This window comes from Elaeis guineensis, chromosome 2, assembly GCF_000442705.2.
Source record: "Elaeis guineensis isolate ETL-2024a chromosome 2, EG11, whole genome shotgun sequence".
Lineage (NCBI taxonomy): Eukaryota > Viridiplantae > Streptophyta > Magnoliopsida > Arecales > Arecaceae > Elaeis > Elaeis guineensis.
Genome location: NC_025994.2, coordinates 126,965,867 through 127,037,477, shown reverse-complemented (window position 1 = coordinate 127,037,477; position 71,611 = coordinate 126,965,867). Strand labels below are relative to the sequence as shown.

At 47.2% G+C, this 71,611-nt stretch overlaps 4 protein-coding genes and 1 pseudogene across 4 annotated transcripts in view; 3 read left to right on the top strand and 2 right to left on the bottom strand.

Annotated features, from left to right (window-relative positions):
* The window catches only part of LOC105041825 (V-type proton ATPase subunit c''2), a 6,030-nt gene extending 1,124 nt beyond the window's left edge, over positions 1-4,906 (bottom strand). Inside the window, exons 1-2 of the mRNA XM_010918908.4 lie at positions 4,585-4,906; positions 4,394-4,471 (exon numbers count right to left, since the gene is read on the bottom strand). Of these exons, the coding sequence (XP_010917210.1) occupies positions 4,394-4,471; positions 4,585-4,694 (188 nt within the window). The 5' untranslated portion in view covers positions 4,695-4,906. The remainder of the gene's footprint in view (positions 1-4,393; positions 4,472-4,584) is intronic.
* Positions 4,907-16,314: 11,408 nt separating this feature from the next.
* On the top strand, positions 16,315-18,343 carry LOC105041745 (GDP-fucose transporter 1). The gene is made up of 2 exons (XM_010918799.4): positions 16,315-16,740; positions 16,922-18,343. The coding sequence occupies exon 2, from the start codon at positions 17,002-17,004 to the stop codon at positions 18,079-18,081; it is 1,080 nt and encodes a 359-aa protein (XP_010917101.1). The 5' UTR covers positions 16,315-16,740; positions 16,922-17,001; the 3' UTR covers positions 18,082-18,343.
* A 3,471-nt stretch (positions 18,344-21,814) lies between these two features.
* Positions 21,815-38,323, top strand: LOC114912936 (plastidic ATP/ADP-transporter-like; annotated as a pseudogene).
* Positions 38,324-40,833: 2,510 nt separating this feature from the next.
* On the bottom strand, positions 40,834-43,488 carry LOC105046973 (G-type lectin S-receptor-like serine/threonine-protein kinase LECRK2). Its single transcript, XM_010925760.4, has one exon. It carries the CDS (start codon positions 43,486-43,488, stop codon positions 41,056-41,058), a length of 2,433 nt encoding a protein of 810 aa, XP_010924062.1. The 3' UTR covers positions 40,834-41,055.
* A 14,424-nt stretch (positions 43,489-57,912) lies between these two features.
* LOC105041666 (pentatricopeptide repeat-containing protein At1g15510, chloroplastic) lies at positions 57,913-61,198 on the top strand. The gene has a single exon (XM_010918682.4). The coding sequence runs from the start codon at positions 58,059-58,061 to the stop codon at positions 60,702-60,704; it is 2,646 nt and encodes an 881-aa protein (XP_010916984.1). The 5' UTR covers positions 57,913-58,058; the 3' UTR covers positions 60,705-61,198.
* The last annotated feature ends 10,413 nt before the right edge of the window (positions 61,199-71,611 follow it).

Sequence of the window (71,611 nt, the reverse complement as noted above, 5' to 3'; positions counted from 1 at the left end):
TTACATCAAGGGGTGAGAACAAATATATGCATGTATAAAAATCTTGCAATATAAGATTATCAGTAGTGACAACACATACACACCCTTCCTTTAGGGGCTGTTTGGATGCCCGCATAAATAATCCCAATAATGATCCATGTATGGCAGACTCTTAGAACAGAATATCCATGGGAGAGACATTTATTCATTTAAGGAAATCTTTGATCTTAGAATCCTAAAAATGTTGGAATACCATAAATCACCTTTATAAGAGCAATGCAGAATCCCTCCTTTTTGGGGATTGTGCAATCTCAAAGCTCCCTGTTTGCACTGATTTCTCCTGTCCCGTGACTTCATCTCTCAGCTTTCGGCTGAATGAGTCAGGGACAATGATGTATTGAGGTATCTGAACAGGCCCTCATTGTCTAAGATCGAAGATGAAATTCGAAAGAGCATGCAGATGGGTGTGAGAATGAGCATGCTGAAGAAGCTAAATTCTTCCATCAGCCACCACATAGAAGAGTTATATGTTCATTTTTGAGATAGCATGTTGCGAAAGGTAAGGGTGGACAATGTAAACACCTCTTCATCAAAGAAAACCTTCAGATAATTTTTGAGGTAGTGATGACTAATCATTCAACCATCTTTTTTCAGCTCAAGCAGAGCTTATATATTCAAAGGCAAATGAGATATTCAATTTATTTTTTGTCCACAGGAATGGTCAGCACTATACAAACAGATCACCTCATAACTGTTACAATAATTAACTTCCTACCAGAAAACTTATCATTCTTTTGAGCAACTAAGGTGCACAGTTTCACACCACCAGATATAATTAGTACCGTGAATCAAAAACAAGGTTCTAGGTTCTCTAAAGTATAACACAACTTGCACTGTGTACAAGGGTAGCCTTCTGAAAAGACAACAGAGGTAGTCAAATGTTCCTTTTACACTAAGGAATTTGTGGCTCATTCACATATGATGCTGAAATTTTCTAAAGCATTGCATTTTGGCTGAAATTTCTCAGGTGTAACCACACACTTTGTGCTATATAACATGGTGAATGCCGCTGCATCGTAGATGGGTCCCTCTGACTACAGCATGATGCCTATGTACAGCTATAATATGCAGTCATATCATAAATGGTCTGAAAACTTGGTCCACTTTGCACCACGCAACAGCATATGCAATTTGCTTAGTGCTGTCCAACCGCATGGACACGTAGCATTCTGGGGCCACATATATGCAGCCCACTCTTATACAGGCCCATAAAACGGAACAGGTTCAAGCTGGTGGTTAGGTTTGATGTGGCTCTTAGTTGGGTTTGATATAGATAATAATAATATCAATATTGCCTATTATGTAATATATATTACTATTGGGAATTAAGTATTCAGCAGTAATCACTCAGTCTAGTTGTTAATGTTGCTAATAATACTAATAATTTATCAAAAAAAATATTACCATCATTTTGCTGATTTTGTTGCATGTACTGAATTTTATTTTTTTTTTAAATAGCTAGAATTATGTGGCCTGCATACTGTGGATGCATTATGCAATCCCTTGACTGCCTGCATACTAAACCATCTTTTAGAACACTGTCACATATGCTAAATAGATAACACCAGGTCAGGCAAGCGAGGTAAACCATGGACATTGGCGGCATAGTGGCATTTGAGGTCACACTAAAAAATCCACAGTAAAAGGGACATGGTAGTGATCTGCTTATGCATTTGAATCTGTGTTACAATTAACTAGCCATATTATAAGGCAAGGTTATCTTGATCATGGTTGCCATTCTGACAAGCAAATGTGGCAATAACAAGAAAAGCTAAGAATTTGGATGTCATGATGTTGACAAGAAAAGCAATCAGCATTAATTGAAGATTCCTTCCACGGTATTGCTTGACAATGATAAAATGATAATTTGGAGAATTTACAATAATTTAGGATGCAAACTGAGAGATGCTTGAAGGAAAAATTATACACCTGAGCTGCACTTTTACCTTGTGTCGGCTCTAAGCAACGGATACATGAAAACAGAAAACAAAAAACAAGCAACTCATCATTTTATTTTGTCTTTAATGTTAGCTGTATATATTTTATTATTTTGTGAGAGTGCTTGTGCAAAATGTATGACACATAATTGATAAATGAGGACTAGCCTCCCAAAAGTTGATTTAGAAATATGCTTCCTATGAAGATCTGACCGTTGCATCTCCTTTGTGCTACCCAAGACATGAATGACCTCATAGTCACTCATTTATGATTAGTGATAGAAATGAGTTCTTCTCGGCACACCATCAGCTCTAGTCCTAGTCACAAAATCATCTCCAAAGATATTATAATTTGAAGTCACACAAGATTTCTATATTATGTACAAGAAAGTGTTCCCCCTTGACTTCCTTTGTTTTGTTGTAGTGGTCAAGTTTGAATCCTCTATAACCCTGTGTTTGTGAACTTCCTACAGTTTGACATGTGAAGTATGCTCTTGTTGGACGATTCTTTAACACAACTCCTATTATGGTACATGGAGTCCTAATACCAAAAAGACATAATATACAAATGGAAACCTAATTCAAGATAAAGGTTCAAGCTGTTAGATTTTGGGCTCCATCGTCTATACCAAACCTTCTCTCTCATATTACTTATTCCATGTGTGCCTAAGCTGCTTAACTATTAAGTTTTCAACCCAATCACCTAAACATTTCCTTCTCCCACATAACATTTATTTCATTTGGGACTAAACATCGCACATGATGCTCGACAATCTTCAGGTTCACATGTAAGCCAAGTTCAACTCCCCTTTGAGTATAATCCACTACTCTCCGATCAAATTTTGTGCTCATTTACTCTTTTGATTGCACCACATGTTACTACTCTAACCTAAAAATTCCGCTATCCAAGAGCTAGCTTCACCATAGCATGTTGTGGCTCTCATCCAAGATCCAAGCTTCGCCACATTTTACAAGAGTTTTAAGATCCTGCACGAACCATGCTTGTGCCGGCACTTTAACCCAGCACACCTAACTCAATGAAGTCCAGTTACCACATCCATTCGCTGCACCAAGGCTACCATCACTTCACTCTAACAACTTGCATGTTACCATTCACCATAAGAGTCAACAATTCCGGCACCTTTACAACTTGGAGAGTTCAGGATTTTCAACCATCGTCTTTCATATCAGTTGTTGGGGGACAGAGAGTCCTGATACCAAAAAGAGTTGATAAATGTATGTGAACTTAACCTCAAAGTTTAAGTCATTAAGTGTTACTTGTATCAAATGATCTTTATCAATCCTTCTTCCTCACATTATTTATTCCATGTGGCACAAAGCGTCATGCATGGCCCCTCAACTACTCTAGCTTGTCATCTAGTGCTTCTAGTGAAAGCAAAACCGTAATACTGACATCATTTATTCTATAAATGATGCGACATACTCAAGATATAGCATGGGTTGTAATGGATCTAGGGTAGAAGTTGTCTGACCTCTCACAGCTATAGAACCAAAAGGCACTCACACTGTTTTTCAGCTCAACAGGCAATAACAAATTTAGGGTGTTTTTTTTTCCTTATCAGCTATAATCAACTTCTCAAATTCCAAAGTTTGGACTTGTCTGAATGAAGACACTTTGTGGCACTTCCTTCAACTTTCAAGCTTTAGCTTTTTATATGTTCAAACCACTGCTGACTGTAGTTACCAAATAGCTACAATGGAAGAAGAAACGCTTGCTACACTTAATCTGATAACATGGGGACCATAGGTAAGTCAAACAAACGTTTTGAAGAAAATGCTTTTTTAAAAACTAAAATTCATTTATGCTGTGATATTGCCCATTCCTTGAAACAAGTTCACAAACCTTAACAGATCAATAAGGTCAATGCTAATAACAATCTTATGGAACAGTGCGACTGGACTACTAGAGTCATATGGGTCAAGCAGAAAGTCTCACATAAATGGAACTACAAAGACAGTAAGAATAAAGGCAATCATCTATTTGTATCATAGCACCTTTTAAACAAGGCATCCAAAAAAATAGCAATTTGAAAACAAAAAAGAATAGCCAGCAAACACAAGCTTCTTTCAATGACTTTACATTGTACCACGATCTCAACTATTCATCAAAATCAGCTTACATCATACTCATAATGACAGACAGACAGATCAAATACCACTATACTTGACCGTAGCAGTCGAAATCCAAAATTGGCAATGATTTTAATTAAAGGAAAAAAATCTTCGAGTTCAAAGAACATTTACCCGTGTTCAGATTATTTCCATACAGAACACCGGGGAAAATAAAGTAAAAATATCCAAGTAAATAATTTTTAAAATCTTTATAAAAAGATTATTTCCTAATAATAATAACAAGGAGGAGCAGGAGGAGGAGGAGATGAATGAGAAATGCAGACCTGATGAGATTCTTGGAGGTGATTCTAGGAGCCTTGATCGCTGCACCAATCAAGCTGCTTCCCGTTATATGTATTCCCCTAACAACAAAGGTAATGATAAGGGATAAAGATACTTGCCGATATTGGAAAAAGAAAACAAGAATCGAATTAAAAGAAAACGAAGCGCTCGCGGAGGGCGCAGATGATCACACCAGGCCGCCCCAAGGACGGAGACGCCGATGGAGATGGCGATGCCGACTGCCGAAAAGGTATACGGGGAGATCAGCACCAATGCCCGTGACCAGGAGCTCGATCCCGACATCTTCTTGGCTTCGCCCTCTTTTCTCCTCTCTCTTCTCCGAATCAATAGGGGAAGAACGACAAGATTTCTTTCTCGCAAGAACTGATCTCGGCCGAATTGCGAAAAAACGGAACGGAAACTAGGGTTTCCCGATCGGATTATAAGGGGAGATTAAAGTTTCGACGGGAGGCGGAGTCCGTGGGGGTCGACGATGTCACGATGGAACGCGAGTGGGGGGGGACGCTAACGAGTGACGACGAATGGTCCTATGAATTTTTCAGAGAAGATAAAAATGGGAAATCTTTCACAGATTCCTTTGTAACCATTAGATATAGATCAGACGGACAGGAAATATAGATAGGTCACGTTATAGTCCAGTGTGAGGTCTAAATTAGCTTGGTTGGTTGGGCGTTATGGCCGTCCGGGCCATTGGATGATTGACCTGGGCAAATAGAGTTGCGCGGTACGTTAAGTTCCAGGCCTGGTTCCGACTGGGGTTCAGATTTCAGGCCTGGGCCCTTTTCGAACTTGGGCCAAGGGATACCCCGGATTCGAGCCTGCCCAGACCATGAAGTTTTCGGGCACGGCAATACATTCGGATTTTTTTTTTTTTTCCCGTTCTTTTCCTTTCTTGAACTCAGTCCCTGGATCGGATGAAAACATTGATTTGGTTCTGAACTCCGAAATGATAGCCGAGGACCACATTTTTCTTGATCGGTTCTTTGGCCACTTAATCTGGACCGACTCTTTTATATGCCGGCATCTAATCATATCCACTTGCGTATTTTATTTTATTGTTAAGGGAACCAGCTTTTCTGTTTCTCTATTATATTTTAGAAAAGAAAGATAATATTTAACTAAGGTGAAAAAAAATAATGTACCTATTGTGGTGTAAAAAAGATTTTTTTAGTTCCACATCGGTTATGAGTCAAGAGAGAATATGGCTTATATGAATTGGAACCTTCTCTTTCAACGTGAGGCGCTTTTTAAAGGACAAAATCGTGAAGCTCTAAATGATCAAAATTCATTGAAGTCTTAAGATGGTCATGAGTCAAAGCGGACAATACCTCACGTATGCGAAGGTGAGGACATAAGCCAACCATCTGAGTTATTCGATCTCTTGACCCATGACCACAATATTAATGCCTCCTATCCAGTCAAGAAGGAATATTGCTTATATGGATTGAAACTTTTTCTCCCAACATGAATTTGACTCCTTGACCCATGACCACAACAGTACCATTTTTTTTCTATGCTTAGCACATTGATGTGTGATGACATGTGTACTGGTATATAGGAATTCCTGCCATTCATATAACTCCATATATTGCATGCATCCTGGACTGCCCTTAGATATTGTAGTACTAGTTAAGTAGACAATGATTTTAGGAAACAGCACTCCTTAACTAATTTATTTTTTTTAAAAATAAATCTCTATAAAAAATAATTATTATAAAAATAATCTCAAAATAAGTAACTATATTACTAAAATAATATATGTGATGTATGCAATGCACATAATTTACTTAAGATAAAAGAATATTTTATAAACAAATATTATCTTATTGATTAATATTTTTTATAATAAATCATCATAAACATTCTCTTCGAGGTGCTGTAGTACTTCTTAATTATTTTTTTATTAAAATGATAGAAAATAACTTAATTAGATAAAAATAATTAAAATTTTTTATTTCACCGTATTGTCAAATTGATTAATTTGATTTATTTTATTTTTTTTAAAAAAATTATTCTATACTCTCACTACCTGCCCACCTCCCCACCTTGCTCGTTGCCTCCTTGCGTTGGCTATCTCTCCATGTTAGTGATCTCTCCATGCCCTCTCCACATCAATCACCTCTCTCCAAACTGGCCATCTCTCCGTGCCTTCTTCGTGGCCATCTTTCTATGTACTCTTTATATCAGCCACATTCACGTGCCCTCTCCATGTGCCCTCCCGACTATCTTCACATTAACTGGCTCTTGACACCGGCTCCCCTCCCCTTGCTAGCCCCTCCTCCATATTCATATCCATCAAATCATCTCCTCTGCTCACCCACTGCCTCTCCAAATTGGCTACCTCACATCGATGTCTTTTTCTTGACAATTGAAAATGAAAAATATCGATTCTGTTGAGAAATACCCACCGACCGACCAACCGATGGCCGGAAGGACCGACCGACCGATTGACAGTCGGACCGACCAACTGACGCCATCACCGGCCCATCATCGGCTTACGACCGACTGAGGATATATCGGGCGCACCCTTCCCGACCGACTGAACCGGGAGGTCTGATGGCCGACTCACATAAAACTCGCCGACCAACGGAGGAGCCCGACGCCACTCGGCTGGCTACCGACCTAGGGTCGGTCGACTCCCCTGGTCGCCGTACAACCGCCAGACCTCGTCAGTTCTGACAGCAGCATGCGGCGCTGCCACCTAGGAGCATTGTCCCGCCTAGGGCATCGTCAACCCTGATGATTTGACAGCCCCACGGCGACGTGACGTTTTCACGGCGACTCTGACAGTCTACAGTGAGTTGACAGTTCCTCACTTGTCTGCGCCATTAATGACGGCGCCATACCGTGCTCCACTATATAAATCGGGGAAGGCAACAGTGCAAGGGATCCGCTCCCCCTCCATTCTCGCCTTCGAAACCACAGGCTTGCTCCTCCCTCTTCCTCTCTCCCTCGATCGAGCTCTCTGTCTTCATTTCACTGTTGCCCAGTCACCTCTCTGACTTGACCATCGGAGGGTCCCCGTCGGAGCCGCCTCCGGTCAGTGTGGACTTCTCGTTTTTGCAGGTGCACGTTCTCCGACGATCGGACGACGAGGCGATTGGCCGCAACAGATTGGCGCGCTAGGAAGGGGACAGAATGACAAAGACAAGAGCTCAACGATCGAGGATCACCGGATCGGCAAGGCGCTCTTCCCGTCGGGAAGAGGCCTCCCCGCCACCGCCGGCGGCGGAGCCCAGCTCTCCACACCCTGCGGTGACCATGGAGGCACAGATCGCGGCCATCGTACGGCAGATGACCGTACTGACGGACGCAGTCAAGAGCCTCTAGCAACAACCGGCGGCCCATCCGATGCCCTCCAGGAGCAGCCGCCGACGACCGCACCGATCTCTGTCGCCTCCGCGCGAGCGCCCTCAACAGCGCTCCCACGGAGAAGAGGAGGAGCGGCTCTGGCGTGCTGACCGACGGTCCCAGCAGCCCTCTCCTTCCCCGCTGGAACGGGCGAGGAAGGAGAAACGACCGCGCACGCCGTCGGCCTCCCTCTCAGAATCTTCCGGAGACTCCACTCCCGGGGTCTCCCAGCATCGACGAGCGGACGACTACGAGCGCCGGTTCGAGGAAATCGACCGCCGGCTCGCGCAGTTACAGATGGACGGCCAGAAGTCTTCGAACGACGTCGACTTCCAGACCGTCCAACCTCTCTCCCGACTGGTCCTCAACGAACCAATTCCCAGTCGGTTCAAGATGCCGCACGTGGAGCCATATGACGGCTCCACCGACCCAGTCGACCACCTCGAGAGCTATAAAGCTCTCATGACGATTCAAGGGGCAACCGACGCTCTTTTTTGCATCGGCTTCCCCGCCACACTTCGCAAGGCTGCCAGGGCCTGGTACTCCGGTCTTCGATCGGGAAGTATCCACTCCTTCGGGCAGCTCGAGCACTCATTCGTGGCCCACTTCAGCACCAGCCGAAAGCCGCCGCGAACGTCGGACAGCCTTTTCTCCCTCAAACAGGGAGAAAATGAGACGCTCCGACACTTCGTGGCGCGATTCAACACGGCCACGCTTGAGGTCCGGGACCTCAACGAAGATATGGCTATCTCAGCCATGAAACGGGGTCTGAAGGCATCCCGATTCACCTACTCTCTGGACAAGACCCTCCCCCGGATATACGCCGAGCTACTGGAGCGTGCGTACAAGTATATGCGCGCGGATGAAGGAGCGTCCGACCGACGCTTGGCCGAGCCCAGAGGCCCGAAAAAGAAGCGGAGGAAGGGTCGGGAACTCGTCGAACCAAGCAGGCCCCCGACCGATAGTCGGGTCTCGCCACCCCGATGAATCCAAAAATCACCCCGGCAACAAACTCCGAGGCTGGCACGCCCCAAGTACGACTCCTACACCCCTCTCTCCGCTCCTCGTGCACAGATTCTGATGGAGATCGAGGGGGAAGAATACCTGCGACGGCCTCCGCCTTTGAAGGCAAAAGGCCTCGACCGTTGGAAGTACTGTCGATTTCACCGAGGCCACGGCCACAACACCGAGCAGTGCATCCAGTTGAAGGATGAGATCGAAGCTCTCATCCGCCGGGGGTATCTCGGCAAATTTCGGAAGGGTCCACCGACCCAACCAGTTGCCGATCGACGACCCCAGCCGACTGAAGAAGCGGCGGCCAATCGGCCGACGGCCGGAGTCATCAACATGATCTCCAAGCGGCTGGGCCCGGGGACGTCTGCGGGAGGGGAGCCGACGAAAAGGCCGCGCCCGGACGACGTGATCACCTTTACGGAGGACGACGTTCGGGGCATCCACACTCCCCACGACGACGCTGTTGTTGTGTCGGCGACAATAGCAAATTATGATGTAAAGCAAATTTTTGTTGATAATGGAAGTTCGACAAATGTTTTGTTTTACTCGACCTTCTCCCGGATGCAACTGTTAACTGACCGACTTAAGAGGGTCTCCACGCCCTTGATCGGCTTTGCCGGAGACACCGTCACGACAGAGGGAGAAATCACCCTGCCCATGACAGTCGGCACCGAACCACGGCAAAGCACGGTCCACTTAACTTTCGCGGTCGTCCTAGTTCCTTCGGCCTACAACGCCATCCTTGGACGACCCGGACTGAACGCCCTCAAAGCAATCGTCTCGACGTACCATCTCCTTGTTCGGTTCCCGACCAAAAACGGAATCGGCGAGATGCGCGGGGATCAACAGCTCGCCCGACGGTGCTTCCAGATCTCTGCTCAAAACGACGAGTCGAAGGGCTCCCTAACAATCGACAAGCTGGACCTACGGGAGGAGGAAGAACGAGGTTCACCGGCCGAGCAGCTCGAGGCGATCCCGATAGGAGAAAATCCTGACAGGAAGGTTTGGGTCGGGTCCCAACTGTCCGACCCAGAACGATGCCGACTGACGGAGCTGCTGACGGCCAATGCCGACATATTTGCTTGGTCGGCAGCAGATATGTCGGGCATCCCCCCGGAAACCATAACCCACCGACTCAACATCGACCCAACGATGAGGCCGGTGAGGCAGAAGAAAAGGTCCTTCGCTCCAGAGAGGCAGAGGGCCATCGACGAAGAAGTGGACAAGCTACTCGAAGCGGGCTTCATCAGAGAATCCACGTATCCCGATTGGCTCGCCAATGTTGTCATGGTCAAAAAAGCCAACGGAAAGTGGAGGATCTGCATCGACTACACCGACCTCAACCGAGCCTGCCCAAAAGATAGCTTCCCACTTCCCAAGATCGACCAGCTAGTGGACGCGACGTCTGGATTTTGACTGCTCAGCTTCATGGACGCCTTCGTCGGATACAACCAGATCCGGATGGCGCCTGAAGACGAGGAGCATACCGCATTCGTGACCCCCAAGGGCCTCTACTGTTATCGGGTGATGCCCTTCGGACTAAAGAACGCTGGCGCCACCTACCAGCGACTTGTCAATAAGGTCTTCAAAGACCAGATCGGGCGTAACATGGAGGTGTACGTGGACGACATGCTAGTAAAGAGCGCGCAGATCCCGGATAATGTTCAGGATCTCGAGGAGACCTTCCGCACCCTTCGACGACACCGAATGAAGCTCAACCCGATCAAGTGCGCTTTTGGGGTGACCTCAGGGAAGTTCCTCGGATTCCTCATTTCTCAGAGAGGGATTGAGGCCAACCCTGAGAAAATCAAGGCAATCCTTGACATGCGTCATCCGAACACCAAGAAGGAGGTCCAACAGCTGAACGAAAAAATCGTCGCTCTTAGCCGATTCATTTCTCGATCAGCTGAAAGGTGCCTCCCATTTTTCAAAACTTTGCGTCATGCAGATGGTTTTTCTTGGTCGGATGAGTGCCAACGGGCCTTCGAAGACCTGAAAAAGTACTTGGCTTCCCCGCCGCTGCTCGTAAAGCCGTAGGTCGGGGAAACCTTGTATCTCTACTTGGCCACATCTTCTGAGGCGATCAGTTCGGTGCTCGTCCGAGAAAATGAGTGCCGAACCCATCAGCCTATCTACTACACCAGCAAGGTGCTCCACGGCGCCGAAGCCAGATACTCGAAGACGGAAAAGATGATTTTCGCCCTGACCGTCTCCGCGCAACGACTCCGTCCATACTTCCAGGCCCACGCCGTAGTGGTGCTCACCAACCAGCCCCTGAGGGCAATATTGCGCCGACCCGACACATCTGGACGACTCGCGAAGTGGGCGATGAAGCTCAGCGAGTTCGACATTCAGTACCGACCAAGGCCTGCCCTGAAAGCTCAGGTCTTGGCCGACTTCATCGTCGAATGCCCGACAACCGACCAAGGGTCGGGAGCTGAAGACCCGGGACGAGATGCGGTCTCTGAGCCAGACCCGATCTCCACCTGGGTACTCCACATCGACGGAGCCTCAAACGCTCAGGGAAGCGGGGCCGGGCTCCTGCTCATGAATTCGGATGGGGTGGTCACCGAGTATGCCCTTCGGTTCGACTTCAAGGCCTCCAATAACCAAGCCGAATACGAGGCTCTCCTCGCCGGCTTGAGGATGGCGAAAGAGCTGGGCGTCGACAGCCTCCGGGCATTCTCCGACTCTCAGCTGATCGTGGGGCAGGTCAAGGGCGAATTCGAGGTGCGAGATCCGACCATGGTCAAATACCTTCAGAAAGCGAAGGACCTCGTGGCACGCCTCAGGTATTTTGAAATTTCTCGCATCCCTAGGTCGGAGAACGCCCGTGCCGACGCACTCTCCAGACTGGCAACTTCGGCTTTCGACTCCTTGGGTCGGACGTTCGTGGAGAACCTCGAGCAGCCGAGCATCGATCAGGTCAGAGAAGTACAGCAGCTGACCGCCGAACCGAGCTGGATGGACCCGATCGTTCGGTATCTGACCGACGGGATTGGTCCCGAGGATCCTGCAGAGGCCAAGCGACTCCGATGGTCGGCCTCTCAATATGTAATCATGGATGGCCGACTCTACAAGAGGTCGTTCTCCCTTCCCCTGCTTAGGTGCTTGGGACCGACCGACGCCGACTACGCTCTCTGAGAGGTTCACGAAGGAATTTGCAGAAATCACTTGGGGGGCAAGTCCCTGGCCTACAAAGTCCTGCGACAAGGTTATTACTGGCCTACCATGAAGAAGGACGCGGTCGAGTTGGTCCGGAGGTGCGAACCATGTCAAAAGTACGCCAACATTCAACACCAACCGGCCAGCCAAATTGCTCCTATTGTCGCTCCATGGCCTTTCGCCCAGTGGGGGGTCGATATTCTCGGTCCTTTCCCTCCGGCATCGGGTCAGAGAAAGTTCATCGTCGTCGCCATCGACTACTTCACCAAGTGGGTGGAGGCCGAACCATTGGCGCAGATCACCGAGCGGAAGATAGAGGACTTTATCCAGAAATCCGTCATCTTCAGGTTCGGATTGTCGCACACCATCATCACCGACAACGGATGGCAATTCGACAACCAGGACTTCAGAGACTTCTGCGCCAGGTTCCACATCAAGCACCGACTGACTTCAGTCGGGCACCCCCAGTCCAACGGCGAGGTCGAGGTGACCAATCGAACCTTGCTCCACGGACTCAAGACCCGACTAAACGAAGCCAAAGGCCTCTGGGTCGACGAGCTAGGCTCCGTTCTGTGGGCTTACCGAACAACCCCCCGCGTTCCGACCAGAGAATCGCCTTTCAGTTTGGCCTATGGAACGGAGGCCATGATCCCGCTCGAGATCGGACTGCCATCTTCAAGAGTCGAGCGGTATCAAGAGCCGGGCAACTCCGAGTGTCGGAGGGCCGACCTAGACCTCCTCCCCGAACTGCGGGACGAGGCTCAAATTCGCATGGCTTCGTACCGACAGAGGGTCGCTCGGTATTACAACGCCAAGGTCAGACCAAAGCTTTTCAGGCCTGGTGACTTGGTCTTGAGGAAGGCGGAGGTCTCGAAGCCCCTGGACCAAGGGAAGTTGGCTCCAAACTGGGAAGGACCCTACAAGGTAGCAGACACTTATGGTCCGAGAGCCTACCGACTGGAGACCCTTGAGGGGAAACCCATTCCCCGAACTTGGAATGCCGACAACTTGAAGTTGTACTATCCATGAACTTTGTAATTCGATAGCCGGAGTACAAATTCGGTTTGGAATCTCGGAGTTTTAACTCTTCGACTAATGATCGGTGCTCATCAAGGTCAAGCCCCGACATACCGACTTGGACTCAATGTCCACCTAGAGCCGACGACCTCATCGACTGTAACACATCGGACCCTTACAAGGACCGATGCACCCTTATGGACGGGAGTTGACACTCCTTCGACGATCGACGATACATCGGACCCTTACAAGGACCGATGCACCCATATGGATGGGAGTTACACTCCTTCGACCTTCGACGACACATCGGACTCTTAAGAGGACCGACGCGTCTATATTGATGGGAGTTGACACTCCTTCTACGGTCGAACTTTCGGGCCAAACCGTCGGCTAACAAGCCGATCGGGCCCCGACCAAAGAGAGGCGAAATGCCTACGCGACTGACGTCGTGACTCCCGACCAGGCTACGGCCGGTCGAAGAATATTCGGCTTACCACCGTCTATCGCACAACGCGACCTTAGTCGCATCTACTACCTATCGACCGAGCCACGGCCGGCCGGACGATATTCAGCTTACCACCATATATCGAAAGACACAGCATTAATACCCGACGCCAGAGCATCGGGATCCGACTTATTGTCGTTCCCCCGACACTGCGCCGGCCAACCACCTTCGACACGCGGCACGCGGGGACGCGGTTCCGCATTTATGCGCCCGCGCCGATTCGCGTTCCCGATGGGACGCCTGACAGCACCCCGCGCTCCCACGATCGGCGCCGGATATCCAGTCGTCTGATACTGTATCGTCCGGCGCCCGATCCCCTGACACCGACGTAACGTCTGACGACGACAAGACGCGACGTCTGACACCTGACGCCGACGTGACTTCTGACACCGACTAGATGTCCAAATCGCTTGGCATTTATGAGACGCCTGACATCGGATCAACCCGCGGTACGATCGGAATCTGGCATACGACGAATCCACTCCTGTTCGCCCAGGGTTGCTGCCCAAATAAAAGCATCGGCCAGCTCACCGTCCGACTCAGGAGTGGAGGGGGCAACTGTTGGGGAATACCCACCGACCGACCGACCGATGGCCGGAGGGACCGACCGACCGACTTACGACCGGAGGGACCGACCGACCGATTGACAGTCGGACCGACCGACTGACGCCATCACCGGCCCATCATCGGCTTACGACCGACTGAGGATATGTCGGGCGCACCCTTCCCGACCGACTGAACCGGGAGGTCTGATGGCCGACTCACATAAAACTCGCCGACCAACGGAGGAGTCCGACGCCACTCGGCTGGCTACCGACCTAGGGTCGGTCGACTCCCCTAGTCGCCGTACAACCGCCAGACCTCGTCAGTTCTGACAGCAGCATGCGACGCTGCCACCTAGGGGCATTGTCCCGCCTAGGGCATCGTCAACCCTGGTGATTTGATAGCCCCACGGCGACGTGACGTTTTCACGGCGACTCTGACAGTCTACAGTGAGTTGACAGTTCCTCACTTGTCTGCGCCATTAATGACGGCGCCATACCGTGCTCCACTATATAAATCGGGGAAGGCAACAGTGCAAGGGATCCGCTCTCCCTCCATTCTCGCCTTCGAAACCACAGGCTTGCTCCTCCCTCTCCCTCTCTCCCTCGATCGAGCTCTCTGTCTTCATTTCACTGTTGCCCAGTCACCTCTCTGACTTGACCGTCGGAGGATCCCCGCCGGAGCCGCCTCCGGTCAGTGTGGACTTCTCGTTTTTGCAGGTGCACGTTCTCCGGCGATCGGACGACGAGGCGATTGGCCGCAACAGGTTCCATCATGATCGAAACAGTAATTGGTGGAGAAGAGGATGTTGAAAAATATTTCTAACCTTTAAAAATTTTATTACACTCATCATTGTCTTTCACTATAAATTAGTTTTGGATTTTGAAAAAATTATAGATATGATCTTGACTGACTACACGTAGCTATCAGTAGCAAATGATGAGCATTCTTTCTTAATCAGATGGTCATTTAAAAAAAAAATTAAAATAATGAATCTATCTTTTGGGGGACCATAGCAAAAGCTATTCAGAACATATTGTATTTTTTTATAGCTGTTTTAGATTTTATATATATATATATATATATATATATATATATATATATATATATATATATATATATATATATATATATATATATAGTTTAGAATGTGCATATTATAAAAGCTGAGGAAGCTCCGTAATTTCAGAGGAGCGTGAAGACAAAGGGTTGGGCAGGTGCGTTTGACTTCAAGGAAGTATTGGTTAGACTCCAAGCAGTGACTCTACGTGGAGCTCCATTACTGGGAACCTCAATAGTCAATGCTCACGATCTTTTCGTGGCATAGGTGTCCAACGGAAAATACGTTACTTACCAAAAAAAAAAAAAAAGAGAGAGAATGGAAAATACGTTCCGCTCTACTATAGCTATCATTGACTTAGGAGATAATTCGTCCTACTCCACTATATGGTTATTATTGGCTTGGACCATGATGGTAGGTAAATCTCCAACCACCCATCTTTGTCACAAAAAAAAAAAAAAAAAACTCCATCCTGCCGTACGTAATCGCCATGTGGAGCAGCAACTACGGACCCAATTGTCGATCCCATTATTTATAACGGAATTCTCTAGCTTATCATCCCACTCAAAATTATTTTTTGATCTATCACTGTTATCCTCAACCACCTTTTCTTTTCATTATTTGATTAGCGGCAATGTACAAATTCTGTTGCATTCAGCGATCCAATTAATGCTTCCTATGTCATCATTTTTTTCTCTAATTAATTGAGCCCTTGATCATGTCAATTAGTTCTTCAGATTGCTTCATAGGGTTTAAAATTGTTTATACCTTGGAAGTCACATGTTCTGCCATCACCTTTGCCAGGTCCACAAACGAAACATAAAAAACTATTTCATAATATAAAGTGCTTCAAGGCCAGACCTTGATCTACCCAAACACACTAGAGTAAGATGATCAATATTCTTATAGTATATACTGGAGCACTACTTCCGTGAATTGCACTCATCCCTCGAGCCCGTGCCTGCGGGTCAATGCTTCGATACCAAATTTTAGACCGCCAACGTGAGAACGTGGAGGCATGGATGATGACCAAAATTTAGCCCGCAATTTCTCGCAGATGGCAGAAGCTTCCTGCCGTCCTAAGTTTTCTTCCACATGCCTCAAGATCCAAGATCCTTCTTTACCCAAATTAAAAAAAAAAAATCCAAGATCCTACTTACCGGCCAATTAGAATCTCTGGTAAACTTTCTCGGGATTAGTGGCGCAGAAGACTTCGTACGTTATTATTCTTTATTGGAAGGTGCCGTGTCACTTGGCTCAGTTTGGCACCATTACAGCTGAGGCTGAGCTCCAACCCTTTTCAAGTCAAAAGACTTTTTGCAGCACAAAGGCCAAGCCGGCGTCACGAGTTTCCCTCTTCCCCCCTTTCGCCATCGATCACTGCGACCGGCTCGGATTGAAATATAGAAAGATTAGATAAACGATTCTGTGCACCGCACCGTGGGCGACGATAGACTGCCCACGTCGGAGTGGGAGATCAGTTTTTCCCCTCGCGTTCTGGTTTTCCCTTTCGCTGCTAGTATTCTGGGGTTTGGATCTGGCATATTTTAGGTATGTCTCTCTCCGAAAATTATTGGATTTGTGGCTAAATGTATCAGGTTTTTCAAAGAGAGACCGCTCGATCGCACTCTCAAAATCAAGGGGCGTATCAATTTGGGGTGCGCGAATCCGAGGTAATTGTTTTTAATTCCGAATCGAATAGTTCTAGAACGGGAATCAAAGTTACGACTTCTCGATGTGGATTTGATTCTGGTCGTGGACATTCCGATTGATTTTGATGGCTCTTAGTAGCTAATATGGTTCGTTTCTTGCCGGCTCTTGTAATTTTTTTTTTTGTTTTGATTGCTGATTTAGGGCACCGGCGTTTTGAAAAATTCTCCCTTTCGGCAACAAATTAAGTCCGCGAAATAGGTTGGTGGAGATAGTTGGCGGTCATGGCTGTCATCAACTTGGATGCTTCGAAGCAGTACACCACCACTACGGGCCTTGTCGTAGGATATGCTCTCTGTTCGAGCTTGCTCGCCATTATAAACAAATATGCCATCACAAAGTTCAGTTACCCCGGCCTCTTAACCGCACTGCAATACTTGACTTCTGCTCTCTGTGTCTGGGTTCTTGGAAAGTTTGAAGTTTTACATCATGATCCTTTCACCCTCGAGAATGCCAAAAAATTCTTGCCTGCGGCCACTGTCTTTTATCTTGCCATCTTCGCCAACACCAATCTCCTTCGCCATGCCAATGTCGATACATTTATAGTTTTCCGATCCCTAACTCCGCTCCTCGTTGCTATTGCTGATACTGTCTTCAGAAAGCAGCCTTGTCCTTCGAAACTCACATTCTTATCACTTGTCATTATATTGAGCGGTGCGGTTGGGTATGTGATCACTGATTCGGCGTTCTCCCTCACTGCATACTCATGGGCCGTTGCTTATTTGGTTACCATCACCACAGAAATGGTTTACATAAAGCACATGGTGACCAACCTTGGACTCAATACATGGGGATTTGTTCTCTACAACAATTTCCTCTCGTTGTTGATGGCCCCGGTGTTTTGGGTCATTACAGGGGAGTATGTGGATGTTTTCACCGCTGTTGCGTCAAGTTCTGGGGGTTGGTTTAGGTTGGATGCTTTTGTTGCAGTGACTTTGTCATGTGTTTTTGGATTACTCATCAGTTTCTTTGGTTTTGCGGCGAGGAAAGCAATCTCGGCCACGGCGTTTACGGTGACTGGTGTTGTCAACAAGTTTCTTACTGTTGCTATCAATGTGATGATCTGGGATAAGCATGCAAACTCGTTTGGTCTGGTTTGCTTGCTTTTAACTCTTGTGGGGGGAGTTCTTTATCAACAATCAGTTACTAATAAGCCAGTGCCTTCATCTGACAGCGAAACTGCAGCATCTAAACAGGCAGATAGTGGGGTCGAGGATGGTGATTCTGAACTTCTCATAAAAGATGGTGATTCTGAAGATGCGGACCAAGATATTGAAATGTCTGCTAAGGGTTCCAAGGTATGAACATTATGATAGAGTTTCTATTTCTTCAATTTGAATGTCTGGCCCAAAGCTTTACTCATTCTGTTATTAGGACAAGAACTATTGTTATTGCGTTCATCTTTTTGATCTTTTATACTAATTTCTTGTATGGAAACCATGTTAACGGTTTTCTATCAGGGGAGGAGAGATACCTGGCTATACTGTCCCTTCCTTTCTTATTGTTTTACGAACATTTGTCACCTTTTGAGGATTTTAAATAATTCAAATATCTGGGTTTGCAGCATTGGAGTTTCTTTTGGACAGTAAAGGCAATCTCTATTGTAGCCAGGTGATAGATGTTAGTATGTATGCAATTGCATAAGTCAAACCATCTTATTTAGGATTTTGTGAGATGCTGCTAATAAATCAAATCCTGGATCAGATTTTACCTCAACCAAGCCAAAGTTTTCAGCAAATCCAAAGCTATTCACCGACATGCTTAATTTATAATGAGGTCGTACCCATTATTCTTAATTGATTAGGGTTTTCAGGAATCAATTGCTTAATAAGGTCCCAATTTAATTTTGATGGATGGCTTGATCTCCAGAACAACTTCAGAATGTCAAACTGAGATTGCAGTATGTCATTCTCAATTTGTGGGCGACAAGACTTATGAAATATTTGTCACCTTGCTCTGAAAATGTTGTGGTTTGAAGTACTCTTGACTAATTGAAGAGATTAAAATCACCTTTGCAAAGTCATTCACAATTTCTTGGTGACAGACATGCTCAAGGATTGTGGTTCCCTGCTGTTCAGTTGCATATTTAGACAGGTGAAACTAATATCTGTCACCTTGCACTAAAATATGATGGTCTGGAATACACTTGACTAAGTTGTACATACTAAAATTACCTTTGCGTGGTTATTCAGAGCGTTGTTGTGGTCACAGACATGCCCAAGGATTTGTGGTTCTGTTTACATATTTCAGAGAATTGAAACTTTGAGGATGCAGTTAAAGACCCAGCAAGAGTTGATCATGGGCCGGATCTCGGACTTAAACGCTATTCATTGTTAAGCAGACCTTGGGCCGGGTCTATATAAATTTGATATTTCTAAGCCCAAGCCTGGCCTATGATCAGGTCTAGACCCAGCTAATGATAAGAGTCTTGGTGCATAATAGGAATAAAGGCGGTCATAGAGTTGAACCAATGACATTCTATATTAAAGTCACTTTTCCACCAAAAGTCACTGTACCTCAAGTTATTGAATTCTAATCTTCGGTGCCCATTGTGTGGATATGAGATACAAGCAAGTTTCTGATTTTTGGTATCCATTGTTTGAAAGGATTCGGAATACAAGCGAGTTCCTTCATGTTCAATAATTTAGATTGTGTGTTTATGTTGATCAAATTACTAATATCAATCAAATTGGAAATCATGATTTTTTTTTTTTTTTAAATTTTTTTGTGCGATGGGTGTACCCTTAGTTTTGGGAATAAAGAAATAAATAATCACTTATATTTATACCCCTATTTACATCTAGCCTTGGGGAAAACAAAGGGCTTTGCTTAGTAGTAGTTCTGGAATACTCCGGTACATGAGTCTAGCCGGATATGCCAAATACATAGCGTGGGTGAAATTCATGGAAAACAGCTAAAAAAATACAAGAGGCAAGGTGTTAGGCTGTAACCTATGTATGTCCAAGACTGTACCTTATGCTTGTTGTGGATCCTAGACCTAAAACTCCAAACGAAGTCAAAAGCTTTCGCAAAGATTGTTTTTAAGAGTTCCTTTGCTAAAATAACATGAATTTGTAGATACGGAGATGCTGAGAAAATGCAGAGAGATATTGTGTCAACCTAGTGAAACGATACTTACTTTGTTGCTCGACACGAGCTTACTTTGTTACCTGACGAACTGATACTACTGCCGTATATTGATCACAGGTGTTTTTTCCTTGAATTGCTTTCACTTGGTGCGTCAACCTTTCAAGTAGTTAGTTCATCCGTCATGTAATTATTTTTTTTTTTAAAGTTTCTTATAATTAACTTTAAATGATATGTTGGTTATAATTGGCTACCTTCTTGTCATTTATATAATTGGTGGTCCATCGACAAATCTGACTTGGATGTTGGTAGAAAATTTTGTTAAACCCAATGAAGTGAGGGTAGAGAGGTTGCTTTGCGGATCAAGTCAAAACCGATGGTTGTTCCTTGAGACCGATGTCATGCTTTCTAACGGCTACCGATCATTTGGAATTGTTATACTCCGCATTTGAAACCTAAAGTATATCTGATCATTGGGGATTATTAGGATCCATTATTTGCAACCGAGATCAATTTTCTTCTGATCCCTTGGGATTGCTAAGCTCTGCTATTTGCAGCCTAGACTCTCCAGTGTGATTTTTTGCATCAATTGGAAACTAGGAGGGGCTTCAATAAGGCTGGAAACAATGCAACCCTCTGGAGAATGGTTTTGAAGGTCAAAGGGTGTGTGCAAATCAACAAGCCAAAGGCTGCTAGTGCTAGAAGTGGTGCCAAACAAGAAAGCTTTTCGCGAGCCGGCTCGTGTCCGGCTCAGTATCAAACTCGAGTTTGGCTCTCATTTACTGAATGAACCGAGCTTGAGGTGGTCTGGGCTTTTCCGCCACCAATCCTGGCTAGTGCCCGGAGAAAGTTAAATTGAAAGAGACGATGGTGAATCTGTGAATGATTTCCTGATAACGGGTGAAATTTTCAGGTGAGAAAATTGTCTCCCAAAGTGCAAATTACGACCAGTTTTGAAATCTAATTCGGCAATGCGTTTTTGCGGTCAAAGTAAAAAGCTTATCCCTTCGTGGGTGCAAATAGGTTGGACGGTTGAAACTCGGCATGGATTTTCCTCCGTCGCTGAAGCGAATTCTATGCTATGTCGCCACGAAACCAACAGCTACATCAAGTGTAACGTTGTGCACCCCTTAGCGAATATTAACGGATTCTGATGCCCCGCAACAGGATGATTTACAAGATAGGTCTCACTACTTAGTATTTCTCTGCACTCTTCCTTCAAAATAAGCCAAAATTAATCTATGGCAATAAATAGGAAATTCCATATAATGCAATTCCAAACTGCAATATGTTGTTATTGACAAGCATTTCATTTCAAATTAATATAATTTACAAATATTGCAATCATTGTTATAAATCAATGTTCAAACAAAAATACAAGATATGTTAAACTTCCAACAATCTATAACATCTTTATGACATTACGAGCATATGGAAAAAAAAAAGGAAATAAATTTATTAGCCAGTTGATGATAAAAAAATGAAGTTACAAGAAGAGAAAAGCATGCCGAAACAAGTTAATATAATACTTCAAAGTTGCCTATGGTTGTATGATCATATCTTAAATTCTCAATAATAATAGAAATAAACGAATTGTCAAGAAAAATATTAAGAATTTATTTAGGAAATCCAGTAGGATTTGGCTGAATTTCCTAAATCGAGCTTATTAACTTACCCAATAGGTGTAAATCTGTTTATGGGTTTGTGGACCGCGGCCCACAGGATTTGAGCAGAAGAGTGATTAAGTTGATATGAATCTTGTTTAAATGCACCGTATAATTCATGATCCACCAGAAAATTCAGCCCAATTCTATTGAATTTTCCAAGCAGACCTATAAAGTATTATGATAAAACCAGTTTATACATTGAGCTCTGGGGACTGGAACGTCTTTCCATGATGCCAATATGTATTAAACAATTGCCCCCTAGGAGCTAGGATATTGAGGCATAATGGAAGGTGATGGTTGTACGGTTCATATATTGAGCCTAAATCTTATGCGCCGCTTCTTGTTGGTTTATTTATATAGATAATACGAAGGGAAAAATTGTGCCCATACGGAGTACATTGAAGAGCAGAAAAGAGTCACGAGGAATAAAACAGGGATGCTTTGGTCCATCCGGCATCGCATTCGATCATATATAGATCATTTTTTTTATTTGTTAAAAAATATATCATGTTGAAATATAAATGAGAGTAGCTTTATACTTAATCGGTCCTTTCATAAATAGTACTAGATGAAAGAATATTTTTTTTCTAATGGCTTCATGATTGATGTTACTGGATTTGATGGCCTCAAAGGAGAAGATACATCGGCGTCAGGGATAAAGGATTATATTTTAATACATTAATGGAAAGTATTAATATTTTAATAAAAACAGTAAAATTAATAATAGTAATAATACCAATAATGTTAATAGTATTTTAATAAAAAATAGATTTTAGCTAAACATAGTAATTTTGTTATTTATTTTTAAGAGATTAATAGTGTTTAATTATATATTACTATATTAATAGAATGATATTTTACTAAAATTAATAAAAATATTGTTTATTAAAATAAAATATTTTTATATTAATAAGATATACATATTATATTTTTAATAATTAATATAATTAATAAAATAATATTTATATATAATATTTTTTTATATTGAAAGATGTTTTCTACGTAACGCATAGGCTATGTGTAAGGCAAAGTCAGGATCGCTTCAAAAAAACATATATGGGTGGTAGGTCTGAAAAAATATATTTTAATATATTTTAAAAATAATAAAATTTTAATAAAATAGTAACATTGATAGTAGTAATATGTTTGATAATATAAATAATATTTTAAAAAAAATAATATATTTTAGTAATAATAATAAATTTTTATTAACAATATTTTAGATGACTGATAATTTTTAATAATATACCAACAAAATTATATTTACTAAAAACAAATAACTGCATTTCTAAAAAAAATAAAATATATTTTTAAAATTATATAATATTAGATATTAATTATATATTATTTTTATAATAAAATATATAATTAATAAATATATTTTAAAGATAAAATATTTCGCATATTTTATGGATTGTGTGCTAGTTAAATGCAAGGCTGTAAATGGGTCGGGTTGATCGATCTGACCTGTGTGGATTCCATTTGAATCATTTTAAAGGATCCGTGGGTCTAGCTCTGGTTCTAAAATAGGACTTGTTTTATTTTTCAGATCGGATCTGGATTTATTGAAATTTGACCAGACTCGATCAATAAAGATTTTTGCATTGATTTGGATCTTGAAATAAACGATTCGATCCGAACCCAATACAAGACTTGTCTAGGATTACTTTCTTTATTTTGTTCTTTTCTATTTATTGAATTTCAAAGCTCTACTCCTTTTTATTTTTTTTATTTATTTTTATAATTATAATTATTCGGTTCTTTGGAAGATGGTCTTTTCAAACTTATATTTCTGCTGCTCCATCAACCTTATTCAAGATTTTAAGTATATATTAAAAAGAAGCATGATAGAAATAGAATTAGATATTTATTCATCTAACATTACAAAAGTGATAGAAGCATATTTATTTAAAAGTAGATAAAATAGAATTCTCTGATTTCTTCTTATCTTTATTTGCCCAAACTTTACACATAGATTGAAAAGAAAAACTAAATTTCTATTAATCAAAAATTATTGGTTATCATCACTAGCTTTTCAAATTATATCAAACATCTTAGTTCTCATTTTCACATATTCTCATTAATTAGATCTTGATACTCATTTTAGCTCCACGGACTTTATTAAAAATATAAAAAAAAATAAGAACATAAGTAGAAGTAGATATAAATTAAGAATAAACAATAGATCCAGCAACTAATTGATAGTCTAAAAATTAGTATATAAGTCAACAATAAAGAATATATATGGAATAAAAATAAGTTCTCAGACGATGTTGCTGCATAAAATAGTGCCATGACAATCTTTATTTGATACTTATTAATTTTATTATTTATAATCTAAATTCAAACCGATTCAAATTTGGATCCAAAATGGATCCGTATTTTATGGATCGGATCAGGTTATATATACATAGGATTCAAATTGAATTATTTATTAGATTAAAAAATTTGATTATAGGTTCGATCTAATTTATTTTAATTTTTTATTAAATTAAATTTAAATTTAATATTTAAATTTGATCAAAAAATTAGATGAGATCGTGATCCGACCTGATCGGATCCCCTCGCGCCTCTACTCAAGTGTGATTTGGATATAATGCAATGAGAAAGGAAACACATACAAAACCTCCCTCCGAGTCCGAGTCCAACACGAAGATGTCGTTTCCCCTGCTTCCTTCACCAGACTCTCGTTCCCTCGCTCCCTCGATATCTCCAGACTCTCTCCTCTTTGGAGGCGAGGCGGCGGCGGGGCAGCCTTTCTCCTGTGGATATATGGAGGGAGTTTTCTGGCCGCAGCCAAAGGCATCCTCTCCCTCCCCCTAAACCCCGAACGCCGAGCTCTCTTTACTTCTTTATTGGGTGAGAGAGCCCTCTATACCTCAAGAACCTATCTTTCCAGAATAAACACCAAGAAAGCCGACGTTTTCCTTCGACGGCGGCGGTCCGAATCCACAACTCCCATGGCCTCCCCGATAAAGAGAGCAGTCTCCGCTTTTCCGGCCCTAAAGAAGCACAAAGTTTGCTCATTTCTTCCGAAAACCAGAGCGCAGCTCATGGGTTCTCCAATAAATCGAAAAACCTCCTGATTTGTCGAGCGCAAGCAGCGATTTCGGCCGACTGCCGCGGTTCTATTGAGAGTGGAAAGAAGCGCAAGGCCTTGGGCGCGGCGGTTTTGACGCTGAAGAAGATCATTCCCCTGGGGCCCATGTTCTTCCAACTTCACCATTCTGAGGGACACCAAGGACGTGCTGGTGGTGAGCGCCAAAGGGAGCAGCGCCGAGATTATAACCTTCTTGACATCGTGGGTGAACTTGCCAATGGCGGTGGGGTTCGTGCTCTCTCGAATGCGCTGTCAAAGGAGGTTCCCTTTTGCACCGTTATATTCCTGTTCACCGCCTTGTTTGAGGCCTTTGCCTTTGTTTTGTATCCTCTCAGGATGTCATCCATCTAAGGACGCTGGCCGGCAGGTTTCTTGCTGCGCTCGGGGCCGAGCTTCCTTGGGCCGGTTGCGATTCTGAGGATTTGGAGCTTCTGGTTGTTTTATGTCATGGCAGAGCTATGGAGGAACATGGTGATCTCAGTTCTATTCTGGGGTTTAGCGAATCAGGTGGCCTATGTTAAATTTTTACGAAATTTTAATATTTGACTTTCTTTATGATATCTGACTATCTCTGCTTTTGAATTGAGTTGCAATATTTTAAGTCGCATCAGGTTAAGAATCTTGTTGTATGAATTGCAGTTGTCTTTGTGTGTTCTATAATAATGTCTGGTTTTATTCTTGCTTGCATGCTACTCAAGGTCTGCCTGGAGGTGTAGAATAATTTGCTTCCAAACATTTAGATTCTATAATCTAATATTCATGAACATATTTTAATTTTTCTTTGATCTTAGAAATGTCTTGCATTCAATTGATTAAGTTTAGGCGGTTTTAGTATTACCAATTGCTATTCCATTGATGCCATCTTCATTTATATTCTCTTGAAATTATTTTTTTGGCGTCTGTTTAGGAGCTATTGTTATTATGTAACAATCGCATGGTAATCACTGTACTTAGTTTATAATATTGGCATTGTTGCGGCCAATCGCCTCGTCGTCCGATCGTCGGAGAACGTACACCTGCAAAAATGAGAAGTCCACACTGACCGGAGGCGGCTCCGACAGAGACCCTCCGACTGTCAAGTCAAAGAGGTGACTGGGCAACAGTGAAATGAAGACAGAGGGCTCAATCGAGGGAGAGGGAGAGAGGTGCGAGCCTGTGGTCTCGAGGTCGAGAAGTGGAGAGCCCCTTGCACTGTTGCCTTCTCCGATTTATATAGTGGAGCACGGTATGGCGCCGTCATTAATGGCGCAGACAAGTGAGAAATTGTCAACTCACTGTAGATTGTCAGAGTCGCCATGAAAGTGTCACGTCGCCGTGGGGCTGTCAAATCATCAGGGTTGACAACGCCCTCGGCGGGACAATGCCCCTAGAAGTCCGTGCCGCATGTTGCTGTCAGGACTGACAAGGTCTGGCGGCTGTACGACGATCGGAGGAGCCGACCGACCCTAGGTCGGTGGCCAGCTGAGTGGCGTCGGGCCCCTCCGTTGGTCGGCAAGGCTTACGCGAGTCGGCCATCAGACCTCCGGGTTCAGTCGGTAGTGGGCCGTTAATTGGCCGGCGATGGCGTCCGTCAGGCGGGCGGTCGGTGCCTTCGACCATTAGTCGGTCGGTCGGCCAGTCGGTCGATCGGTCGGTCGGTCCCTCCGCCTGTCGGTCGGTCGGTCAGTCGGTCGATCGGTCCATCGGTGGGTATTCCCCAACAGTTGCCCCCCTCCACTCCTGAGTCGGACGGTGAGCTGGCCGATGCTTTTATTCGGGCAGCAACCCTGGGCGAACAGGAGTGGATTCGTTGTATGCAAAAATCTGACCGTACCGCCGGTTGATACGGTGTCAGGCGTCTCATAAATGCCGAGCGATTTGCTGGTGTCAGACGTCTAGTCGGTGTCAGATGTCACGTCTTGTCGTCGTCAAACGTCACGTCGGTGTCAGGAGGTCGGATGCCGGACGATTCGGTGTCAGACGACTGGATATTCGGCACCTTCTGGGGAACGCAGACCGTCGTGGTGCGCTGTCAGGCATCCCATCGGGAACGCGAATCGGCGCGGGCGCTTTAATGCGGAACCGCGGCCCCGCTTGCCACGTGTCGGAGGTGGTTGGGCCGGCGCCCCCTGCATTTAATAGGGGCGGTGCGGCCGCCCAGGGATGGGGCGCGCCGAATCATCAGGCCACCCGGAAGCCGCCACGTGTCGCACATCCGTGAGGCTTCAGTCGGCGCGGAAATATCTCGGCCGTCGGACGGCCCTATATATATAGGACCATCCGGACCCAGGCCCCATTGTTGACATTTTGCTGCAGAAACTCTGTCCGGGCGATTTCTCAGTCGTCGCGGGCAGAGCCTTTCCTCCTGCTTCCGGAAGGGTTCGGTGCTGGTTCGTGGTCTTCCCCTCCTCTTCTTCTTCTTCCTCTTCACTTCTTCCTCTTCTTGTTCGGTTCTGGTGCAATGGCCGGAAATCCGACTCGGGGAGCTCGGTCGGGAAATCCGACTGACGACTCCCGATCGACTCCGGAAGTTGAGGTTTCCTCGCTTTCGGGGCCGAACGTTGAACGGCTTCGGGAGCAGTATTGCATCCCGGAGCGGTTTCAACTCTCCGCCCCAGGGGCCGACGGTCGGATTAACAGCCCTCCGCCCGGCCAACTGGCGTTGTATGTCGAAGACCTTCGCGCGGGTCTTCGGCTCCCGATTCTGGAGTTCGTCCAGAATTTGTTGAATTATTACGGACTCTGTCCGGCGCAACTGGCGCCGAACTCCATCCGTCTCATAATTAGTTTTGCGCTGTTGTGTCAGCTCTTGCCGACCAACCCTCGCATTTCGCTCTTCCGGGCCTTCTTTGTGCTCCGACCCCACCCTAAAGCCCGAGGGTGGTGGCTCTTCAACCCCCGGAAGGGCCTTTCCTTCATCACTGGTCTTCCATTGTCCATCCATGGGTGGAAGAACCAGTTTTTCTTTGTATCATCTTCATCTTCTTGGGGCTTTCCTTCCCACGGGGGTGTGCCCCGAACCGAAGCCAATGACAACAGTCGGGTGGAGGCGGACGACCGGGAGGACTTCCACCAACTCAAAGATATGTCGGTCCCGAAGCAGAGGGAGCTTGTTACCGAACAAGCTCTCTATGACGTCGGCTTGAGCTTGGTCCCCCGACTAGGTATCGCCTGATCCTCCGGTCTTCTTTCCATTCGGTCCTTGGTCCGGTTCTTTGATTAACACTTTTGTCGGTATCGCAGGGACACCTCCAAGAATGCGGCCGTCCGACGCCGAGATTCGGCAATTCGCATCAAGGAAGAGGCCGGCATCGGGGGCAGGACCTTCGCGTCCTCCGAAGAAGCCTGCTCCCGTGGCGCCGACCGTCGAAGCGTCGGTGACCGACCAATCGGAGCCCGTCATAGCGCTCGCGGCTCCGGCAGTGCCTGCGGAGGAGAGGCCGGTGGAAGGAGTGGCCGAAGGAACATCGGTGGCCTCGCCGTCGGCGGTGGAGCCGGATGGTGTTCGGGAAACCGAACATCATCCGGCGGCATCTGTGGCCGCAACGGGGGGTGCTGGTTCGACCTCGAGCATCCCCTCGCTGTCGGTCCCGTCGGTCGGGGCGGTCGATCGAGGGAAGGCCCCGATGGACCCCGCGGACGAAATAAGGTCGGGGAGTCAGACTGCGCCGCCAAGCGCACAGTTCCCCGAAGGGGCATCAGCGTTGGCCGACCACAACTTGGCGAGGAGGTTGTGCCAGGGGATCCTCCTCCCGGCCGACGTGGAGTCGTTGAGGTCTCGGCAAGTGACCGAGATGCTGTCCAAGTTTTACCCGACCATGGTCGAGGTAAGCCTTGTTCCACCTTCTTTTTCCTTAGAATTTTTCTAACTATGTGTTCCTAACGAAACACTTGCGTCGGCAGCTGGTCTACACCATGTCGGAGCTTGAAGCCGGTTACCGGAGGTTCGGGGCCGTCCGGGCGGCTTGGAAGGAGAGGTCGGCAGCGGTCGAAGCCGACCGAACGATGCTGGTCGACCACCTGAAGCAGTCGGCCGACCGGGAGGCTAAGTTGGTAGACGAAGTCTCCCGGCTCGGGTCCGAGCTTAGGTCGGCCAAGAAGGAGGCCAGACACAAGGGTCGGGCCGTGCGTCGTCTGCGGCACGAACGGGATGGCGTTGCCGCCGAACTCCAAGGCGAGCGCGAGCAGCTTCGGGTCAGCTTGGAGAAGCTTGCCAAAGCTGAGGAGGACTTGTCGGTCGCCCAGGCCGACGCCGACATAGCGAGGGCGGAGGCGGAGTCGGCGAAGGACTCGCTCGATCGGGCGGAGGAAGAGGCAAGGTCGGCGAAGGAGTCGGCCAGTCGGACGGTGGAGGACTTCCGGGCCTCCGACCAGTATCGGGAGGAGATGCTCGAGTCGGGCTTCGCCTCGTACCGGGTGGGGTACGAGGACGGTCGGGATGCGGTCCAGGCCTTGTACCCGAAGCTGGACCTCAGCAACATCGTCCCACCGGGGGCCGAGGAGCAAGCCACCGAGGAGATGGCCGACCAGCCATCGGGAGGCGTCGTCATGGCGGAGGGAGCCATCGCGGAGCAAGTAGCGCCGACTGCCAGCCCCCCACCGACCGACGGTCCCGCTTCGGCCGTCGACCCAGCGCCGATCGTGGTCGACACACCGGTCATCCCCGATCGTCCGTCGGTCGAGGAGATCGACTTAGAAGGGTGATCGGGCCTCGCCGACTTTTGTTTCCTTTGTCTTTTTCGTTTTTGGAATACTTGTAATCGGGCTTCGACCCGACTTTGTAAACTTTCTCTGAACTTTGAATGAAAGCTTCTTTCACTTTATCCTTCGTCTGTTTCTTCCATGTGTGTTGCTGAATGTCTTCGTGAGTCGCTAACTTATGTAAGTCGCTAACCCCCATAGGTCGGTTAGGACGTTCGGCAACTCATGCCGCCATGAAGGTAGAGTAGGTCCCGACTTTGGATCGGCCTCTGGTAGTCAAGGTCGTCAGTCGGGCGCGTCCGTTGAGTCGGGAGCTGATCGACCGTGATAAAGGTTCGGTAGTCGGGTCCCTTCTGACGTATTTAGTCGAATGTTGTCTGGCGCACTTGGTTGAGGGAGCATCGATAAGTCGGATCCCGATACCCTTGCGTCGGGTAAACTTACTGCGCCTCGCGATATACGGTGGTAAGCCGAATATCTCCCGGCCGGCCGTAGCCCGGTCGGTGAATCATGAATGCGACTGAGGTCGTATTGTGCGATAGACGGTGGTAAGCCGAATATCCCTCGACCGGCCGTAGCTCGGTCGGGAGTCACGACGTCGGTCGCGTAGGCATTTCGCCTTTCTTTGGTCGGGGCTTGACTGGCATGTCAGCCGGTGGTATGGCCCGAAAGTTCGATCGTAGAAGGAGTGTCAACTCCCGTTAGTACAGATGCATCGGTCCTTGTAAGGGTCCGATGTATCGTCGATCGTCGAAGGAGTGTCGACTCCCGTCCTCATGGATGCATCGGTCCTTGTGAGAGTCCGATGCATTAGCGACGATAAGGTCGTCGGTTTCAGGCGGATACCAAGTCCAAGTCGGCATGTCGGGGGTTGGGCTTGGTAAGCTCCGTTCGTTAGTCGAAGAGTTAAAACTCCGAGATTTCAAACCGGGTTTGTATTTCGACTGAACAATTACAAAGTTCATCGGTAATACAACTTCAAGTTGTCGGCGTTCCAAGTTCGGGGAATGGGTTTCCCTTCAAGGGTCTCCAGTCGGTAGGCCCTCGGACCATAAGTGTCTGCTACCTTGTAGGGCCCTTCCCAGTTTGGAGCCAACTTTCCTTGGTCCAGAGGCTTCGAGACCTCTGCTTTTCTCAGGACTAAGTCACCAGGCCTGAAAAGCTTTGGTCTGACCTTGGCGTTGTAATACCGAGCGACCTTCTGTCGGTACGAAGCCATGCGAATTTGAGCCTCATCTCGTAGTTCGGAGAGGAGGTCTAGGTCGGCCCTCCGACTCTCGGAGTTGTCCGGCTCTTGATACTGCTCGACTCTTGAAGACGGCAGTCCAATCTCGAGCGGGATCATTGCTTCCGTCTCGTAGGCCAAGCTGAAAGGCGACTCCCCGGTCGGAACGCGGGGGGTCATTCGGTAAGCCCACAGAACGGAGCCTAGGTCGTCGACCCAGAGGCCTTTGGCTTCGTTTAATCGGGTCTTGAGTCCGTGGAGCAAGGTCCGATTGGTCACCTCGACTTCGCCGTTGGACTGGGGTTGCCCGACTGAAGTCAGTCGGTGTGTGATGTAGAACCTGGCGCAGAAGTCCTTGAAGTCTTGGTTGTCGAATTGCCGTCCATTGTCGGTGATGATAGTATGCGGCAACCCGAACCTGAAGATGATGGACTTTTGGATAAAGTCCTCCATCTTCCGCTCGGTAATCTGCGCCAGTGGTTCGGCCTCCACCCACTTGGTGAAGTAGTCGATGGCGACGACGATGAACTTTCTCTGACCCGACGCTGGAGGAAAAAGATCGAGAATGTCGACCCCCCACTGGGCGAAGGGCCATGGAGCGACAATGGGAGCAATTTGACTGGCCGGTTGGTGTTGAATGTTGGCGTACTTTTGACAAGGTTCGCACCTTCGGACCAACTCGGCCGCGTCCTTCCTCATGGTAGGCCAGTAGTAGCCCTGTCGCAGGACTTTGTAGGCCAGGGACTTGCCCCCCAAGTGATTCCCGCAAATTCCTTCGTGAACCTCTCGGAGAGCGTAGTCGGCGTCGGTCGGTCCCAAGCACCTAAGCAAGGGGAGAGAGAACGACCTCTTGTAGAGTCGGCCGTCCATGATTACATATTGAGAGGCCGACCATCGGAGTCGCTTGGCCTCCGCGGGATCCTCGGGGTCGATCCCGTCGGTCAGATACCGAACGATCGGGTCCATCCAGCTTGGTTCGGCCGTCAGCTGCTGTACTTCTTCGACCCGATCGACGCTCGGCTGCTCGAGGGTCTCCACGAACATCCGACCCAAAGAATCGAAGGCCGAAGTCGCCAGTCTGGAGAGTGCGTCGGCGCGGGCGTTCTCCGATCTAGGGATGTGGGAAATTTCAAAATACCTGAGGCGTGCCATGAGGACCTTCACTTTCTGAAGGTATTTGACCATGGTCGGATCTCGCGTCTCGAATTCGCCCTTGACCTACCCCACGATCAGCTGAGAGTCGAAGAATGCCCGGAGGCTGTCGACGTCCAGTTCCCTCGTCATCCTCAAGCCAGTGAGGAGTGCCTCGTACTCGGCTTGGTTGTTGGAGGCCTTGAAGTCGAATCGGAGGGCGTACTCGGTGACCACCCCATCCGAATTCGTGAGCAGGAGCCCAGCCCCGCTCCCCTGAGCGTTTGAAGCTCCGTCGATGTGCAGTACCCAGGTGGAGACCGGGTCTGGCTCGGAGACCGCGTCTCGTCCCGGGTCTTCAGCTCCCGACCCTTGGTCGGTTGTCGGGCACTCGGCGATGAAGTCGGCCAAGACCTGAGCCTTCAAGGCAGGCCACGGTCAGTACTGAATGTCGAACTCGCTGAGCTTCATCGCCCACTTTGCCAGTCGTCCAGATGTGTCCGGTCGGTGCAATATCGCCCTCAGGGGCTGGTCGGTGAGCACCACTATGGCATGAGCCTGGAAGTATGGACGGAGTCGTTGTGCAGAGACGGTCAGGGTGAAGATCATCTTTTCCGTCTCCGAATATCTGGCTTCGACGCCGTGAAGCACCTTGCTGATGTAGTAGATAGGCTGATGGGTTCGGTTCTCGTTTTCTCGGACAAAGATCGAACTGATCGCCTCGGAAGATGTGGCCAAATAGAGATACAAGGTTTCCCCGACCTGCGGTTTTACGAGCAGCAGTGGGGAAGCCAAGTACTTCTTCAGGTCTTCGAAGGCCCGTTGGCATTCATCCGACCAAGAAAAATCATTTGCGTGGCGCAAAGTTTTGAAAAATGGGAGGCACCTTCCAGCTGATCGAGAAATGAATCGGCTGAGAGCGACGATTTTTCCGTTCAGCTGTTGGACCTCCTTCTTAGTGTTCGGATGACGCATGTCGAGGATTGCCTTTATTTTCTCAGGATTGGCCTCAATCCCTCTCTGAGAAACGAGGAATCCGAGGAACTTCCCTGAGGTCACCCCAAAAGCGCACTTGGTCGGGTTGAGCTTTATTCGGTGTTGTCGAAGGGTGCGTAAGGTTTCCTCGAGATCCCGAACATGATCCGGGATCTGCGCGCTCTTCACCAGCATGTCGTCCACGTACACTTCCATGTTGCGCCCGATCTGATCTTTAAAGACCTTATGACAAGTCGCTGGTAGGTGGCGCCGGTGTTCTTCAGTCCGAAGGGCATCACCCGGTAACAGTAGAGGCCCTTGGGAGTCACGAAGGCGGTATGCTCCTCGTCTTCAGGCACCATCCGGATCTGGTTGTATCCGGTGAAGGCATCCATGAAGCTGAGCAGTCGAAATCCGGACGTCGCGTCCACCAGCTGGTCGATCTTGGGAAGTGGGAAGCTGTCTTTCGGGCAGGCTCGGTTGAGGTCGGTATAGTCGATGCAGATCCTCCACTTCCCGTTGGCTTTTTTGACCATGACAACATTGACGAGCCAATCGGGATACGTGGATTCTCGGATGAAGCCCACTTCGAGTAGTTTGTCCACTTCTTCGCCGATGGCCCTCTGCCTTTCTGGAGTGAAAGACCTTTTCTTCTGCCTCACCGGCCTCATCGTCGGGTCGATGTTGAGTCGGTGGGTTATTGTTTCTGGGGGGATGCCCGACATATCTGCTGCCGACCAAGCAAATACGTCGGCATTGGCCTTCAGCAGCTCCGTCAGTCGTCGTCGTTCGGGGTCGGGCAGTTGAGACCCGACCCAAACTCTCCGATCCGGATTTTTCGCTATCGGGATCGCCACAAGCTGCTCGACCGGCGAACCTCGCTCTTCCTCCTCCCGTTGGTCCAGCTTGTCGATTGTCAAGGAGCCCTTCGACTCGTCGCTTTGAGCAGAGATCTGGAAGCACCGTCGGGCGAGCTGTTGATCCCCGCGCATCTCCTCGATTCCGTTTTTGGTCGAAAATCGAACGAGGAGATGGTACGTCGAGACGATCGCTTTGAGGGCGTTCAGTCCGGGTCATCCAAGGATGGCGTTGTAGGCCGAAGGAGCTTGGACGATCGCGAAAGTTAAGTGGACCGTGCTTTGCCGTGGTTCGGTACCGGCCGTCACGGGCAGGGTAATTTCTCCCTCTGTCGTGACGGCGTCTCCGGCAAAGCCGATCAAGGGCATGGAGACCCTCTTAAGTCGGTCGGTTGACAGTCGCATCCGGGAGAAGGTCGAGTAAAACAAAACATTTGTCGAACTTTCATTATCAATAAAATTTCTTTTTACATCATAATTTGCTATTGTTGCCGACACAACAACGGCATCGTCATGGGGAGTTTGGATGCCCCGAACGTCTTCCTCCGTAAAAGTGATCACGTCGTCCGGGCGTAACTTTTTCGTTGGCTCCCCTCCCGCAGACGTCCCCGGGCCCAGCCGCTTGGAGATCATGTTGATGACTCCGGCCGTCGGCTGATTAGTCGCCGCTTCTTCAGTCGGCTGGGGTCATCGATCGGCAACAGGTTGGGTCGACGGACCCTTCCGAAATTTGTCGAGATACCCCCGACGGATGAGAGCTTCGATCTCATCCTTCAGCTGGATGCACTGCTCGGTGTTGTGGCCGTGGCCTCGGTGAAATCGGCAGTACTTCCGTCGGTCGAGGCCCTTTGCCTTCAGAGGCGGAGGCCATCGCAGGTATTGTTCCCCCTCAATCTCCATCAGAATCTGTGCACGAGGAGCGGAGAGAGGAGTGTAGGAATCATACCTGGGGCGTGCCGGCTTCGGAGTCTGTTGCCTCGGAATCTGTTGCCGGGGTGACTTTTGGATTCGTCGGGGTGGTGAGACCCGACTATCGGTCGGGGGCCTGCTGGGTTCGGCGGGTTCCCGACCTTTCCTCCGCTTCTCCTTCGGGCCTCTGGGTTCGGCCAAGCATCGGTCGGATGCCCCTTCATCCGCGCGCATATACTTGTAAGCGCGCTCCAGTAGCTCGGCGTACGTCCGGGGGAGGGTCTTGTCCAGAGAGTAGGTGAATCGGGACGCCCTCAGCCCCCGCTTCATGGCTGAGATAGCCATGTCTTCGTTGAGGTCCCGGACTTCAAGCGTGGCCGTGTTGAATCGTGCCACGAAGTGTCGGAGTGTCTCATTTTCTCCCTGTTTGAGGGAGAAAAGGCTGTCCGACGTTCGCGGCGGCTTCCGGCTGGTGCAGAAGTGGGCCACGAACGAGTGCTCGAGCTGCCCGTAGGAGTGGATACTTCTCGATCGGAGATCGGAGTACCAGGCCCTGACAGCCTTGCGGAGTGTGGCAGGGAAGCCGATGCAAAAAAGAGCGTCGGTCGCCCCTTGGATCGTCATGAGAGCTTTGTAGCTCTCGAGGTGGTCGATCGGATCGGTGGAGCCATCGTATGGCTCCACGTGGGGCATCTTGAACCGACTGGGAATCGGTTCGTCGAGGACTAGTCGGGAAAGAGGTTGGGCGGTCTGGAAGTCGACGTCATTCGAAGACTTCTAACCGTCCATCTGCAACTGCGCGAGCCGACGGTCGATTTCCTCGAACCGGCGCTCGTAGTCGTCCGCTCGTCGGTGCTGGGAGACCCCAGGAGTGGAGTCTCCAGAAGATTCCGAAGGGGAGGCGGACGGCGTTCGCGGCCGCTTCTCCTTCCTCGCTCGTTCCAGCAGAGAAGGAGAGGGCTGGTGGGACCGTCGGTCATCGCGCCATGGCTGTCCCTCCTCCTCTTCGTGGGATCGCTGTTGAGGGCGCTCGCGCGGAGGTGACGGAGACCGGCGCGGTCGTCGGCGGCTGCTCCTGGAGGGCATCGGACGGGCCGCCGATTGTTGCTGGAGGCTTTTGACTGCGTCCGTCAGTACGGTCATCTGCCGTACGATGGCCGCGATCTGCGCCTCCGTGGTCACTGCGGGGCGTGGAGAGCTAGGCTCCGCCGCTGATGGTGGCGGGGAGGCCTCTTCCCGACAGGAAGAACGCCTCGCCGATCCGGTGACCCTCGATCGTTGGGCTCTTATCTTCGTCATCGTGCTCTCCCCTTCCTGGCGCGCCAATCTGTTGCGGCCAATCGCCTCGTCGTCCGATCGTCGGGGAACGTGCACCTGCAAAAATGAGAAGTCCACACTGACCGGAGGCGACTTCGGCGGGGACCCTCCGACGGTCAAGTCAGAGAGGTGACTGGGCAACAGTGAAATGAAGACAGAGGGCTCAATCGAGGGAGAGGGAGAGAGGTGCGAGCCTGTGGTCTCGAGGTCGAGAAGTGGAGAGCCCCTTGCACTGTTGCCTTCTCCGATTTATATAGTGGAGCACGGTATGGCGCCGTCATTAATGGCGCAGACAAGTGAGGAATTGTCAACTCACTGTAGATTGTCAGAGTCGCCGTAAAAGTGTCACGTCGCCGTGGGGCTGTCAAATCACCAGGGTTGACAACGCCCTCGGTGGGACAATGCCCCTAGAAGTCCGTGCCGCATGTTGCTGTCAGGACTGACAAGGTCTGGTGGCTGTACGGCGATCGGAGGAGCCGACCGACCCTAAGTCGGTGGCCAGCTGAGTGGCGTCGGGCCCCTCCGTTGGTCGGCGAGGCTTACGCGAGTCGGCCATCAGATCTCTGGGTTCAGTCAGTAGTGGGCCGTTAATCGGCCGGCGATGGCGTCCGTCAGTCGGGCGGTCGGTGCCTCCAGCCATTAGTCGGTCGATCGGTCCCTCCGCCTGTCGGTCGGTCGGTCAGTCGGTCGATCGGTCGGTCGGTCGGTCGGTCCCTCCGCCTGTCGGTCGGTCAGTCAGTCGGTCGATCGGTCCATCGGTGGGTATTCCCCAACAGGCATAAATTGAATGATAAGAGATGTTGTCTTCTTTCTGTTGAGGGCTGCTTCTGATGTCTTGTCTGTTCATTTCATTCATGATATAATGGTCGGCTGTGCTCGTGTCTTGCTGGTGGTTGATTATTTATGTTGAATTAATACTTACCAAATGATGACTGTTTAGCTGAGCAATCCTATTATATTCTGCCAACCTTGTGATACTGTTCCTGACTTATCTTTATCAAAAAAAAAAAAAAAAAAAAACAAAAGAAAAGATGAATCATCTTTAAATTTTCTTTGTTTTTGACCTAGCAGGTGTATGACATTGTCAAGTTGTTTGACCACCAAGAATGCATATGCGGCCTGTTTGCCAAAAAGTAGTACCATACGCATACATCTACATGCACATGCATATACTTTTTTTCTTTTTGGGGGAACCAAAATGAATATGCGTAAACTTTTTTTTTTTTTTGAGCAGTTACATGCACACATATATAATCACATAATATGTCATTCTACAATGATGTAAGACATCCATATGTGGTGGAAGAGTACCATCATCAAGGAATGCATAATAATTTATGGACATCAAACATTTACTTTTTATTTAGGGTGATAGAAATTCATGCCTAGTAGTCAAAGTTATTTAATCTCCTCTTGGTGGGAGACAGGATCTGTGATTATCTTTTGCAAATGCAACATGTGCACACATGCACAAGTACCCTTATTACTATTTAGTCGCAAAATGCATGGGACTGCGACTGTTGCGACATAATCAACATAATAAATATCATGTAAAACCTTCATTTATATGATTTGTGTTATATTACATAATCAACATACATTTACATGTAGAGGTCGATGCTAGCATGTCTGGTGGGTTTGTTGCACACAATTTAGTGGTCAGACTATTGCATCTGTGCTGCTATTGTTAAGCTACATTTGGAAAAACTAGCACTCCCTATTTAAGAACAAAGATTATGGCTAAACAGTATTTTTGTCAGGTATAAAAATCATCCGTTCATCAAATACATATAGTGATAGTTGAAATAAGGTCTGCTGGTTATTACTGCTATTATAACTTACAGCTAATTTTTATTGTTGGAAAACATTCCATATTCCAGAAAACCAAATTAACTTGCATGCTTATACTGTACACTTGACTGTAGGTTAAAGGGAGGCAGCCATTGATGCTGTTTGCAACCTATTAGGAAAGTCAAGATGTGCCCTGATCCAACAGTTTGTGATTTTGACGTTTGGATCTCTTGCAAACTCGACTCCATACCTTAGAGAAATACTCGGGCAATTGTTCCTGCATGGACGGGTATGGCAAAGTCTTTGGATTCCCAGTTTTCTCTCTTGGCCAAGGCAGAACTTGAGCAGGAAAAGAGAGTGAAAAAAGAATGGAAGAATCAGTGCTCAAGATGGCCTGAAGAGGGCACTGATGGATAAATGGCGAATACAAAGGTGCAGAGAATTGAAAATGCTTCTGTCCTTGAAAGTTTGGCGAGTAAAGAGTCATCAAATGTGCAGGATTTGAAGCAGAAATTAGCTGCTGTGACAATTCTCTGGAAAGCTCCACTCCTCGTCTTCAATAAATTTACTCTCTGGAAGTTATAAGCAGCATAAGCGGTGGGGGCTTATAAGGTAATATTAGCGGTGCAACCTCCTCTTTTATCCCTTTTACCAAAGGTGAATCTAACATGACAGAAACAGGCTTTCGAATGCATATTAATTTTTTTATCAGGTGATAAACTGGTTTGTTCTAATTTTCTGTTGCTGTTCTATTTCTGAATGTTTGTTCTTGAGCTCATGAGGAATTATATGTAGGTTTACTAGTAATTTGTTGTTCCTGTTATTGACAATTAATGTACAGTTTGCCAGTTTTTGCAACTGTTATTTTACTGAACCATTCAGCTCATTTGTAACTCTTTATGAAGAGTTCAAAGGGGCATCTGGATGGTTGCTTTGAAATATTATACTACATAGATGAATTATTTAACTGCAGTCATGTCTATATGTAAGCTTTTCTATCGCTCGGTTATGGTTGCTTCACTAAAATTTTTGGGTAAATGATAACAAATATAACCAGAGAGTTATCCTGGGTACAAGTGCCAAGCAAACTAGGTTGAGTTCAAATTGTGTGGCCAGAAAGGATCTCAAAACCAGTACCCTGGTCTTCTCCTCAATGTTCTCGCCAACGCTGAGAAGGTCGGTGAGGATCTTCTGGAAGTGGCTCAAATGCTCCTGCACGCTCTGTCCCTCAGTCATCAACAGTTGGTAAAACTGCCTCCAGAGAAAAAGAGTGTTGGTGAGAGACTTCGCCATATACAACTCCTCGAGCTTCGACCACAGCACCGTCGGAGAAGTCTCGCTCAGCACATGGATCACCACCTCATCCGCCATGTACATGCGGATGGTACTCATCGTCTGCATCTGTAGCCGTTTCCAATCCCGCACCTCCATGGTGGTCGGCTTCTCATCGCACAAGAGAGCATCGATCAACCCCTGTTGGATGAGCACGTCATTCACCCTTGCCTGTCACAATGAGAAATTGCTCTTATCATCGAACTTGTTGATCTCCATCTTGATTGTTCCTATTTTTTCCATCTTCAGTCTTGCTCACCACCACTGCAATCTGCGTCCTTGTACTGCCTTGCTCTGATACTACTTGTTGGGTGGATGTCTGACCAGGACACCACCTCCCAAGATCCTTTCAGTACCACGCGATGCAGCAGGAAGAAAGAAGAAACAAAACAAAAGGAAAAACAATCAAAATACGTGGATCAGCCACAAAAGGGCTCGTCTTCACGGGACATGCAAACTTCACTATGAAAAAAAAATTTTACAAGAGGAGACCTCATCCTCAACCCTTGTACACCCAATTCTATCTCACCTGAAGTTTCCCTCACAAAAGCTCTCTCTCTCTTAGAGACCCCCCTGAACCCCTGAAGAGCCTGGCGACCGCTGTCCAGGAGCCTCCTGCTCCTCCTCTCACAGCGCTCTCGCCTCTCTCTCTCTTCTCGGATTCGTACGGTGCGAGAAAACCAACCCTCACTACTTCTCTGTTTCGTCACAGGATTTTATAAACCTTAATCACGACTTAGATCGTGATTAGGATTCCTTAATCAACCCAAATCACGTCCCAGACCGTCCGATCAAGATCGGGAGCCACCCATGTCATCGGATCGCTCTCCGGTCCACGGAATAGTGCCGTGGACCGCGAGAAACGTGTGGGAAACGCCCACGCGGTCCACATGCCCCGCCGTGGACCGCCCGGTCCACGGTGGACCAGGGCAAGGGGGTCAGCAGGCCGCTGGCCTGGGCCGGCCCGCGCGCGCGGGCCTGCGCGCGCCCGGCTGGGCCGCGGGCCCGGGTCGCGCGTCCCGCACGCCGCCGCTTGCGGCCGCGCCGCTACCGCCCGCCGCCGGTCCTCCGCCGCCTCGATTCTCGTGCCGACTTCAAAAGCTCGTATCTCCTCCATCCGAGCTCCATTTCAGGTGATCTTGATCTCGTTGGACTCCGTTTTTCGCCGCGAATCTCACTGTGGGCTCAACATGGGCTGAATCTCGAGGCGTCAAATCCTAACAAATAGTTAGTCTGGGATGCAGATCATCAGATTCTATTCACCAATATGATCCAGAAGTTAGAATTCACAAGGTCCAATGCCAAGCGATGGTGCTGTTCCCAAGGTAAAGCAGTATACTCTCTTGGTCTCCGTTTATGGATTCTTGGTCTTATTTTGCTCTTTAATTACTTCATCTATATTGGGCTCTCTGTTAATGTTAGTAATGTGTTTTGTGGTCTTCTGTTTTGGATTTATGTTTCCAATCAGTAGGCCTTCTGGGCCCATTTTGTAGTCAGTACAATTTGTATCACTTTACTGTTTTAATGTCAGTTTATGTCTTTTATCAAAAAAAAAAAAAAAAAAAGCATGAAAGTAAAATTCTTTGAGGGACAGCAACCTTACAGTTGACATCTTACACTCAATGCCCCAACTCAAACCATGCAAATGGCTCCAGGTTCTACCTCCAAGTCATGACATCTTGGTGTGAGGATATTTTCCCTTGCATTATTCTAAGCATGAAATCATGCAAGAAAATGGCTGATTAGCGTAGATGGAAAGTTAGTATTTGGTTTGATAAAATCCAAATGACATTTTTTTCAGAAACAAGATTCTGAGACTCGGTAGGGGGATAATCAGCTAAAATAGCAAGATGGAGCGTGAGGAGTTTGAGGACTAGTGTAGAATATGATCGACATAATCTGACTCATCTAGCTTGCACTGAAGCTGCTCTTTGTGCTGGACTTATTGCCAGTCTTTTGGGATGAATATTAGAATGGAAACAATATGGAAAAACACAGTCAGATTATTATCAAACCACTAATTAGGTCTGAGATTATGCTTCGCAGTTATGGTCATGGATTGACAAGAGCTGGTAGGACCCAGAGGTAACAAAGCAACAAACATGTTTATTCTTTGCATAATAAGGGTGGTTATTCTGAATCAAGGTAATGTTTCATGATACGGTAGAAGTAAACTGAAGGCGTTCTAGATGCTTGAGAACCTGCCATTAATACATCGAGCTGATCAAGGATGTTGGAGCTGGTGGCACCGGAACTTCAACTGCACCTTCCAGCATCTGTGTCACCTTCTTCATGGAAGGCCTCATGGATGGCTCTTCCTGAATGCACCAAAGGGCCACAGCCACGAGCCTCTCAAGCATTCTCCTGTTGCTCATTGCCTCTTCATCACGTTCCACTAGAATATCCAGTCTCTTCTCGCTGTAACAATCATAAGCCCAGTCTGTGAGGATGACCCTCACATCACTCCCAAACTCCGGCGCAATGTTCTTCCTGCAACAAACAATCTCAAGCAACATGACACCAAAACTATATACGTCGACTTTTGCTGTGATTGCTTTCTTTTTGAACCACTCGGGTGCGACATAGCCTTTCGTCCCCCTGATGTCTGTTTGAGTTCTCGTCTGCTCTCGCATCAGCAGCTTCGCCAGTCCGAAGTCGGAGATTCTTGCTGTAAAGCAGTCATCAAGGAGTATGTTCTCAGGTTTTATGTCGCAGTGTATGATCTGGCTGCTGCATTCCTCGTGCAAGTATGATAGCCCTCTTGCAACCCCGAATGCGATCTGCACTCTCTGATCCCAGCTGGGTCTGTTCTCTCCTAAGAGGTAGCTTGCCAGGGAGCCATTGCTCATGAACTCATAGACTAGAAGTCGATGTGGCCCCTCATCACAGAAGCCAAGCAACTGAACTAGATTCTTGTGGTGGGTTCTACCAATTGCATTCATCTCTGCTCTGAACTCCTTTTCGCCATCTCGTGCCAGTTTGTCTAGCTTCTTTACCGCAACAAGTGCCTGAGCCTCACGGAGGGTCAAGACCCCCTTGTAGACTGTACCAAACGCACCTTGGCCCAGTATTTCCCCAAACTTGCGGGTAGCTTCTTCTAACGTGGGGTAACCGAAAGCTTGCAAGTGATCTCCCACCGTCCTGCTGTCTATCTGAGCTCGAGGTGATCTCTTGCGATGATGTGAGGAGAGGAAGAGCAAGGCTATGGCGGAGATCAACAGGATGTTGACGAAAGCCGAGCAACCGAGCATTGCAGAAATAATGACCGGCGGGCTTTTCCTCCCTCTGCTCAATCCGGGAGGAGGAGCGGAAGTGTCGACCCTGGGTATCTTGAACAGAGCTTTCCCTCCATATGCTAGATCCACCCTCCCTCCCGAGAGGGGCATCGCCTTCTTCAAGCAGTCACCATCCTTGGATATCGCCATCATGCAGCGACAATCCTCCAAGCACGATTGCCGGCACTGATCCTCCACCATCGGTGAGAGCCATTCGTAGGCCGTGTTCGTCCAATTGGTGTTGGGCATCGTCGTCAGTACAAAATCAGCCGAGTCATATGCATCGCATCTCGGCTCGGCAAAGTCCGGCATGCATCCTTTGCTGATGTCGGTCGGATCCACATTTGTATATCGTTCTGGACAGAGGCAGGTCTTCTGATTGCTGGCGAACTGGCAGTAGCTGTTGAATCCGCAGGCTCCGCTACCCCCCTTCTCCACGATGACCGCGCTGCAGATGTTTTCAGGTATGAAATCCGCCACCGACCACGAATCTAGATAGCTCTCATTGCCTGCACCGGGCTTCGGGTGTGTGTAGTGCCGGAAGACTCCATCAGGATCGAGCGTCGCCCTCTGGTAGTAATCTTCAGGGGACCCAATATTTGCATACGTGACATTGACACGGCTCGAATTCTCTTGCACTTCCTGAATGCCGGATGATTGGTTGAATACCAGATAGGAGCCGGTACCTAGGGTGCCCTTGGTAAGCCAGTAGGCCTCGTAGGGGTGGTCGGTGGGCGAGGCTATGGTGTTCAAACAGAGGTTGCCGTCGGGCAGCAGGCGGAGCTGAAACCTTCCCAGAGAGTAATCGCCCGCACTAGATGAGCTGCGGGAGGAAAGCAATCCTCCTTTTTTCATCACCTGTGTCGGCAGGATCGTGTCGGTCGGATGCTCGAAGCTGTGCCATGCGTAGCCCGTACCATCGGAGCTCATCAGCGCGAGGTCTCCGGCATCGAGCATGGTGGCGTATGCGACGCCCCCGACACCCGGGGACCAGATCTCTTGGCCATTGTGGTCTTGGAGAGATAATCGGCCGTTGCTGGTCAGGGACGCCTTGGATCCTGTCTGCACCGGCTGAGCTCCGTTAGCAGACCAAACTACGGTCAGGTTTGTGGTTATTTTGGCGAACCAAATGGCGAGGAGGAACCGGTCTGGTTGGAGGGGAATGAATCCGAAGGCAAAATCACCGGCAGGGGACAGTGCCCACAAGGCGGGGTTATTGCCCTGGGCGGACAGGGTGGAGCCAAGAGTTATGTTGGGTCCAGTTTGGGCAGTGGCAGAGAATGGGTGCAGCAAAAGGAGAAGGGCCAGAATGAGTTGGTGCTGATGCTTGTGCTGGGAGGAAGAAGTCCAGAGGCGGCTCAACATCTTTGGAGGCCTAAAGCTAAAAACGAAGGCGGGGCCAGGGAGGGGTCTTCTTCCGGATTCCGACTTTCGAGAAACGAAGGCGGACCGGCGGGCCGCCGGCCCGGCGCACAACCGGGGTGGAGGGGGAGTGTCGAAAAACAAAAAAAAATGAAGAAACTTATCGGTAGAGGCCCGGAGGGTGGATCGGGATGCTGGAGGCGGAGGCTGGACGTCTGGACCGAGACGCCGGAGGCGGGAGGCGGAGGCTGGACCGCGATGTCGGATGCGCGCGAGCGGAGGGTCACCTGGGGGTGGGGGCCTAAGGCAAAGACTTCGGTGGCCTTGCCCTTCAGCCGTCCCTGAAGAAGCCATACTCTATTTTAATTCGTAAGGAGTCCTCCTGCCTTGGATCATAAATGGCATTCGATTATTAATAAGTGGAAACTCAAAGACAGCCCCCCATGAGTCAGAACGCAAAAGTTTGACGATTGGAACAGGTGATACGGGGACGAAAATCTGCCAAGTTTTTTCCCTTCGCTCCTCTGGCAAATCCGGGGAAGGGGCATAAGATACTATCGTTTCAATGCATTAAGCTGTAGGTTTTTTTGACTCAAAGCGGCGTGTCAAGACCGCAATGTAATCGTTTGCAGAATCAAGCGAACAGGTGGATGGGGATGCAGATAGATGGGGTTGAGCATGTGGTGCGGACATAGCGACCGTCCGCTGGTTATCGCCATTGCAATGCATTACGTTTACACAGAAAAAATTGCAATAAATTACGGTTCTGACAATTGCTTGACCGAAAGGACTTTGAATAACTTCACAGAGAAAAATATCAAGTGGATCCGTGACAGCAAAACCAGCACTATAGCTTGTGTTGCGGTCAATCGCCTCGTCGATCGATCGTCGGAGAATGTGCACCTGCAAAAATGAGAAGTCCACACTGATCGGAGGCGGCTTCGACGGAAACCCTCCGACGGTCAAGTCAAAGAGGTGACCGGACAACAGTGAAATGTAGACAGAGAGCTCGATCGAGAGGGGGAGAGAGAGAGAGGAGCGAGCCTGGGTTTTTGGAGTCGAAAAGTGGAGGAGCAGACCGGATCCCTTGCACTGTTGCCTTCCCCGGTTTATATAGTGGAGCACGGCATGGCGCCGTCATTAATGGCGCAGACAAGTGAGGAATTGTCAACTCGCTGTAGATTGTCAGAGTCGCCGTGAAAGTGTCATGTCGCCGTGGGGCTGTCAAATCACTAGGGTTGACAAAGCCCTCGGCGGAACAATGTCCCTAGATAGCCGTGCCGCACGTTGCTGTCAGAACTGACAAGGTCTGGCGGCTGTACGGCGATTGAAGGAGTCGACCGACCCTAAGTCGGTGGCCAGCTGAGTGGCGTCGGACCCCTCCGTTGGTCGGGGAGTCTTACGTGAGTCGGCCATCAGACCACTGGGTTCAGTCGGTCGGAAAAGGTGCATCCGACATATCCTCAGTCGGTCGCTAGCCGATAATTAGCCGGTGATGGCGTCCGTCAGTCGGTCGCTCCGACCGTCAATCGGTCGGTCCGACCGCCAGTCGGTCGGTCGGGCCGTCAGTCGGTCAGTCGGGCCGTCAGTCGGTCGGTCCTTCCGGCAGTCGGTCGGTTCCTCCGGCCATCGGTCGGTCGGTCGGTGGGTATTCCCCAACAGTTGCCCCCCTCCACTCCTGAGTCGGATGGTGAGCTGGCCGATGTTCTTATTTGGGCAGCAATCCTGGGCGACCAGGAGTGGAGTTGTCGCATGCACAGATCCGACCGTACCGTCGGTTGATCCGATGTCAGACGTCTCATAAATGCCAAGCGATTTGGACGTCTAGTCGGTGTCAGATGTCACGTCGGCGTCAGGTGTCAGACGTCGCGTCTTGTCGTCGTCAGACATTACGTCGGTGTCAGGAGATCGGACGTCGGACGATACGGCGTCAGACGACCGGATATCCGGCGCCGATCGTGAGAGTGTGGGGCTCTGTCAGGCGTCCCATCGGGAACGCGAATCGGCGCGGGCGCATAAATGCGGAACCGCGTCCGCGCGTGTCGAAGGTGGTTGGCCGGCGCCCCCCGCATTTAATATGGGCGGTGCGGTCGTCCCGGGACGGGGTGCGCCGAATCCTCAGCCACCCGGAGGCCGCCACGTGTCGCGCATCCATGGAGCTTCGGTCGGCGCGGAGTCATCTTGGCCGTCGGACGGGCCTATATATATAGGACCTCTCGGACCCAAGACCCCACCATTATCATTTTGCTGTCGAAACTCTGTCCGGGCGATTTCTCAGTCGTCGCGGGCAGAGCTTTCTTGCTTCCAGAGAAGTTTCTCCGATTCGTGGTCCATCTTCCGTCCTCCTCACCTTCTTCCTCTTCTCTGTTTCTTTCTCATTCGGTTCCGGTACAATGGCCAGGAATCTGACTCAGGGAGCTCGGTCAGAGAACCCGACCGACGACTCCCGGTCGACTCCGAAAGATGAGGTTTCTTCGCTTTCGGGGCCGAATGTTGATCGGCTTCGGGAGCAATATTGCATCCCAGAGCAGTTTCAACTGTCCGCCCTAGGGACTGGTGGTCGGGTTAACAGCCCTCCGCCTGGTCAGCTGGCGCTGTATGTCGAGGACCTCCGCGCAGGTCTTCGGCTCCCGATTTCGGAGTTCGTCCGAAATCTTCTGAACTATTACGGACTCTGTCCGGCGCAACTAGCGCCGAACTCAGTCCGTCTCATAATCAGTTTTGCTTTGTTGTGTCAGCTTTTGCCGACCAACCCTCGCATTTCTCTCTTCCGGGCCTTCTTTGTGCTCCGACCCCACCCTAAAGCCCGAGGGTGGTGGCTCTTCAACCCCCGGAAGGGCCATTCCTTCATCACCGGTCTTCCATCGTCCATTCATGAGTGGAAGAACCAATTCTTCTTTGTTTCTTCTCCATCTTCTTGGGGCTTTCCTTCTCACTGGGACGTGCCCTGAACCGAAGCCAATGACAACAGTCGGGTGGAAGCGGACGACCGGGAGGACTTCCACCGACTGAAAGATATGTTGGTCCCGAAGCAGAGAGAGCTTGTTACCGAACAAGCTCTCTATGACGCCGGCTTAAGCTTGGTCCCCCGACTAGGTATCGTCCAATTTCTCGGTCTCCTTTTCATCCGACCCTTAGTTTGGTTCTTTAGTTAACACCTTTGTCGGTATTGCAGGGACACCTCCAAGAATGCGGCCGACGGACGCGGAGATTCGGCAATTCGCGACAAGGAAGAGGCCAGCATCGGGGGCCGGACCTTCGCGTCCGTCGAAGAAGCCTGCTCCAGCGGCGCCGATCGTCGAAGCATCGGTGACCGATCAGTCGGAGCCCGTCATCGCGCTCGCGGCTCCGACGGCTCGTACGGAGGAGAGGCCGGTGGAAGAGGCGGCCGAAGGAGCGTCGGCGGCATCACCGGAGGCGGTGGAGCCGGATGTCGTTTGGGAAACCGAACATCATCCGGTAGGGTCCGTGGCCGCAGCGGGGGGTGCTTGTTCTACTTCGAGCATCCCCTCGCTGTCGGTTCCGTCGGTCGGGGCGGCCGATCGAGGGAAGGCCCCGATGGACCCCGCGGACGAAACAAGGTCGGGGAGCCGATCTGTGCCGCCCAGCGCACAGTTCCCTGAGGGTGCATCGGCATTGGCCGACCATAACCTAGCGAGAAGGTTGTGCCAGGGGATCCTCCTTCCGGCCGACGTGGAGTCGCTGAGATCTCGACAGGTAACCGAGATGCTGTCCAAGTTCTACCCGACTATGGTCGAGGTAAGCTTCGCATCACCTTCTCTTTTCCTTAGAGATTTTTCTCATTATGTAATCCTGACGAAGCATTTGCAATCGGCAGCTGATCTATACAATGTCGGAACTGGAGGCCGGGTACCGAAGGTTCAGTAACGTCCGGGCCGCTTATAAGGAGAAGTCGGCGGCGGCCGAAGCCGAGAAGGCGATGTTGGTCGACCATCTTCAGCAGTCGGCTGACCGGGAGGCCAAGTTAGTAGATGAGGTCTCCCGACTCGGGTCCGAGCTTAGGTCGGCCAAGAAGGAGGCCAGACATAAGGGTCGGGCCGTGCGTCGTCTTCGGCACGAACGGGACGGTGCCACCGCCGAACTCCAAGGCGAGCGCGAGCAGCTTCGGGTGAGCCTGGAGAAGCTCGCCAAGGCCGAGGAGGAGCTTTCGATCGCCCAAGCCGACGCCGACATAGCAAAGGCGGAGGCGGAGTCGGCGAAGGAGTCGCTCGACAGGGCGGAGGAAGAGGCAAGGTCGGCGAGGGAGTCGGCCGACCGTGCGGTTGAAGACTTCCGGGTCTCCGACCAATATCGGGAGGAGATGCTCGAGTCGGATTTCGCCTCATACCGGGTGGGGTATGAGGACGGTCGGGAGGCAGTCCGGGCCTTGTATCCGGAGCTTGACCTTAGCAGCATCGTCCCACCGGGGGCCGAGGAGGAAGCCACCGAGGAGATGGCCGACCAGCCGTCGGGAGGCGTAGTGGCTGCGGAGGAAGTCATCCCGGAGGAAGCGGCGCCGACTGCCAGTCCCCCACCGACCGAAGGACCAGCTTCAGCCGTCGACCCGGCTCCGCTCGTGGCCGACACACCAGTCATCCCCGATCTCCCATCGGTCGAGGAGATCGATTCAGATGGGTGATTGGGCCATACCGATTTTCCTTTGCTTTTTTATTTTTTGAAATACATGTAATCGGGCTTCGACCCGACTTTGTACATTTCGAATGAAAATTTTGAATGAAAATTTCTTCTGCTTTCCCTTTGTCTCCTTCTTTCAAATGTATAGTTGAATGCCTTAGTGAGTCATTATCTTGTGTAAGTCGCTAACTCACATAAGTCGGTAGATCGTTCGGCAACTCGTGCCGCTACGAAGGAGGGGTAAGTCCCGACTTTGGGTCGGCTTCTGATAGTCGAGCTCGTCAGTCGGGCGCGTCTTGTTGAGTCGGGAGCCGACCGAACCTGGCAAAGGTTCGGTAGTCGGGCTTCCATGGACGCGTTCAGTCGAATGTCGTCCGGCGCAGTGTCGGGGGAACAACAATAAGTCAGATCCCCATGCTCTTGCGTCGGGTATTCATTCTGTATCTTTCGATATACGATAGTAAGCCAAATATCGTCCAGCCGGCCGCAGGTCGGTCGGCAAGTCGTGGATGCGACTAAGGTCGCGTTGTGCGATAGACGGTGGTAAGCCGAATATCCCTCGACCGGCCGTAGCCTGGTCGGAAGTCGCGATGTTAGTCGCGTAGGCTTTTCGTCTCTCTTTGGTCGGGGCTCGATCGGCTTGTCAGCCGATGGAGTGTCAACTCCCGATCATGTAGATGAGTCGGTCCTCGCAAGAGTCCGATGGATCACCGGCGATAAGACCGTTGGTTCCAGGATGACACTAAGTCCACATTGGCATGTCGGGGCTTGACCTTGATGAGCACCGACCATTAGTCGAAGAGTTAAAACTCCGAACTTTCAAACTGAATTTGTATTCCGACTATCGAATTACAAAGTTCATTGGTAATACAGCTTCAAGTTGTCGGCGTTCCAAGTTCGGAGAATGGGTTTCCCCTCAAGGGTCTCCAGTCGGTAGGCTCTCGGACCGTAGGTGTCTGCTACCTTGTAGGGCCCTTCCCATTTTGGAGCCAACTTCCCTTGGTCCAGGGGCTTCGATACTTCTGCCTTCCTTAAGACCAAGTCGCCAGTCCTGAAGATCTTCGGTCTGACCTTTGCGTTGTAATACCGAGCGACCCTCTGTCGGTATGAAGCCATGCGAATTTGGGCCTCGTCCTGCAGTTCGGGGAGGAGGTCTAGGTCGGCCCTCTGACTCTCGGAGTTGTCCGGCTCTTGATACCGCTCGACCCTTGAAGATGGCAGGCCAATCTCGAGCGGGATCATGGCCTCCGTTCCATTGGCCAAACTGAAAGGCGACTCCCCGGTCGGAACGCGGGGGGTCATTCGGTAAGCCCACAGAACGGAGCCCAGCTCGTCGACCCAGAGACCTTTGGCTTCGTTTAGTCGGGTCTTGAGTCCGTGGAGCAAGGTTCGGTTGGTCACCTCGACCTCGCCGTTGGACTGGGGGTGCCCGACTGAAGTCAGTCGGTGCTTGATGTGGAACCTGACGCAGAAGTCTCTGAAGTCCTGGTTGTCGAATTGCCGTCCGTTGTCGGTGATGATGGTGTGCGGCAATCCGAACCTGAAGATGACGGATTTCTGGATAAAGTCCTCCATCTTCCGCTCGGTGATCTGCGCCAATGGTTCGGCCTCCACCCACTTGGTGAAGTAGTCGATGGTGACAACGATGAACTTCCTCTGGCCCGACGCTGGTGGAAAAGGATCGAGAATGTCGACCCCCCACTGGGCGAAGGGCCACGGAGCGACAATAGGGGCAATTTGGCTGGCCGGTTGGTGTTGAATATTGGCGTACTTTTGACATGGCTCGCACCTTCAGACCAACTCGGCTGCATCCCTCTTCATGGTAGGCCAGTAATAACCTTGTCGCAGGACTTTGTAGGCCAGGGACTTGCCCCCCAAGTGATTCCCGCAAATTTCTTCGTGAACCTCTCGGAGAGCGTAGTCGGCGTCGGTCGGTCCCAAACACCTAAGCAGGGGAAGGGAGAACGACCTCTTGTAGAGTTGGCCGTCCATGATGACATATTGTGAGGCCGACCATCGGAGTCGCTTGGCCTCCGTGGGATCTTCGGGACTGATCCCGTCGGTCAGATATCGGACGATCGGGTCCATCCAACTTGGTTCGGATGTTAGCTGCTGTACTCCTTCGACCCGATCGATGCTCGGCTGCTCGAGGTTCTCCACGAACGTCCGACCCAAGGAGTCGAAGGCCGAAGTCGCCAGTCTGGAGAGTGCGTCGGCATGGGCGTTCTCTGACCTAGGGATGTGGGAAATTTCGAAATACTTGAGGCGTGCCACGTGGTCCTTCACTTTCTGAAGGTACTTGACCATGGTCGGATCTCGCGCCTCGAATTCGCCCTTGACCTGCCCTACGATCAGCTGAGAGTCGGAGAATGCCCGGAGGCTGTCGATGTCCAGCTCCCTTGCCATCCTCAAGCCGGCGAGGAGTGCCTCGTATTCGGCTTGATTGTTGGAGGCCTTGAAGTCGAACCGGAGGGCATACTCGGTGACCACCCCCTCTGAATTCGTGAGCAGGAGCCCGACCCCGCTTCCCTGAGCGTTTGAGGCTCCGTCGATGTGGAGTACCCAGGTGGAGATCGGGTCTGGCTCAGAGACCGCATCTCGTCCGGGGTCTTCAACTCCCGACCCTTGGTCGGTTGTCGGGCATTCGGCGATGAAGTCGGCCAAGACCTGAGCTTTCAGGGCAGGCCTTGGTCGATACTGAATGTCGAACTCGCTGAGCTTCATCGCCCACTTCGCGAGTCGTCCAGATGTGTCGGGTCGGTGCAATATCGCCCTCAGGGGCTGGTTGGTGAGCACCATTATGGCGTGGGCCTGGAAGTATGGACGGAGTCGTTGCGCGGAGACGGTCAGGGCGAAAATCATCTTTTCCATCTCCGAGTGTCTGGCCTCTGCGCCGTGGAGCACCTTGCTGGTGTAGTAGATAGGCTGATGGGTTCGGCACTCGTTTTCTCGGACGAGCACCGAACTGATCGCCTCAGAAGATGTGGCCAGGTAGAGATACAGGGTTTCCCTGACCTGCGGCTTTACGAGTAGCGGTGGGGAAGCCAAGTACCTCTTCAGGTCTTCGAAGGCCTGTTGGCACTCATCCGACCAAGAAAACCCATTTGCGTGACGCAAAGTTTTGAAAAACGGGAGGCACCTTTCAGCTGATCGAGAAATGAATCGGCTAAGAGCGACAATTTTTTCGTTCAGCTGTTGGACCTCCTTCTTGGTGTTCGGATGACGCATGTCGAGGATTGCCTTTATCTTCTTAGGGTTGGCCTTGATCCCCCTCTGTGAAACGAGGAACCCAAGGAACTTCCCTGAAGTCACCCCAAAAGCGCACTTGGTCGGGTTGAGCTTCATTCGGTGTCGTCGGAGGGTGTGGAAGATCTCCTCGAGATCCTGAACATGGTCCGGGATCTGCACGCTTTTCACCAGCATATCGTCCACGTACACCTCCATGTTGCGGCCGATCTGGTCTTTAAAGACCTTATTGACGAGTCGTTGGTAGGTGGCACCGGCGTTCTTCAGTCCGAAGGGCATCACCCGATAGCAGTAGAGGCCCTTGGGAGTCACGAACGCGGTGTGCTCTTCGTCTTCAGGCACCATCCGGATCTGGTTGTACCCGGCGAAGGCGTCCATGAAGCTGAGCAGTCGAAATCCGGACGTCGCATCCACCAGCTGGTCGATCTTGGGAAGCGGGAAGCTATCTTTTAGGCAGGCTCGGTTGAGGTCGGTGTAGTCGATGCAGATCCTCCACTTCCTGTTGGCTTTTTTGACCATGACAACATTGGCGAGCCAATCGGGATACGTGGATTCTCGGATGAAGCCTGCTTCGAGTAGCTTGTCCACTTCTTCGTTGATGGCCCTCTGCCTTTCTAGAGCGAAGGACCTTTTCTTCTGCCTCACCGGCCTCATCGTCGGGTCGATGTTGAGTCGGTGGGTTATGGTTTCTGGGGGGATGCCCGACATATCTGCTGCCGACCAAGCAAATATGTCGGCATTGGCCGTCAGCAGCTCCGTCAGTCGGCGTCGTTCGGTGTCGGGCAATTGAGACCCGACCCAAACTTTCCTGTCGAGATTTTCTCCTATCGGGATCGCCTCGAGCTGCTCGGCCGGCGAACCTCGCTCTTCCTCCTCCCGCTAGTCCAGCTTGTCAATTGTCAGGGAGCCCTTCGATTCGTCATTTTGAGCGGAGATTTGGAAGCATCGTCGGGCGAGCTGTTGATCTCCGCGCATCTCCCCGATTTCATTTTTGGTCGGGAACCGAATAAGGAGATGGTACGTCGAGACGATCGCCTTGAGGGCGTTCAATCCGGGTCGTCCAAGTATGGCGTTGTAAGCCGAAGGAACTTGGACGACCGCGAAAGTTAGGTGGACCGTGCTTTGCCGTGGTTCGGTGCCAACCATCACGGGCAGGGTGATTTCTCCCTCTGTCGTGACGGCGTCTCCGGCAAAGCCGATCAAGGGCATGGAGACCCTCTTAAGTCGGTCAGTTGACAGTTGCATTCGGGAGAAGGTCGAGTAAAACAAAATATTTGTCGAACTTCCATTATCAATAAAAATTCGTTTTACATCATAATTCGCTATTGTCGCTGACACAACAACAGCATCGTCGTGGAGAGTTTGGATGCCTCGAACGTCGTCCTCCGTAAAGGTGATTACGTTGTCCGGGCGCGGCTTTTTCGTCGGCTCCCCTCCCGCAGGCGTCTCCGGGCCCAGCCGCTTGGAGATCATGTTGATGACTCCGGCCGTCGGCTGATTGTTCGTCGCTTCTTCAGTCGGCTGGGGTCGTCGATCGGCAACTAGTTGGGTCGGCGGACCCTTCCAAAATTTGCCGAGATACCCCCGGTGGATGAGAGCTTCGATCTCATCCCTCAGCTGGATGCACTGCTCGGTGTCGTGGCCGTGGCTTCGGTGAAACCGACAGTACTTCCGACGGTCGAGGCCTTTTGCCTTCAGAGGCGGAGGCCGTCGCAGGTATTCTTCCCCCTCGATCTCAATTAGGATCTGCGCACGAGGAGCGGAGAGAGGAGTGTAGGAGTCATACCTGGAGCGTGCCGGCCTCGGAGTCTGTTGCCGGGGTGACCTTTGGATTCGTCGGGGTGGCGAGACCCGACTATCGGTCGGGGGCCTGCTGGGTTCGGCGGGCTCCCGACCTTTCCTCCGCTTCTCTTTCGGGCCTCTGGGCTCGGCCAAGCGTCGGTCGGACGCTCCTTCGTCCGCACGCATATACTTGTATGCGCGCTCCAGCAGCTCGACGTATGTCCGGGGGAGGGTCTTGTCCAGAGAATAGGTGAATCGGGACGCCCTCAGGCCCCGCTTCATGGCTGAGACAGCCATGTCTTCGTTGAGGTCCCGGACCTCAAGCGTGGCCGTGTTGAATCGCGTCACGAAGTGTCGGAGCGTCTCATTTTCCCCCTGCTTGAGGGAGAAAAGGCTGTCCGACGTTCGCGGCGGCTTTCGGCTGGTGCTGAAATGGGCCACGAACGAGTGCTCGAGCTGCCCGAAGGAGTGGATACTTCCCGATCGGAGGCCGGAGTACCAGGCCCTGGCAGCCTTGCGGAGCGTAGCGGGAAAGCCGATGCAAAAAAGAGCGTCGGTTGCCCCTTGAATCGTCATGAGAGCTTTATAGCCCTCGAGGTGGTCGACTGGGTCGGTGGAGCCGTCGTATGGCTCCACGTGCGGCATTTTGAACCGACTGGGAATCAGCTCGTCGAGGACCAGTCGGGAGAGAGGTTGGGCGGTCTGAAAGTCGACGTCGTTCGAAGACTTCTGGCCGTCCATCTGCAACTGGACGAGTCGGCGGTCGATTTCTTCGAACCGACGCTCGTAGTCGTCCGCTCGTCGATGCTGGGAGACCCCGGGAGTGGAGTCTCCGGAAGATTCCGAGAAGGAGGCCGACAGCGTGCGCGGTCGTTTCTCCTTCCTTGCCCGTTCCAGCGGGAAAAGGGAGGGCTGCTGGGACCGTCGGCCGTCACGTCAGGGCCGCTCCTCCTCTTCTCCGTGGGAGCGCTGTTGAGGGCTCTCGCGCGGAGGCGACGGGGATCGGCGTGGTCGTCGGTGGCTGCTCCTGGAGGGCATCGGACGGGCCGCCGGTTGTTGCTGGAGGCTCTTGACTGCGTCCGTCAGTACGGTCATCTGCCGTACGATGGCCGCGATCTGCGCCTCCGTGGTCACCGCGGGGTGCGGAGAGCTGGGCTCCGCCGCCGGCGGTGGCGGGGAGGCCTCTTCCCGGCGGGAAGAGCGCCTTGCCGATCTGGTGATTCTCGATCGTTGAGCTCTTGTCTTTGTCATGCTGTCCCCTTCCTGGCGCGCCAATCTGTTGCGGCCAATCGCCTCGTCGATCGATCATCGGAGAACGTGCACCTGCAAAAATGAGAAGTCCACACTGACCGGAGGCGGCTCCGACGGGGACCCTCCGACGGTCAAGTCAGAGAGATGACCGGGCAACAGTGAAATGTAGACAGAGAGCTCGATCGAGAGGGGGAGAGAGGGAGAGGAGCGAGCCTGGGTTTTTGGAGTCGAGAAGTGGGGGAGCGGATCGGATCCCTTGCACTGTTGCCTTCCCCAGTTTATATAGTGGAGCACGGCATGGCGCCGTCATTAATGGCGCAGACAAGTGAGGAATTGTCAACTCGCTGTAGATTGTCAGAGTCACCGTGAAAGTGTCATGTCGCTGTGGGGCTGTCAAATCACTAGGGTTGACAAAGTCCTCGACGGGACAATGGCCCTAGATAGCCGTGCCGTACGTTGCTGTCAGAACTGACAAGGTCTGACGGCTGTACGGCGATTGGAGGAGTCGACCGACCCTAAGTCGGTGGCCAGCTGAGTGGCGTCGGGCCCCTCCGTTGGTCGGGGAGTCTTACGTGAGTCGGCCATCAGACCACTGGGTTCAGTCGGTCGGAAAAGGTGCGTCCGACATATCCTCAGTCGGTCGCTAGCCGATAATTAGCCGGTGATGGCGTCCGTCAGTCGGTCGCTCCGACCGCCAATCGGTCGGTCCGGCCGCCAGTCGGTCGGTCGGGCCGTCAGTCGGTCGGTCCTTCCGGCAGTCGGTCGGTTCCTCCGGCCATCGGTCGGTCGGTCGGTGGGTATTCCCCAACAGCTTGGTATGCATCATATTCGATTAATACATTCGTAAGGATCCCATGGTTTGAATTAGTTGATCATTAGAAGAGTAGTGTACGATTGTAAGGTGTAAAATGGCTGTAAATCTGTTTTTAATCTATTTTTTTCTGAAAATTCTAAAAGATTTAGGAAATAATGTAATGATCTGAAAACAAAAAAAAAATGTTATTGTTTGGTCTTCAACCATGATAAAGGAGTACCACTTCCTGTCAAAACTCCCTCGCCATTTTACCAAATGAAAATTCAAAAATAAGAAGAAAGCTTTAACGCAATTACTTCCGTTACGCAGACCGGGTCATCATTCATTTATTAGTTTACTTTTTCCCCTGAGAAGAACGGCATGATGGTTGGCCAGCAAACAATGCCGTATGTATACACAACCCGCGCCCGTGAGTCATTGTTTGCTGGTCGTCCATCTTGTGATGGATGGACAGCACCATGCACCGCAGCTGCGGTGTCATGCTCTTATTAAGGTGCAGACTAGTGGCGTCAAACCTTCCAGCATTTTCTTTGGAGACTTTGTCCAACTTTCCTCTCAAATCTGGAAGCGGCGACGACTTTCTGGTCCAATTCTTCAGTGGTGAATGACGCCCAGGCAATTTCCCACCAGATCCATGTTAAAGCGAGAGATGCTTCTTTGGTTTGGTGTCCTGATCTATAGACTTGGTCTTTCGCATGGTTGCAGAAGAAGTATCAAGTAAATTTATGGACATGCAATTTGCTGGTCTGTTTTGCGTCATAATGGATCCGCTGTATCAAAATGATTCAATGTCTTGAATCACTTGATCACTGGACAAGAGGAAAGGTTCTTTGAGGAGCACAAGAAGGTTTTAAATAAGCTGTTGCAAATCTGCTCTCAGATCCAGTTCCATATCCGAGAATACCAGAGCGTTATGAAAACTGCCTTATATGCTTTTGGCTGGCTTATAGAGTGGGAGGGACTGTTTGTGCCCCCAGCTGGAAGCCAGGAAGTTTAACCTCGTTTGGGAGAATGTGATTCCTTCTTGTTGTGACCCGTTTCCTTTTCATTTCCTTTCCTCCCTCTCTCTTTTAAAAAAATGTTGATGGTATCATTTAAGCATGGGAATGAGTTTCACGGCGATTCAGCCTTGGCAAAGGAGATTGTTTATCTTGCTTAGTCGCCGCCACCCCCTTCCCTTTTAGAAAAATAAGACGGTAGAGACACTTCTCGTTTGTGGGAGGGAAATAAAAAAAACTAGAAGAAAACTTCCAGGCTCCGAGCATAAATCCCGTTAAACAAGTACAATGATGTATAAATTCTAAAAAACAAAATCGCATTTACAAACTGTATTATCTGTCTTGACCACAAGTGCTCCGTGTGGTTAGATGTCCAAGTCATTCCTGTCATCAATTAAATTTTTAGATTGTATTTGATGCATCATCAAACAATCCTAAAGATAATCTAAATTATCTATAATATGAATGGATTGTCATTAATATTGATTACTATGTTTGATATACGCAGGTAATATTGTAGTAAAATTACTAAAAATTTTGATTAACATATGATATGACAATTAGATTATCAGTAATGCAACATCAAATTTTTAAAATATTTTTAAATCAAATTATTAGTTTAATATTTTAAATTATTTATTTAATTTTTTAATAATAAAAATTATTTCAATATTTATTATTATTTTTATTATTTTTATTTTTTTCTTCCTTCTCTTTCCTCTGCATGCCACACCCCGGCACCCCCCTCTCCCTCCCCCCAACCTACAGCACCCTGCTGGTCATGCCTCTAGCACCGCCCCCCATCGTTCGCCCCTCCTTCCATCCTCCTGTACTGGCCTCTGGCCCCCCCTCCCAACGAACCCGTATCCGATGCCCCCAATGGCCGCCTCCATCACCAGCCTCACCCACCTGCATCGTCGCCCTCACCCACCCCACCGATCTCCTGCACCCCACCCCCTGCGGCCCTCCACCCATCACGCCTTCGACACTACACCTCGACCTTCCGCCCGCCCGTGCTGCTTTGGGCACCGCACACTGACCGTCCATACTGTCCTGTCATCGCATCCTCACCACTCGCACCCCATTGTATCCTCACCTCATCCAGCTCGCACCCCAGTGCGGCCTCATCTAGCTCGCACCCTACCGCCGTCTCATCCAATTCTGCTGCTCGTCGGTATGAGCACCTCCGACTCATGGAGGAAGCGGCGGAGGAGGTTGAAGAGGAGGCCGTCGGAGAGAAAGATGACGGAGCTAAGGTAAAGTCTATCCGTATCCTCTCTCGTTCTTTTTTTTCTCGATAAACCTTCTAATAGTTAGAATCTGACAAAGAATCGTCGAAAATAGATCATGAAAATCGAAACTTCTTGTTTTTCTTTCTATTGCTCGTCTAGCTAGCACCCTCATCGGTCTTACCATCCGCTGGGTGGCTTCCCGCCCCTTACCCGAGTTCCCATGGCCGGTGGCCTCACCGACCACAGCCACCGTCGAGCCATCTATCTTTTTCATGGAGCGGACAAGAAAAAGATGATTTCATCCAAATATTTTATTTCATATTATCAAATATTTAATAATTTAAATAATTATTATTTTTTAAATATTTTAAATGATCAAATTATTAAATTATCATTCAAAAGATATGTAATAATCTGATAGATCCTTTAAATTGCCAGCACTCTAGCTAGATTACCAGCAGCCAAAAGCAATGAGCATTCGCGAGCGGAGCAAATTATCCCCCGGAAGCCGACAAAATCCACTTGACGGTTGGGATTATTACTGTTTTTGGGACTCTCGGCCAAGAGCTGCTCAAGGAGCGTCCCTGAGAACCATGAACTCTTCCACCTCCAAAAATGGCAGTTCCCGGTAACAAACCTCCCAATCCCCTCCTCACGGACCACCTCTTCCGTCTTCACTCCAAACCCACTGGACCCAAATCCCTCAACCTCTCTCCCAACCCCGATAACGCCCAATTCTCCTCCAGAAAGACCCAAAAGCTCTCCGCCCTCAGTCCCAACCTCCCTCCCGTTCCCATCACCTCCTCCTCCACCGACCCCAATCCGGATATCCGCCTCCTCTGTCTCCACGGCGACTTGGAGCGAGCCCTTCTGCTGCTGGACTCAGCCGGCGAACGCCCGCTGGACGATGACACCTACGTCGCCCTCCTGAGGCTCTGCGAATGGCGTCACGCCGTGCCAGAAGGCTCCCGCGTCCGCTCCCACATCTCCTCCTCCAACGCCCACCTCACCGTCCGTCTCGGTAACGCCCTCTTGAGCATGCTTGTCAGGTTCGGCGACCTTATCGTCGCATGGTTGGTGTTCGGAAAAATGGTTGAGAGGGATGTCTTCTCTTGGAACGTGATGATTGGCGGGTACGGGAAAAATGGTTTCTTGGATGAGTCTCTGGATTTGTACCAACGGATGCTGTGGGCTGGCAATAGTATCAAACCGGATGTATATACTTTTCCATGCATCTTGAGGTCTTGCGGTGGTATCCCGGATTTGATGAGGGGGAGAGAGATCCATGCTCATGTTATTAGGTTTGGTTTCGGGTTGAGAACCGATGTTTTGAATGCTCTGATCACAATGTATTCAAAATGTGGCGAAGTTCACTGTGCTCGAAAAGTGTTTGACGAAATGCGAAGGAGGGATTGCATCTCGTGGAATGCCATGATCTCTGGTTATTTTGAGAACGAGGAGCATTTTGAAGGGTTGAGATTGTTCTTAACAATGCAGGATCATTCATTTGAACCAGATTTGATGACAATGACAACTGTCATCTCTGCTTGTGGGTCACTGTGTGATAAGAGGTTAGGAAAGGAGATTCATGGTTATGTGGTAAAGAAGAAGTTTGATGTTGATGTTTCAGTAAGCAATTCGTTGATTCAAATGTACACTAGCTTCAGAAGCTTGCATGAAGCTGAGAAAATTTTTTCACGGTTACAGACCAAGGATGTGGTGTCATGGACAGCGATGATATCAGGATATGAGAAGAATGGCTCACCAGATAAAGCTTTAAAAGTGTTCGAACAGATGGAAGAAAATGATGTTATCCCTGATGAGATCACAATAGCAAGTGTTCTATCAGCCTGTGCTTGCTTGGGATGTTTGGATATGGGCATCAAGGTGCATGAGCTTGCAAGGAGGAATGGGCTTATGCCATACACCATAGTCGGGAACACACTCCTTGACATGTATTCCAAGTCTAAGTGCATCAATAAAGCACTAGAAGTATTCAGGCGCATGCCTGAGAAGAATGTGATATCTTGGAGTTCAGTAATCTCAGGCTTCCGGATCAACTGCCAGAGCTTTGAAGCTTTGAATTTCTTTCGCCATATGCAGGCTGATGTAAAACCAAATTCTGTGACGCTGATTGCTGCCCTGTCTGCTTGTGCTGCAGTCGGAGCTTTAAAGTGTGGAAAGGAGATCCATGCTCAAACTCTGAGGAGCGGGTTAGATTCTGAGGGCTATCTACCAAATGCTCTTCTAGACTTGTATGTTAAGTGTGGAAGGATGGAATATGCATGGATGCAGTTTAATCTACTTGAAGAGAAAGATGTGGTGTCATATAATATCATGCTAACAGGTTGTGCTGGGCGAGGACACGGAGATCTTGCTGTTGCTTTGTTCAGTCGGATGATAGATGTGGGGGTACATCCAGATGAAATCACATTTGTTGCTCTCTTGTGTGCTTGCAGCAGGGCTGGAATGGTGAATCAAGGCTGGAACTATTTAAACAGCATGCCGCAAAAGTACTCGGTAATTCCAAATCTGAGGCACTACACTTGCATGGTGGACCTCTTGGGTCGAGCTGGCTTCTTGGAGGAAGCGCACCAGTTTATAAAAGATATGCCTATCAAGCCGGATGCTGCAGTCTGGGGAGCATTGTTGAATGGATGCAGGATACATCACAAGGTTGAGCTTGGTGAACTCGCTGCAAAACATATCTTTGAGTTGGACACAGATAGTGTTGGATATTATGTGCTGCTGTGTAATTTATATGCTGATGATGGCAGATGGAACCAAGTGGCGCTGGTGAGGAAGGCAATGAGAGAGAAGGGCTTAGCTGTAGATCCTGGATGCAGTTGGGTAGAAGCTAAGGGAGTTGTTCATGCATTTCTTAGTGCTGATGAGTCGCATCCACAGATAAAGGAGATTTATGCAGTCATAAATGGGTTGTATGATAGGATGAAGGCTTCTGGTTTTCCTCTGCCCGAGGATGGATTGTCTGATGAGGTTGAAGCATCGAAGGCTGATATATTTTGTGGCCACAGTGAAAGACTTGCCATTGCTTTCGGGCTCATCAATAGCACACCTGGGATGCCCGTTCGGGTAACCAAAAACCTGTACATGTGCCAGAGCTGCCACAGTATTGTGAAAATGATCTCAAAGATTGTCCGACGAGATATAACAGTTAGGGACACTGAGCAATTTCACCATTTTAAAGATGGAAGATGCTCTTGTGGAGATGAGGGATACTGGACGGGTAAGACTGAATGAGAGCATCGGACAGCTCAGATATATTTCATGATCATTCTTCTTCAGTGGCATCATTATACCAGTTAAAGGAGTCATCTAGAATAAGGTTCAGATAGACGCCATGACACCTCAATCTTTTATAAGAACAGTATGATGCTAAATGGATATGTTTCTGAATTCTGAGCCTCTATGAAGACTATGAAAATAGCTTGGTTCCAAGGATGAACATTACGCCAGCAGTGGTAGATCAAGATATGGGGTGGATCTCCATGACTTTTGGACATACACGATTGAGGCAAGAGCAACTTGTTAGAAGTTATTGAAACAAGTTTGAGGGAATCATCCCGTGTCATACTGTTTAGTCAATGTGATTATGATGTAAACTTATCAAGCAAAGTGCGATGAAGGAAGCACTGTGTCTCCGACTTGTTGTACTACAATTTCTGCTTTGCACAGCAATATATTGTTGTGTGATTTCTAAAAGAGTATAAGATGCAGGGCTTCGACCTCCCAAACTCTTACTTTGCAACGGAAATTCGAGTATCTATGGATGCTATATGAGGCTTGAAACTGCATGTTCTACAAGCACTTACTTTCATCTTCTCGACAACAAAACGATGGGTTCCCCCATCTTTGCATTCAGCGAAAAAATTGGATTTCATTACATCATAAGGTAATGAGCCAATCACTGCTGGTTTTGGTACAAAGCATTAACTTATTTTGTCTTAGGAATTTTGCATGGAGCGATATCACATACTAGGGATCAGAGTGTTGGCCGAACCCGTAAACCTGACTGGGTTAGGAATTGGTATACTTGGCACATGTTTGGGCAAGGTCGTTCTGGAAATTGGGCCTGGGCTCAGCATTTCTCAGGAAGACTCGAAGCTAAAATTGGAGCAGGCTGGCCTCAGGTCCTTAATGATGTTTCGTTTTCATCAGTAACTTGTATGTCAGCAGCAGTGAAGCATGAAAACAACTTAGTGAAGCCATCTTGATCGCCCAGAAATATATGAATGTGAATTGGCTAATGCCATATCTTGCTTTTCCATGTTTAAGCTTGCTAGACAATTTCACATGAGATAGAACAAATCCCTTTCATTTATTCACATGATATATAGAATATATTATAAACGCGCATCTTTTTTTCTTTCATTTATTTACATGATATACTATACACTTGAAAGCCAGCAATTCACCCACCCACCCCCACGGTTCCCTCATTTCAGCCTCGCCAATCTTACCGCGGCATGCGAGGCAGATGGTGTCAATGACTTTGAGATGGATGATGTGTAAACTATCATGGCTGGACTTCAAAACCTTGAACACGAGTTCATATCCTCTGTGGTGCCCTTTTGATATCGAAGAGGTCTGTATTTTTCTGCATGGCCACCACGTTATCTATTTTGGAGGCGGACAGCTGCTCCTCATTCCCCACATCTCAGACAAGCGAACGAACGTTCATTTCTGAAATGGATGATGTGTCATCTATCCACTATTCTACGGTGCAAAAGATACATTATAGAGGATCTTGAGCCCACTAACAAAATTTTGATCTGTCCACATGTACTTTCCACCAATAAATGCAGTACTGTCATCTAGTATTATTGAGTTGTCACAACCTTGATAGAGTGAAAGCAAGTATATATCAAAAAAAAAAAAATAATAAAAAATTATATATATATATATATATATATATATATATATATATTGATCGACATGAGAAGAGAAGGAGGAGAAAGATAGGTGAACACCCTCCATTAACGAAACAATTATTGAAAAAGGATGAAGGATGGAACCATGCATACTCAACTCACTATTGATTTCCTAAGTATTGAAGAGCATATGACCCTCTTACGACCAGAGTATTTCATTGTGTATAATGCGGCAAAAATTTATGGTGCGTGGCGCCAGCCACGACGGAGGAGGGAAAACTAGAGGAAGCTGTTGATGGAAGAGAGGGAGGAGGAAGCCATGGCTGAATGTTAGGCAAGTAAAAACTACAATTTTGGCCTAATGGAAATGGAAGAAACTTGGGGTCGCAAGATGGATGGAGGAGAGATTTGCCTTAGGCTAGGTGTACATATAAGTGTAGGATTGTTACATTATGATATGCTTAGGTGTCAACATTGGTCTATATCCGATTGATAAGATTCATTCGAGGATTTTGTTCTCTTTGGGAAATGATACACCTAGCCTAAGGCTAAGATCCACGCTGAAATATTATGAGGCTAAGATCCAACTATTCATAATTTTTCTTTCTAGTAGAAATTAACTTTCCTATCTTTTTCGATGAGTCACATGATCCTCTATAGTGGAACCGCTGCACAAGGATCTAGCTCGAGCATGACATCGGTGGCTGATTTTGTTGCCTACCCAGGGATGCTGGTGGATTTTTCTTTTACGGTAGCACTGTCCGTCTATCTTCGATTTTAATGTGTATTCGGTTTATTTTTTATTTTAGTTTATACTTGCGTTACTTGGATTAGGTTACGCGGACAACCAAAATCTGATTTCCGCTCCTGTTTTCACTGTTCTTATATATCCTTTTCACTTTAAGAGGGAATTTGTGCTCCATGGTTGACGGCTTTTGATATGTAGCTGCACCATGCCCAGAGTCGCTGGTGCAATATATACATATATCGATCTTGATTGCTTACCTTAGCATGACCGTAGGCTATTCAGGTTCTAAGTTGAGAGATGTCCACATGAAGAAGTCCAAACTAGACATTTGGTCACCTGGAGTCACCATCTCTCCAATAAAATGTTCAGTAAATTTAGAGGTTTTCGCTACCCAGGCTTTGATTTGGTTGGCCCCGCTTGTTAATTTTGATTCTAACACGACTGCTTTAGAATTTTTCTTTAACCAGACCTGAAGTTGTTCAAGCTGGACTATTTGACACAACAAATATTATATAAAATAATTTAAGATTTTTTACCTGTATACCCTTCTAAACATTCAAATCTGCGTGAATATCCTTTCAAAATTGATATTTATATGTATATCCTCATAAAATACTTGCTTTGCATATACATCATTTTTTTCTTATATTTTTTGCATAAGTACCCACATCGTTTAATGCCGTTAAAAAATTAATGGTTTAAAATTTAAATGACTAAAATATCCTTATGGATAGATATGTAAAAAAAAAAAATTATAAGGGTATATATACAAACAGTAATTTTATGAGGGTATTCATACAAATTTGAATGTTTAGAAAGATATACACGTAAAAAATTTTAATTTAATTTTTATCTATTTCATCTAGATGTATTTAGGCCTTCTTATTTTACAATGTAGTAACATATTACATAATATAATAATACGATGACGATATTATATTATATTTTATTTTTATGCAAGATGGGACGATTATGTTCATCTTATAACAACATGATATACCTTATACACTTCACAAAGATATTTTTGATAAAAATTTTTAAAATAAAATATAATAAGATTATAAATTTTTATTATTATATAACGTCCAAATCCACAACTATGTCTATTTTATGCAAATATATAAGCTATTCATCTAATATCAGGTTTAGATATTTTTTTTAAAAAATATATTATTAATTATATATTAGAGGAAATATGGATGGTTACGATCTATTTATTTTCTAGATAAAATAATTTTAATTTATCATTTGATAAAAAGAACATTTTATCTATATAAATTAATAACTTAAATAAATTTATTATTTTAGTTGTATATGTTAATTTTTCTCAATTAGAATAAAGAAAGAATTCACAAACTAAGAGAGGTGTATTTATGTTAAGGATTTTTTGCATGTATATCCTTCCAAATATTCAAATTTACGTGAATATCCTCATAAAATTATGATTTGCATATATATCCTTATATATATATATTTTTTACATATATCTATAAGGATATTTGAATCATTTTAATTTTAAATCGTTAATTTTTAACGATGTTAGATGATATGGGTACATATGTAAAAAAAGATATTTTATGAGGATATATATGCAGATATCAATTTTAAAAAGATATTTATGTAAATTTAAATGCTTGAGAGGAAATATATGTAAAAAATCAAACAATTTATCCAGTTATTTTTCTCCCTTGTTCTTTGTAGCCCAGTATACTATTGTCCTTTTCAATCAATTTAAAAAGATAAAACATTCTAATAAATTTTATATTTACAAATTTAATACTTTACTAATTTAACTAATTCTTGTTGGGTTATTCGAATCTGTCCAAGCTTGAAAACGTCACGTCCAGGCTCCTATTTTTTGATCAAATTGGGTTTAATTTGGTTTCAGCATTGTCCAATCTAATTCCTGGTCATTCCGCTCAACTCTATGTCCTTGAAACCGTGTGTTTGTTTTGTTCCACAACCATGCCTATGAATCCTACGCTACCACCTATTTGGAATTTTATCCAAGGCTATTAAACCAAGCAGGGCCTCCCTCCTCCATTTCTCTTTTATCGGACCACCTAATTATCTCAACTAGTGTGCAGTTTTTATCATGAACAGTTCTTTTTCCTTTTTTGCAAAATGTCATAATTAACCTCTATATTTGGGTTCAACATGTCGCATGTTATAACTATCACAACTATTGCGGCAAGCTCTTCAAAACATGATTTGTTTTATTAATTCTGATGTTGATTGAGTTGTGCCATATATTAAAGATTGTTGTTGCAAGGCTCCAGAGATGAGGTCGGTAATGAACTAAGCTAGAAAGCTGAGAGTTGCGCCTACGTGAATCACAAGCAAAATCTACAAAAGAAATTTCAAAATTATGGAGTGCCCTTCGATACTTAACTCAGTCGGGGCCTCGAGAATAAATAGTGAAAATGGAGAAGTAGAAAGTAAGAAGTGAGAGTTTGAGTAGAAAAAAGTGGAGAAAACTCTGACTTTCTTTGAGAAATTTAGCAGAGTTTTGTCTCTATTCACTCAGACTCGACTTACCTTCTAGAGAGCACTTTGTCCTCTTTTATATAGAGAGAGCTTACTTAGGTTTTAAGAAAAAGTTGTTAGGCCGTTAAAGGATTATTAGGCTATTGAAGATCTATTAGACCATTAGGTTGTTGTAACAAAATGACCAGTTGTGCAAAGATCATGGGGCGGCTGCTCACGTGGCAATGAGTTGGGATACAGCTAGAAGACGGTTATCGCTTAGCTAGATGACAATTATCAAATAACAGTCCACACTTCTGGTGGTATGTCGGAAAGAGACCGATGTGGAATAACTGATATCGATAAATATCTGAACTGGACGTCATGTCTTGAGTGTCGGTAATCATGTGGGACAGAAACTGACATAAGGTGATGGAGGTCAGAATCAGATCGAGGTAAGTGTCCCACTCATTAGCAATTCTGGATTAAATCGATTGGCAAATAATACTGAAGAGATAGATCGATCTTCGGTCGATGTGATCTGAGAGAATTTTTTTTTCAAATAATAATCTGCTGTCATGTGTCTAGGTAATGATGAGATCGGATAATATACACCAACAAGAATATTTCTTTATTTTACTGTTACGATCATCTTAGTTTTAATTTGGTAACCTCAATACAATGATCCTGTTGACACAGATTTTCATCTCGAGATCGGATCAGCTGGAGTTGGACGGTGATGGTTAGATGACGGCGACAAGACCTATAAAAAAAATTTCTAACCGAAGGTGGGTCCGACAGAGATCCTCCGATGCTCAAGTTAGAAATCCGATAACAGAAAGGAAGAAGTGAGCGTATTGAGAGAGAGGAGATTTTATACCGGAGGATCCCTCTTTATTTATGAGCGAAGGTTGAAGAGCCATGAGAGGAAGGAGAATCGGATGGTTAGCCTTGATTTATCTGAAGAGATATGACCATTAACCTTCTCTTATTGAGAGATATTTATTTATTTTTTATTCCTTATTTGCTTCATGGTGATCACGGGATTTGAATTTCTGTTGAAGGTTAACCATTTCTGTCAGCTCCTTGGTGGGTTGGCTTCATATCCTCGAGAACCATGTATGGCCCTTAGGCTTTCTCAAATTTGATGAGTAGTCACCTCATGGCATATGAGGGTCCCATCTACTAATTGCATGGACTGTCGATCAGGAACTGAGAGTATGTGGGAGCTCGTCTTGCTCATAGTTACTCCCATTTTTAAATGAAATAATATGACGGGGCTTTAAAGAGACCCCCTAGAGTTCACTGGCCAAAGCTAAGAGTGAAGGTCGATGTTGAGATTAGTAGCTGAGGATTGGTCGGTCAAGTGATGGCTAATTAGAGGTCAGATATAACCGGACGGTGAGCCTCCAGCTAGAAGAAAGCCGTAAGTCATGAAAGACTAAGGAAGCTCGATGATTAATCGAAGGAGGATTGATCGATGGAGAAATCACTCAAAGCCGCTCGCTCGGGTTGTGGTGCACTGCTCAAGCTGGGGCTGAGAATGGGTTGGCAATTGATGCAAGGGCCAAGGCAGCCATAGGGCTCGTAGGCCATGTGCGACCAGTTTGCCCAAAGTTTTTAAATGGCCCTGGTCTGAGCCCTTGGAATTTAATAGCTTGATGTGACGATACCTAGTGCACATTTTGATATCTCCATAATGGTCTGATTTGAAAGGAGCATAAGGAAGCTTACTGTCAATCTTTTCTAGTTCAGTAGGTGGAGTGGAAGTCAGCTGGGATGGACTTTGTTGGCTGAAGCATAATAATTTTCGAAGAGATGCGGAAATCAAAGCATGGGCTAAAGACCATCATCTCATATTTTCGGCTAGTACAAAAATACCCCTAATAGATCTTATCTTGTGAAAAATATGAGATGATGGGCGGAAACCACCTAGATCTAGTGCTAATCTCAGAAAGTATGCTTATTCTCTTATATCTATTATTATAGTATGAACAATGTGGTAGTAGAAGCAGAAATATATGTATAAACTGCACTAAGGTGGTGTTTGATGCATTACATAGGTAATGTTGCTATGATATCGTGATTACAGAGAGAATATGATTACCCGGTAAAATTACAGAGAATCTTATATTGTAGTGTTTGGTATGTGCAATAATGTTGTTGTAAAATTACAAGAAATCCTACATTGTAGTATTTGGTATATAATTTAGATTACATAGAATATAAGCTAATTTTTTTAAAGTAACCACATCCTTGCTTATTAATTATTGTCTATTTTTTAGAGGGACAACTTAATTTTGAGATTAATCATTTTTCGTGACATCATCCATTATGTTTTCTTTTCTATTTTCACCAACTGAGACTATCCATAATTTATTTTGATTTAATTTGATGGAGGTATTTTGGTCCTAAAGTTATCTTGTTGTAAGATTGCAGAATTATAAGATTATATGTAATCACATAGCCACCTCCTCTTAGGCAATCAAATTATCTCTTTTTGAGATAATGCTACATTATATGTAATACAATATTATTTGTAAAAGTAATAAAACAGACAGTATAATCTGATTATCTGTTACAAAATTATATATAATCCTATTAGGATTACATGCTACCAAGCGTCCTACTAAATGCCCCCCAAGAGTAGAACCATATTTATAAGATCAGAATCACAACACTTGTACCTCTTCATAAAGCGTGTCATGCTGTATCTAAATTTGGTCATCAAGGGTGAAGTTATACTACACTATAATAAACGGTGCAATGAGGAAAGGGACGTCCACTATTACATTCAGAAGTAGCGATTGAAAAATAAAAACTTAAAATATTATATATGTTGTAGAAAGTCTAAACTATCTATAAAAGACGTTGGGGATCCTAGCTCATATAATCAAGTTCTTGCGAATCGACATACTATATCATTTCATTACAACTATCTGTTTATAATAATTTGATATATACACTATAAGCTTCAAAAAAAAAATTCTTATATATATATATATATATAGATCATCTAGGTCACAGTCACATTCAATAATTTGAAATCTTATTTTAACCTGACTTTAATATACGTCCAGATATCTATTTGGAGTTGAGTTCCCAACTTTGCATTTGGCAACCACCAGAAAACCTTGTTACAAAAGGTATTTTAGAAACAAACTTGACAGTACATCCTCTAGCTCAATTTTTTAATACTTTATTTGCTGATTCCCACATATATATTTGCACTTGATTGATCTAATTTAACCGATTTACCAAAAGAGAATGACATTTTAGAAACCTTTAAAGATGCATTTTCCGAAAGATAAAATTAAGATTATGGATGGAATGTGAGATCTGATTACTGGGCGTAAAATTGAAAGTATTGGTTAGATTAATATTCTTGTTGATCCTCTTCCGTTTCAGAATTTTGAAGCCCTAGAAGGGGCCTGGCGCCTTGGACAATGTCAGTGTTTTGGAACCTTTGGAGCGCTGGGGAGGCATCTTTCAAGTTCAGGTAGGAGTGTGCAAATGATTCAGTTAATCAAAAATCGAATCAAATTATTAATTATTTTAATATTTGATTTAATTTTTTTTTAAAAATTTTGATTTAAAATCAAATTGAAATTTTTTTAATCGATTCGATCTTTGATATTTAATTTGATAATTTTGATTAATCGAAAATCGAAATTATATTTTTTTTATTTAATATTTATGTTTGGATTAAATATTACTTGAATCAGATAGTCCAATTAGACCATGCCAAATCCTACGGTAGATAACACGCTAAGTTACCCCTCGTATTTGACTAATTCCCGATTGCACACTATCCACCATGCATCTGCTACGTGAGAGGATGTTTTTGTTTTAAGTTTAGAATAATTTATTTTTAAATATTAATATTTTAAAAATATATTTGTACAGATTTTATACTTTTTTTCTCGTTTATTTCTTTGAGGTTTCGGTTAAGTGAGTCAGATTGATGTTATTTCTTTAGATGATATTCATATTTAAGAAAACATGTGACAAAATCTCAGTGAATTTTTTTTTTAAAAAAAATTATCTTTCATCATTTATTTAATCTAATTTTGAATCAGATTCACTTATCATATCCTTTCTAAGTTATGGTCTACCTAAACTAAGCCTAAGTGCAATTCTACAGCCCAAATAATAAAATTATTAAAGAATTTAATAAGTCTAAATTAAAATCAAAAGTCCAGCATAAAGAAGTTTAAAATCAAATTATCAAATAAAAATTATTTTGATTTGATTTATTTGAATTTGAGCTATTTCAGTTTGATTTTTAATTTTATAAAATATAAATTTAAAATTTTGATTTTTTAAAATTTTATTTAAAATTTTTTAAATCTAAGAAATCGAGTGCATACCGCTAAGCTCAGGCCTCAGGAGCTGAGAGAAGAACACTATCCAGTTTATATTCTTTCGATTTTCACGGTGCGCAACATGATGCTGGCAGCGTCAGCACAAAGCGCAGAGAAGACACGACTCAAAGCCTGCGGACTTTTCGCTTCACCATGCACCATGCATCTCGAGCTCCAACCAAAATACCCTCGATTTTTTCTTTTCCACTGCATGCTTGGGCCTCTCAAGCAACATTCATTGGAATAAAAATTATAGGAGGCGGGGATCGGACAAAGAAATACCAGAGAAACTTCTAATTTTATCATACTTTTAAATTTTTATTCTTAAATAGAAAGCTAAAACTTAAAAAATTCCTTTTATAGCTAAATCGTCTGTTCCCTGATAAAAAATTAGGACACTATCCTCTTCCCCATTTTCAAAACATATCTTTTGTCGATAGATACTATATAATTAGATGATATATGCCAAACAAATTTATCATTAAGTAAATAAATATATAATTTCTAAATAAATCAATATATAAATTTTAAAATATAAAATTCACTAACATACAATATAAGACTAGATGTTAGATACTTAACAAATTAGTCATCTAATAATCCAATATATATCTTTCAAGTAAATTAATATATAGTTTGTAAAATATCATGTTTACTAGTACATACTATATAGCTAGGTAATACATATTTGTTGTGTTTCTAATATACAGTAAATTAATGATTTTTTTATTGATTTTTGAAAAAAAATTAAGATTCTATTAGGATTCATTTTAGGGATAGCCATAAATAAATAAATAAATAAAGCTCAGTGGTGTTTAAATGTTCAAGATGCTTGTAACGTGCTTGGATGAATGATCAGCGATGGCATCCCTCTGCCATCAAAAGAATTTCTCGGCAACTTTTTTCATAGGATATAAGTTTCTCATGACCTTGCCTTCGTGAAACATAAATGTTATATTGGAAGTTGGGACACCATAAAGGTCCAATTCATGTCACTGGCAACAGGTTTTGGGTATGCTGGCGCATTGAATTTAAGGTGCAGTTCGCTAGTGTTAACCATACCTAATAGGAATATATGATCATCTCTGTCTTTTTAACAATAATCATCAGCAATATTGAATTAGTTAAATATGTAGCATGTATTGAGGAAAATTCTTCGAGATTCAGTCCATAATAAACCTAGAATGAGGTCCAAGACGACGAACGGAATCTAACGAGCCCAAGAACAATCCAAATTGAGTCCAGACGGAGGACATACGCGCAATAGAAGTCCGAAGTAGATTACACAGCCCACGGAGCGATGGAGGCTAGAGGCGGACCGGCGGAAACTGGCGGCGGCGTGCCAGGTCAGACGGACGTACGAGCATGCATAGGAGAGTGCAGCCCAACATGGGCGCGTGCAAGCTGGCCCAGCGAACGCACAAGCGCCCAGGTCCGCTATGTTTCACGGTCCACGATGGATCGAGCTCACAGGAGGGTCGCATGGACAAGCAGGGCATTTCTCACCCATTTTCGCACAGTCCAAGGTGGATCGGTGCAGTTTTCTTGACATTTCTCATGATTCACGGTACTATTGCATGGACCGACAAGGTTTGGGGCATTGATATGTGCTGATTGCGCGATCGGATGGTGCCTGGAGCTTCCGGACTTGATCATTGTGAATGGGGACATTGATCGGATGGTCAGGTGAGGTTTTGA

Excerpts from the sequence above, each read along its gene's own strand:
- LOC105041745 (XM_010918799.4), top strand. The coding sequence starts at position 17,002 with ATGGCTGTCATCAACTTGGATGCTTCGAAGCAGTACACCACCACTACG.
- LOC105046973 (XM_010925760.4), bottom strand. The coding sequence starts at position 43,488 with ATGTTGAGCCGCCTCTGGACTTCTTCCTCCCAGCACAAGCATCAGCAC.
- LOC105041666 (XM_010918682.4), top strand. The coding sequence starts at position 58,059 with ATGGCAGTTCCCGGTAACAAACCTCCCAATCCCCTCCTCACGGACCAC.